At 42.7% G+C, this 72,089-nt stretch overlaps 1 long non-coding RNA gene across 1 annotated transcript; it reads right to left on the bottom strand.

Annotated features, from left to right (window-relative positions):
• Window positions 1-14,638: 14,638 nt before the first annotated feature.
• LOC140480993 (uncharacterized) lies at window positions 14,639-65,187 on the bottom strand. The gene is made up of 3 exons (XR_011961445.1): window positions 65,088-65,187; window positions 43,275-43,376; window positions 14,639-16,772 (listed from the first exon to the last, which is right to left on the bottom strand). It is a non-coding gene; the product is annotated as an uncharacterized lncRNA (long non-coding RNA).
• Window positions 65,188-72,089: the final 6,902 nt, after the last annotated feature.

Genomic DNA, 72,089 nt, shown 5'->3' with positions numbered 1-72,089 from the left:
CTAGTTCTCCCTGTATTCCGTGAGATCTAACCTTGCTAATCAGTCTCCCATGGGGAACCTTGTCGAACGCCTTACTGAAGTCCATTTGATCATGTCTACTGCTCTGCCCTCATCAATCTTCTTTGTTACTTCTTCAAAAAAATCATTCAAGTTTGTGAGACATGATTTCCTACGCACAAAGCCATGTTGACTATCCCGATCAGTCCTTGCCTTTCCAAATACGTGTACATCCAGTCCCTCAGGATTTCCTCCAACAACTTGTCCACCACCGAGGTCAGGCTCACCGGTATATAGTTCCCTGGTTTGTCTTTACCACCTTTCTTAAACAGTGGCACCACGTTTGCCAACCTCCAGTCTTCCGGCACCTCACCTGTGACTATCGATGATACAAATATCTCAGCAAGAAGCTTAGCAATCATTTCCCTAGCTTCCCACGGTGTTCTCCGGTACACCTGATCAGGTCCCGGGGATTTATCCACCTTTACTAATTTCAAGACATCCAGCACTTCCTCCTCTGTAATCTGGATATTTTGCAAGATGCCACCACCCTACAGTCTATATCTTCCATATCCTTTTCCACAGTAAATACTGATGCAAAATGCTCATTTAGTATCTCCCCCATTTTCTGCGGCTCCACACAAAGCCCGCCTTACTTTTTTCTTTGAGGAGCCCTATTCTCTCCCTTGTGTCATGTGATAGCGAGGCGAAGAACAGGGAGAGATATCAGCTGAAAACATGGCTGCAGGGATTGTGCAGGAGGGAGGGTTTCACGTTTATGGATATTTGCGGCTCATTCTGAGAAAGGTGGGACCTCTACAAACAGGCCTGTCTTCACTTGAACCAGAGGGATACTAATATCCTGGGTGGGAAATTTGCTCGAGCTTTCGGGTGGGTTTACACTAGCTCAGCAGGGGGATGGGAACCTGTGGTGTAGTTCCAGTACCCAGGAGGATGAGGGTAGGGAGGACATGGACAAGATTTCATGGTCAGAGGAGTGTGCTGAAGGACAGCAAGGTGGTTTGAAGTGTGTCTACTTCAATGCCAGGATTATCCGGAATAAGGTAGGTGAGCTTGCAGCATGGACTTCGATGTTGTGGCCATTTCAGAGACATGATAGAGCAGGATCAGGAATGGATGTTGCAGGTTCCAGGGTTTAGACCTTTGATTAAGAACAGGCAAGGCGGTAAAAGAGGGGGAGGTGTGGCTTTGTTAGTCAAGGGCAGTATAACAGTAGCTGAAAGAACTTTTGATGAGGACTCGTCTACTGAGGTGGTATGGGCTGAGGTTAGAAACAGGAGAGGAGAAGTCACACTGCTGGGGGTTTTTTAGAAGCCTCCGCAAAGTTCTCGGGATGTGGAGGAGTGAATTGGCAAAATGCTTCTGGGCAGGAGTGAAAGGAACAGGGTGGTCATTCTGGGGACTTTAATTTCCCCAACATTGATTGGAAATGCTATAACTCTAGTGCGTCGGTTGGATCAATTTTTGTCCAATGTGTGCAGGAGGGTTTCCTGACACAGTATGTCAAAGGGCCGACAAGAGGGGAGGCCGCACTGGATCTGGTACTTGGTAATGAACCAGGCCAGGTGTTTGATTTAGTGGTCGGTGAGCGCTTTCGAGAGAGTGACCATAATTTGGTTATGTTGAGTTTAGTGATGGAAAGGGAAAGAGGTGCATGCCACAGGGCAAGAGTTATAGATGGGGAAAGGGCAATTATAATGTGATTAGACAAGACTTAAGAGGCATAGAATGGGGTAGCAAAATGCAGAGGATGGGGACAATCAAGAACTGGTGCTGGTTTAAGGAACAAATATTGCATGTCTTTGATAGGTATGTCCCTGTCAGGCAGGGAGGAAGTGATGAGACAAGGGAACTGTGGTTTACTAAAGAAATTGCATCTCTTGTTAAACTGAAGAGGGAGGTTTATGTGACCTTGAGACGAGATGGTTCAGATGAGGCAATGGAGATTAGCTAGGAAGGATTTAAAGAGAGAGTTAAGAAGAGCAAGTAGGGAACATGAACAGTCTTAGCAGGTGGACTAAAAGAGAACCCTAATGTTTTCTATAGGTATGTGAGGAATAAAACGATGACCAGGGTAGGAATAGGGCCAGAAGTGGGAAGTTGTGTGTGGACCCTGTGAGATTGGAGAGGTGCAAATGAATATTTCTCATCTGTTTTCATTCAAGAAAAGGAGAATATTAGAGAGGAGAAGAATGAGATACGGGCTATCAGACTTGAAAGGATTGAGGTTATTTAGGAGGAGGTGTTACCATTCTAGAATGTGTGAAAGTAGATAAGCCCCCTGGGCCAGATGGAATTTATCTGAGGATTCTCTGGGAAGCTAGGAAGGAGATGGTGGAGTCTTTGGCCTTGATCTTTGAGTCATCATTGTCTACAAGTTTCGTACCAGAGGACTGGAGGATCATAAATGTTATGCCCTTATTCAAGAAGAGCAGTAGAGATGACCTAGGTAATTATAGACCAGTGAGCCTTACGTCTATTATAGGAAAAGTTTTGGAAAGGATTATAAGAGAGAGGATTTATAATAATCTAGCAAGCAACAATTTGATTGCAGATAGTCAACAGGATTTCATCAAGGGCAGGTTGTGTCGAAGAAACATCATTGAGTTTTTTGAAAAGGTGACTAAACATATGGATGAGGGTAGGGCAGTTGATGTGGTGTACATGGACTTCAGTAAAGCCTTTGATCAGGTTCCACATGGTAGGCTTTTGGAGAAAATGCAGAGACATGGGATTGAGGGTGATTTAGGAATTTGGATCAGAAACTGGCTTTCTGTAAGAAGGCAGCGAGTGGTGTTTGATGGAAAATATTCAGCCTGGAGTTCGGGTACTCGTGGTGTGCCACAAGGATCTGTTTTGGGACCACTACTGTTTGTTATTTTTATAAATGACTTAGACACAGGCATAGGTGGATGGGTTTGTAAGTTTGCAGATGACAATAAACTTCGTGGAGTAGTGGACAGTGTGGAAGAATGTTGCAGGTTGTGGGGGGACTTGGTTAAACTACAGAATTGGGCTGAGAGGTGGCAAATAGAGTTCAATGCAGATAAATGTGAGGTAATGCACTTTGGGAAGAATAACAGAAAGGCAGAATACTGGGTCAATGAAAGGATTCTTGGTAGTGTGGATGTGCAGAGGGATCTTGGAGTGCATGTATGGATCTCTCAAAGTGGCCACCCAGGTGGATAGTGCTGTTAAGAAGGCATATGGTGTGTTAGGTATTATTGGTAGAGGGTTTGAGTTCTGGAGCCGTAATGTCATGCTGCAACTGTATAAAACGTTAGTGCGGCCTCACTTGGAATATTGTGTACAGTTCTGGTTGCCCCATTACAGGAAGGATGTGGAAGCATTGGAAAATGTGCAAAGGAGATTTACCAGGATGTTGCCTGATTTGGAGGTAAGGTCTTATGAGGAAAGGCTGAGGGACTTGGGTCTGTTCTCATTGGAGAGAAGAAGGCTAAGAGGCGATTTAGTAGAGACATACAAGATGGTCAGAGGATTAGATAGGATGGACAGTGACAGTTTTTTCCCAGGATGATGACGTCAGTTTGTATGAGGCTGCAAATTGTGGGGTAATAGATTTAAGACCGATTTCAGAGGCAGATTCTTTATTCAGAGAGTGGTAAGGACGTGGAATGCCCTGCCTGCCAATTTAGTTAACTCAGCCACATTATGGGCATTTAAACAGTCCTTGGATAAGCATATGGATGATGATGGGATAGTCTAGGGGATAGGTTTAGATTAGTTCACAGGTCGGCACAACATCGAGGGCCAAAGGGCCTGTTCTGCGCTGTATTGTTCGGTGTTCCATGACTTCTTCAAAATCGAATTTTTAACAAGCATGCAAATTAGAAAATAACCAAGCAGAAATATCAATTTAGAATATTTTAAGATATTAGATAATGATAATTCAGATCTGAGAGCATATAACGTGGGTGGCACAGTGGCACAGTGGTTAGCACTGCTGCCTCACAGCGCCAGAGACCTGGGTTCAATTCCTGCCTCAGGCGACTGACTGTGAGGAGTTTGCACATTCTCCCTGTGTCTGCGTGGGTTTGCTCCGGTTTCCTCCCACAGTCCAAAAATTTGTAGGTTAGGTGAATTGGCCATGCCAAATTGCCCATAGTGTTAGGTGAAGGGATAAACGTAGGGGAATGTGTCTGGGTGGAATGCGAGTTTGGCGGGTCGGTGTGGACTTGTTGGGCCGAAGGGCCTGTTTCCACACTGTAAATAATCTAATCTAAACGTCAGATAGTGAACTAAGCTTAGCAACTGTAATGAGATATAACTTGACATCCATTTTTAGTATCCAATAGTATGACTACTTTAAACATACTAATGAGGAAAATTTCAGCCAGATTTTGTATTTATCTGTAGACTAAAGATATTCTAACAGGTTTACTAAAATGAGTGTGGAACCAAACTTTCCACCAGCCACGAGGCCTCTATACCTGAAGCTGTAGATCCCTTAATTGTGAAGACAGAAAAATCTATATAGTTGAGGAAGGCCTGACTCTTGTAATGGTAAATATGTGAAAGTCACTTCATTGAGGTGGAACTAATGCTTTTTTAAGGGCGAAAGGCTAAAAATGTTGAAATGCTCTGTAGTTCCAAAGGTATTCTTAGTGGAAGGAATTTATGCCTAATTGGTCTCCTCTGGAATCAATTACTTGGTAAGATTTTGGGCCTTTCAGTTGGCATTATTCAAATTTACAGCTGGCAAGAGTTCTGTTGAGAGATGGCAAGAACCTAATTCCTGGGATACCTCGGGATCCCCCCAACCCCCCACATCCCTCCCCGCCCCCTCAAATTTACCTCCTTGATGTAGGTAGCAAGCCTTGACCTCATGTATAACAGCAGAATGCCAGCAAAATCAAGCTCCACCTAAAGTTCAATCAATAATGGGCCGAACCAAAACTTCAAGCTGTTAATATTCCACAGATTTACTGCCAGTCAGACACAAAAATTCCAGTTTACATTGCTAATTTGAAGACATCTTGAAAACTATGGAAAAAGAGGAGGAACATAATTATACACATATGTTACACATGGTAAGAAAAACAGCAAAAGGTACAGACCTGTCCATTTAACCTCAGTGGTGGGAAGGGTTTTTAAAATGAGAATCCAGGATAAATAATAAGCTTGGCAGCAATGTTGAAACCCATATAATAAAAGGAAATGTCATGGTCGAAAAGGGACAGGAATGGTAGAAAACATGCTTTTTTTCCAGACTGAAGGAAAATACATCATGGGGTTCACAGGAACCAGTGTGAGGACTGCTACTTTTCTAGACTCACACAAATGAATTAGATGCCTGTGCACAGGGCACAATTACAAAATTTGCAGGTGGCGCAAAGACTGGAAGTATAGCAAAATGTAAGGATTGTAGCTGTGAAGTTAAACATCCTACAGCGAGTGAATGAAGGAGGTGGTGAGAAGCCAATCTTTGCTGAATTTTAGATTAATTCACAAAGTAAGATTTTACAGATGCATGATAGATGATTCTACAACCAGCAGATTTTCAGGCAAATTGAAACTGGTGAAATGCTGCACTTGAGATAATCAAGTCTTGCTATATAGACAAGGGCTTCAGTGGTGGCAGGAGTAAGAGATATTGTTTACAATGCAGCTATTGAAATGAGGAAATTTGCTGCTGGAGACATGAATAATGCTTTTGAAGTATGGTTGAGGTTCAAAACAGCCACCGATATACTGCGTCTTCAGACCTACTCTGATGGAGCAAATAGAGAAAAGGATATTTTCAGATGATAAGGGGTATCGATTATTATCGTAACAGCAATACATTGGGAAGGGGGAGGGGGGTGAAATGAGACCTGGGTGTCCATTTGCACCAGTTACTGAAAGTGCAGGTGCAACAGTCAGTGAAGAAGGCAAATGATATATTGTCCTTCATAGTGAGAGGATTCACAAAGAGGAGCAGGGATGTCTTGCTACAATTATACAGGGAGAAAGTGAGGACTACACATGCTGGAGATCAGAGTCAAGAGTGTGGTGCTGGAAAAGCTCAGCAGGTCAGGAAGCATCCAAGAAGCAGGAGAATCAACATTTCTGGCATGAGGAATGATGAAGGGCTTTTGCCCGAAATGTCAATTCTCCTGTTCCTCGGATGCTGCCTGACCTGTTGTGCTTTTCCAGCACCACACTTTCGACTACAATTCAACAGGGTCCACACCTGAAGGATTGTGAGCAGTTCTCAACTCCTTAGCTGAGGAAGGATGTTCTAGTGAAGGAGGGAGTGCAATGAGATTTACCAAGCTGATTCCTTGGATGGCAGGACTGGTATCTGAAGAGAGATTGGATTGGTTAGGACTATATTCATTGGAGTTTAGAAGATTGAGGGAGTATCTCATAGAAACCAATACAATTCTAACAGGAATAGACAGGGTAAAGGAGAAAGGATATTCCTGATATCAGGGTTCACAGTCTAAGAGTATAGGGTTGGCCATTTAGGACTGAGATGAGGAGAAATCATAGACAGTGGTGAGCCTGTGGAATTCTCTGGCAAAGGAAGTGGTTGAGGCTAAACCATTGAATATTTTCAAGGCATTAAATATTGTTCCGAGGGCTAAAGGAATCAAAAGGAAGAAAGAGGCTCTAAAAATATCTTTATCCTTAATGACAGAGCGAGCCCAGCAGATCAGTACAAAGAAGGTCAAAGCAATTTCAACAGTCATCTCCCAGAAGTATCAAGTTGATGATTCATCCTGGCCTCCTCCAGAGATCTCCTGCATGAGCTGAATTGTTAATTTTGAATCTGAGATAGAGAGTTTTTTGTCAAACAAAGGTATGAAGGGATATCGGCCAAAACAAGTATATGGAGTTAGGCCAATGGGTGGCCATGATCTTATTGAATGGGGAAACAGGCTTGAAGGGCTGAATGGCCGACAATGTTCCTCTGTTCCTATATCACAGACACCAGTCTTTAGCCAAATCAATTCACTCCACATGACATCAAGAAATGGTTTGAGGCACTGGAGACCGCAAAGGCTATGGGTATTGGCAATATTCCAGCAATAGTGATGAAGATTTGTGCTCCAGAACTTTCTGCGGACCTACCTAAGCCCTTTCAGTAAAGTTACGACACTGGCATCTACCTAACAATGTCAAAAATTGCCAGGTATGTCCTGTACACAAAACAGGGCAAATCTAAACTGACTCAATGCCGGTCCATCAGTCTACTCTCAATCATCAGTACAGTGATAGAAAGTGCCATCAACAGTGCTGTCAAGCAGCACCTGCTCAGCAATCACCTGCTCAGTGATGCCCGGTTTGGGTTCAACCTGGGCCTCATTAGTTTAAACATGGACAAAAGAGTTGAATGCCAGAGATGAGGTGAGAGTGACAGCCCTTGACATCAAGGCTGCAGTTGGCTGAGTGTGGCATCAAGGAGTCCAAGCAAAACTGAAATCAAAGGGTATCATGTAAACAACTTTCTGCTGACTGGAGTCACTCCTGGCATATAGGAAGGTGATTGTGGTTGTTGGAGATTAGTAATCACAGCTCCAGGACATCTCTGCAGGAATTCCTCAGGTCAGTGTCCTTGGCTCAACCACTTTCAGCTGCTTCATCAATGATCTTTCATCCGTCATAAGGTCAGAGGTGGGGATGTTCAGCAATGATTGCACAATGTTCAGCACCATTTGTGATGCCTCAGATACTGAAACAGTCCATGTTCAAATGCAGCACCCTCAGCCAAAATTCAGGCTTGGGCTGACAAGTGACAAATAATATTTATGCTGTACAAATACCACATAATGATCATCTCTGACAAAAGAGAATCTAATTATTATCCATTAACATTCGTCTGGCAGCTCATTCCATACATGTAGCACCCTCTGCTGGTGGACTGGAGAAGGACATTCATTGTCTGCTGCTGGTCCTTCCTCATGGCTGAGACTGCATTGACCTGGGCGGCAGCCTTGTTGTGACATCATAGCACAGCAGGCTTTTAAAGTTGAAAAGGGCTACATGGATGCCAATCATTTGGTGAGTATCTGGTGCATGGAGAGGCGTTCTGGGATCAGCATGTGGTAACATGGAGAGAATCAGATATGAGGGATGCCATATGAGCAGGGTGCATAGTTAATGAATATTTATTAAGATCTGCCAAGAAATCTCACTGGCCTTTATGGCAAGATTCCTCAAACAAACTTAGTGAAATTCACAATTACCCAGTAAAATATATCCAGACCTTTGTAATTGATTTACCTTCTCACACCTCGACATTATTTTGCTCTTGATCTTTCAGCTGAAGTAGTGTAGATTTTGGACCCCAACGTCAGGATCAAATAGGATGGGTGAGAGCCCTACATTGAACCAACAAATGATCACCGTTTTCTTTGGGCAGTGTCTTGAAGTGAAAGGTCAAAAGTCATCCCTTTGTTGAAAGGGAACACCAGCTCACTCCAATGTATGCTGCTGTTGCTGATGAAGATTGCAGCAAATGGAAGGACTGCATGATCTAGTATGAGAGAGGAAAACAGCTTCTTGGTCCAACTAGAAGAGCCACTTGTTGTCAAATGGATGTCGTTTATTGCGTGTTAGAGGTTACACTGAGATGATAGATATTGTTACAGAGACTTTAATGAGTACCAGATATTGAGTCTCGCTCCTTCGCGATCCAAAGCTGTTATGCCCATAAATCCATATGACATCATCATAGCAGGTGGTGCTTATGGTCCTCCTTAGTATTAACCCTTTCAGGTCCATGTAAATATCACCCAGCAGTAAAGAAGCAATAGGCTAAACGAGAATGTGGGAATGTGTGAAGATAGAGATGCCCTCTCTCCAATGATTTTAGCATCAGTAAACAGGTGCATTTCACAGCTGGCCCACCATCATGATGATGCCACCCGTGGCTGGGAAAAGCCAAAGGCCAACTGGAGAATTCTAGTCAGCATCTGACAGTTGACCTGAATTTTTTTTTACTTTAAAGAGTTTTAATATGTTATCTGTCATTTGTGATTTGGTAACCTTGCTGCCATTGCCCTTCCTGCCCAGTAACCTATTTTTATCTCCACAGACACTCGAATTTCTGTTTATATTTAGATGGGTCCTTGACGCTGAGCACTTTACTCTGAGGTGCACCTCAAATCTATGTTGTAGCTGATGGGTACTTCAGGATACATTGGCATCCATAAGACATCAAAATAGAAAATATTCTAAGCTCATACATATTATAATTTCTCTGTGGAAAGTTCTTATATTGTAGCATCATTTTAAAAAGGAACACAATTATTATTTTAAGCAATGTGGTTTAATAGTTACTACTTCTAAAAAGCAAGTCACATGTCTCTGGTAATCCAAAAGTGTACAGTGTGTAAATCCCCCCCACCCCCAGTTCCCATTAAGAAATACTAACATTCATGCACTACAATTTGCAGTTACAAATTAGTCAGAAAAGAAAATAATAAATCATGAACAAAATTGTTAAATCCAGTCAGTCCCACTTTCATCAGTCTCTGCACATGCATTTCATCCATAATCTCTAACGCATTCAGATTTATTAATTGCTATATATGAAATGGTGACAGTTCCTCTGGGATCTGACAATTCATGGTTCATGTACCTTCTCTATCTGTCATTCCATAAGACCCTAGGAAACAAGAACAGGAGTAGACCATTCAGCCCCTCAAGCCTGTTTTGTCATTCGATAGGATCAAGGCTGATCTGACATTCCTCACATCAACTTTCCTGCATTTTCCCCTTAACCTTTGATTCCACTGCTGATCAAGAATCTATCTATATCATCCTTAAATATATACAAGGATTCTGCCACACAGCTCTCTGTGGCAAGGAGTTCCAAAGACTCTCAATCCTTGCAAGAAGAAATTCCTCAGTCTTGAAGAGGTGTCGCTTTATTCTGATACTATGCTGCCTTGTCTGAGATACAACCGTGAGGGATACATCCTCTCAACATTTACCTTGTCAAGTCCCTTAAGAATCCTGTATGTTTCATTGAGATCACCTCTCATTTTTCAAAATTCCAATGAGTAGAGTCCTAACTGTTTCGCCTTTGCTCATAAGACAATCCCTCCCGAACAGGGATTATCCTTCTCTGAACTGCCTGCAGTGAAATGATATCTTTCTTTATATAAGGGAACCGAAATTGCTCACAGTATTCCAGATGTGGTCACATCAGCACCTTGTACTCTTATACCCAAACCCCCACAGTGGGAGCTTAATCAGAGCAACACACTTATCTTTCACATTCAATGTCTCTCCTGGGTTGATGACATCAGAAATGAACAGAGTTGTTGTTGCTGGTTCTTTGATTTGAGAGAAAACTGCTTCATGATCTTGGCTCCAATACCACTGTATTGTGTCTTATAATGTTATAGTCCACAACCACCTGAAGAAGGAGCAGCGCTCTGAAAGTTAGTGCTTCCAAATAAGCCTGTTAGACTATAAGCTGTTGTTGTGTGATTTTTAACTTTGTATTTCCCAGTACAACACCGGCACCTCCATATCATTATTGTACATCTTCAACATTGTTTATGTTTAATCAGGTTCAATCTGATGACACATAAGGGAATAGGTTTGATGGAGGGTTCACAAATCCAATAAATTGTTGCTCTGTTTTCATACGTTGGTCACTACATCTCTGCAACATCTTTCATCTTGTCAGGATCTGGGTAAAACCCTTTCACTGTCACTACAAGGCTTATACAATTCCTCAGGTGTCTTCAATTGTGGCCATTTTTCTTGTTCTGTTCTTATCACACGTTTTCTTCTGCTGTTTTCTGATGACGGCCTCTTCTACTTTCTTTCTCTTTGTTTATTTTTCTTTAGTTGTCAACTAAAAAGGGGAAATCGAATGATCAAAGAATCACTTAACCCATTCCAAACTGTCCAAAATTGCTGAGAAATACAGACAATCATCCCACTGAAGAAAAGGAACATGTGCTTTTTATATATTTTTTTCAGCCCACTGTGGCTGTTGTAATATTATTTGATTTTGTACACATCCAATCAGGGGCATAATGTAACTGCCTGATTAGTTGATGAACAATTTTAGACAATCTCACAATAGTTACAGGACTCCTTTATCAACTATCCTTGAGTCTTCACAATGCATCTTCCTCATCCACATTCCAGACAATACACCCCTGCTAGGAGAAAGTGAGGACTGCAGATGCTGGAGATCAGAGCTGAAAAATGTGTTGCTGGAAAAGCGCAGCAGATCAGGCAGCATCCAAGGAGCAGGAGAATCGATGTTTTGGGCATGAGCCCTTCTTCAGGAATGAGGAGGGTGTGCCAAGTAGGCTAAGATAAAAGGTAGGGAGGAGGGACTTGGGGGAGGGGCGTTGGGAATGCGATAGGTGGAAGGAGGTTAAGGTGAGGGTGATAGGCTGGAGAGGGGGTGGGGGCGGAGAGGTCAGGAAGAAGATTGCAGGTCAAGAAGGCAGTGCTGAGTCCGAGGGTTGGGACTGAGATAAGGTGGGGGAAGGGAAAATGAGGAAGCTTGAGAAATCTGCATTCATCCCTTGTGGTTGGAGGGTTTCTAGGTGGAAGATGAGGCGCTCTTCCTGCAGGCATCGTGTTGCCATGGTCTGGCGATGGAGGAGGCCAAGGACCTGGATGTCCTTGGGGGAGTTAAAGTGTTCCGCCACGGGGCGGTTGGGTTGGTTGGTGCAGGTGTCCCAGAGGTGTTCTCTGAAATGTTCTGCAAGTAGGCGGCCTGTCTCCCCAATGTATAGGAGGCCACATCGGGTGCAGCAGATGCAGTAAAAGTTGTGTGTGGAGGTGCAGGTGAATTTGTGATGGATATGGAAGGATCCCTTAGCCTTGGAGGGAAGTGAGGGAGGAGGTGTGGGCGCAAGTTTTGCATTTCTTTCGGTTGCAGGGGAAGGTGCCGGGAATGGAGGTGGGGGGTGTGGACCTGACGAGGGAGTCGCGGAGGGAGAGGTCTTTCTGGAACACTGATAGGGGAGGGGAGGGAAATATGTCCCTGGTGGTGGGGTCTGTTTGGAGATGGCGGAAATGATGAAAGATGATATGATGTATCTGGAGGTTGGTGGGGTGGTAGGTGAGGACCAGTGGGGTTCTGTCCTGGTGGCGATTGGAGGGGCGGGGTTCAAGGGCGGAGGAGCGGGAAGTGGAGGAGATGCGGTGGAGAGCATCATCGACCACGTCTGGGGGGAAATTGCAGTCTTTGAAGAAGGAGGCCATCTGGGTTGTTCAGTATTGGAATTGGTCCTCCTGGGAGCAGATGCGGTGGAGGCGAAGGAATTGGGAATATGGGATGGTGTTTTTACAGGGGGCAGGGTGGGAGGAGGTGTAATCTAGGTAGCTGTGGGAGTCGGTTGGTTTGTAGTAAATGTCCGTGTTGAGTTGGCCAGCCGAGATAGAAATGGAGAGGACTAGGAAGGGGAGGGAGGAGTCTGAGACAGTCCAGGTAAATTTGAGGTCAGGATGGAAGTCATTAGTGAAGTGGATGAACTGTTCAACCTCCTCGTGGGAGCACGAGGTAGTGCCGATATAGTCATCAATGTAGTGGAGGAAAAGGTGGGGGGTAGTGCCAGTATAGCTGCGGAAGATGGACTGTTCCACATATCCGACGAAGAGGCAGGCATAGCTGGGGCCCATGCGGGTGCCCATGGCTACTCCTTTGGTGTGGAGGAAGTGGGAGGATTGGAAAGAGAAGTTTTTCAGAGTGAGGACCAGTTCAGTCAGTCGAAGGAGGGTGTCAGTGGAATATACCCCTGCTGATAAGAGGTGACCTCTTTTGGCCTTAAGGCACTTAATTGCACATGACATGTAGCTATACTTTGTTACATTACTTCACTATAGAATGCAGTATGTGATCATACTTTGGTATATCACACAATACCATGGTTGCCCCACATCTTTATTTTCATTTTTTAGAACTCTGTCTTGTCTTTCAGGCCACACTTGAGGATAGCTGGAATTCTTCACAATAGAATTTTAGATTAGATTAGAATAGATTAGATTACTTATAGTGTGGAAACAGTCCCTTCGGCCCAACAAGTCCATATCGACCCGCCGAAGCGCAACCCACCCTGACCCATTCCCCTACATTTACCTCTTCACCTAACACTACGGGCAATTTAGCATGGCCAATTCACCTGATCTGCACATTTTTGGACTGTGGGAGGAAACCGGAGCACTCGTAGGAAACCCATGCAGACTTGGGGAGAATGTGCAAACTTCACACAGACAGTTGCCTAAGGCGAGAATCGAATCCGGGTCTCTGGTACTGTGAGGCAGCAGTGCTAACCACTGTGCCACTGTGCTGCCTATTACTTGGATGCAAAGTGATTCAGCTTTGTGCAGGTCTGAGTTCTCCATGCTGGACATATTTTCTTTTCCTTATCATGATTTCCCTTGCAATATTTACATTCTCTACACTCTGACCTTGATATTTTTCCTGATATTTCTGCAGACTTTTTTTAGTAGAGAATTTAAACTGCACCTTCAATGTGCTCAAATTTGTTCTGGTCTGACTTTTCTATTCCTCAGCAAGACATAAGGTGCAACACAGCTTGTAAACTCTTTCCTCAGACTGATAATAAAATGCTACTCTTTATTATCCACTACAACTGGAACAAATTCCAGTTCTACTTCATATTGCCTTTCATTTTCACAGCACTAGGGACTGGAAAAATTCACAGCCATCCTTAGTCAAATTCAAATTGTAGACTGCTGCTTTAACTTTCCTCTGCTTTTCTTACAGTCGCTGGTCCTATGTAGCTCTGAAAATCCACACAATTTCAGCTGGCCAATTCTGGCATGAAGTTTCACGTAATATGTTTTAATGACTGCTATTTATAAAATGAAAGCAAGTTATAGCAGGTGTCACATTGTGTACTTTTAGTTTATCATGACAATGTACAACTGCATTTCTCTTTGAAATTATTTTTGACACCAATGTTATTTATTGTACAATAGAACTGATGGGCTTATTATACCAATGAACAGTTTCATTAAGAAATTTGTTGATTATTCAAGTAATTCTATGGCATTTTTTTTGGTTTTTTTTCTTCAACTTGTCAAACCAAATGGTGAGTCCACAGGTTTCAAATCCAAAAAAAAAAAGAATAAACACAAAATGTTAGCACCGTTACTGTTTCTCTTTATACCTGCTGTATATTCTTAGCATTTTCTGCTTTAATTCTGATTTCCCACTTTAACAGCTTGCCTTTTCTATTTTAGTAATGAATATTATGCTCCCAAATTTCACCAGGTCAACTTTTTCCCCGACCTTCAGTAGTGGAGCCAGGGTTTCTGGCTACTGCTCTATTCCAGCACTGACCTTCGACTCATCTTTTAAGAATCTCAATTGTTGATAATAATGCATTCTTTTACTTAGTATAAAAATACTGCACCAGGGCAGAGGTGCTTTAAATTTAAAGTGAATCAGGGTGACTGTGAACTTGTCCGTCTTATCATATATACTGGATTCCCACCCGTGTTGTGAATTGGGGAGGCTGACCTGAATTAGTTCTTTATGGCTGTTCATGGGTACTAAAATAAATTTGTAAAATTCTTATTTTTACAATATGAGGAGCTTAAAATCTACTACATCTAAACTTCAATGATCAAGGTGAAAGAGAGCATTTGCACTGGTGAGGTCTCACTGACTGTCTGTAAGGCTGTGCTGTGGGCAATGCTGATAACCACCAAAACATTATTATAATTTGACGAAAATAAACCAATGTTTCTCTTTCCTTCTGAATATGATGTAAATGGGCAAAATCTGTACTTGTCTCTGTTTGAACCTGGTTGTTCTGTGCGATTGCCTTGTGTAAACTGTTGTTTATATGCAATAAAGTGTTTGTCAGTACCTGACAATTTCAGAAATGGATCAGGGAATAGCAGGGAAACATAAAATACTTTGTAAGATTATATTTACTGTCAGGTAACTGCATTAGAGGATTAGTGAGATTTTAAAGAATTTTGATAAATATATTCCAATGAAGGAACAGGCAGAGAGACCAATGAGGATGTTAGAAAGGTTTGGAAAAGAAGAGCACAATATCTTCAATAGGTTTGCACTTCTGATATTCTTGTAAATAGAGAGAGATTGCAGCATCACTATAGAAGAAGTGTTCCACGTGCCACATGGAGGGAGGTCATTGTTGATTGATGGTTAATTCCATTCTCTGCCTCATCAAATGCTGCAGGAATTTCCATAACCAGGTCTGTTTGGATGCAGAAGTTGTGTAGACTATACCAAGTCATATCTATTACTGATTCTCACGGCCTTTGGTTCTTTCAGTCTCCTTTAAGGAAAGTCAAGAGCTTAACAAGCACTAGCTGCCTTAGCAGCATAATGGTCTAGTGGTTAGGAGTCGGTATATTCACTGTCGTGGTCTGCGCTTGATTCCCAGTCGGGCAATGGGAGTTTTGGGGCTGCACAGTGGCTCAGGGACTGAGGCTAAATTTCAGCCTCTGGTCACTGTCTGTGTGGAGGGAGTTTGCATGTTCTCCCTTGTCTGCAAGGGTTTCCTCTGGGTGCTCTGGTTTCTTCTCACAATCCAAAGATGTGCAGGATATGTGGACTGGCCTTGCTAAATTGGGCATAGTGTTCAAGGATGTGTAGACTAGGTGGATTAGCCATAGGACATGCAGGGATATAGGGATTATGGTGGGATGATCTTTAGAGGGTCGGTGCAGACTCAATGGGCTGAATGGCCTCTTTCTGGACTGTAGGGATACACTGCAACTTATGAAGAAAGTATTATGAATTATCGGAAGGACTGCCTACACACAATCGACCACTTGATCATCTTCCTCACAAAATAAAGGCAGGACAAAATTTGTGAGCATAAAGACATCTTGGCATCTTGCAGCAAATCCAGTATTCATGGCGAGTATTCTTTGATCCAGGGCACATCCAACCTGCTTGTTTAGTGAACAATTGTCTTTTACATGAAGAAACTTGTGGTTGTCCAGTGCGGGGCCTTCATTGCTTTTGGAGAATGCATTTCCAGAAACTCAACAATCCTCCGGCTGTACCACAACATTGCCTTACTGCCAAGCATTGATTCCCCAATCCTCCTGGGAAGTTTGGCAGTTCTAAATTTCTGCCCAATCTATACCCTGGATAATACTATCCAGGTCTCCTGCAACAGAAATGAGGTAGTGACATGCATATTAAGTGTGTTACTAACATTCACAAGCATTGGCAGAAATGCCAAGGCACAGATGTTTTTGGCTGTAAGTTTTCATGCTATAATTGACACAAACCTCTTACAATCCCTTTGGACTGTTATTGAGAACTTCATCAGATTTATATCCTGGAGGGAGCAGGGCTAATACCTCATACAGCACATCTTCCTCAAAAAAACTTCCACATTATCCATTCCTCCTTCCTGCAATGCTCCTCAACAAACAAATCAAGGGATAAGGATTTGTCTGTTTAGATTGAGACAAGATCAATGTTGTTATGTTGCAAGAAATGCTGCTCAGTTTCCCTTTTTGCCAAGTAAGCACTCTTTGAAACTTTCCATTCTGCAGATGCTATAAGTAAAAGCATTTCCCTCCACGTCAGCTGATTCTGGCAAACCTTCAAGCAATGAGGAGGCCCAGCTATAGGTTTTAGTCATTTCTAAGCCAGTCATTGTCAGAGGTATAATCATAGCAGGGTAAAAGGCACTGCCAATCCAGCAGAAAGAGGATCCATCGAAATTGTCATGCTTCAGAGATAAAGTAAACATTTCTGTGTCATTGATGTAGTTAAACTGGCCCAACACTTTAGGACTTTCAGCCTGCAAACAAATGATACAGACATTGTTAACACTGTTCATGTCCATGGGGTGCAGATACATAGCATCAAGTGTAAATATATACAAACCAAAGATGGCATCTCAGTAAAAACCTCTTCAAAGTGTTCCAAAGCCAAAATACTTTTTCTTCAGTAACAATTGTTATTGTAGCGATCACATATATTTACAGAACCCTTACAGTGTGGAAGCAGGCCATTTGTCCCATTGAGTTTACACCAACCCTCCAAGAGCCCAATCCCCATAATCCTGCATTTCCCATAGCTAATCCACCTAGTTTACGAATCTCTGAACACTATGGGCAAGTTAGCATGGCCAAGCCACCTAACTTGCACATCTTTGGATTGTGGGAGGAAACTGGAGCACCCAGAGGAAACCCACGCAGACATGAGGAGAACGTGCAAACTCTACACAGACACCAAAGGGAGGAATTGAACTTGGGACCCTGGCACTGTGCTGCTAAATTGCTTCCTTTATGGATTATGAGAACTGGACAATATACATTTGAATATTACTGGGTTGCAAAATATTTATCATGTGATTGCTTGGGACTGCGGAGTTAGGGAGTTGAAGGAGATTATGGTCTATTTGCTATTTACTCAAATAAACAAGCAATTTTGGAAAACAGTGCTCCAGCAAAGTTTTAGAGTGAGATAAGATGAATTTTTATTGCTTTCATTTTGCGCAAACAGACATGAAAAATCCGCAAGGATCTATGTTGCTATCATCTAACAGCTGTCTCTAGACTGATGTAATGGGTGTTTTCTTCAGTCAAGACCTAAAAGTTGTGGGCAGTTGTTGGAGAAATTTGCAAACATGCAGTCCTGTCTTACTCGCTCTGTAAGGGTCAAAGCCTGACTCTGGAGCTGAAAGTAACTCTGTCTATAACTTTCTCAGTGACATAGTTTGAACAAAGTGCAATAAGTTTCAAATATCCGGGCTGCTAACTGTTTCTCATTTGAAACAGAAAACTGGTATAAGATTTCCAATCATTCTGTGACTGACACCAATGTGAACTTGTTAACAAGAAATGTGAGAACATTGAGGAAGTCATTTTTTTTGCCGTTTTAGTTTGGAATCTTGCTCCACAAGGTTTTCCATAAGTTTTCACTCATCATTGCTGTGTAGAGTTGTATATGTCTTTGCTGTTTCTGGGTGTGAATGTATGAATGCTTAGATTTCAATGGGATGTAAATAAAATCAGGTCTGGCAGCATCTGTGGAGAGAAAGCAGATTTGTATTTTGAGTCAAGCGATCCTTCTTCAGGACAGTTCTACCTCTCTGAAGAGGAGACACTGGACCTGAAATGTTCACTCTGCTTTGTGTCCGCAGATGCTGCCAGATGTGCTGAATTTTTCCAGCAATTTATAATTTGGTTTCTGATTTCCAGCATCCTCAGTTTTTTTTTGTTCAATGGGATATAGTCTAATTCACATACTAACGCAGGTGATAATTAGTTTGTCATTTGTTGGAAGAATACATTTGCTTGAATTAAATTTGTCTCTTTTCTGAGTTAATTGAGAAGCCTGGTGAAAATCTCTTTTGTCCTAGTTAATAAAAATAAAGAAAAATGGCTTGACTATTTTTAAAGATAAAATCTAGATTAGAGTGGTGCAGGAAATCATTCCTGATGAAGGGCTTTTGCCCGAAACGTCGATTTTCCTGTTCCTCGGATGCTGCCTGACCCCGGTTGTGTTTTTCCAGCACCACTCTAATCTAGACTCTGATCTCCAGCATCTGCAGTCCTCACTTTTGCCTATTTTTAAAGATAAGGCATTTACACTTTTGATAATGGCTCACGGACAATCCATGCTCAATTTCCAGAGTATTCCTCCCGGAACTCCAGAAACCTTTCAGTTTTCAGGTGTCAGTTAAACGAAATTTAATGTAACCACATCATCTCTATTAGTTCTTTTCCAGGAATTGTGGAACCAAAGCAGAGCCTTTAAGCTCTTGTGATTTTTAGTCACAGATTCCAATTTGTCCACCCAAGGTCACCAACTGAACACAAACCTCGTAGACACTTCATAGACCTATATGCTACATATACAATCTCAGCTACATCTATAATGGAAACAAAAGAAGCTTGGATTGACAGGGGTGATCAGTACAGATATAGCAACATTTTCAAAATTAGAACGAATACAAAATAGTGGCATTTTCATTTCAATTCTGTACTGGCTGTTCGAAAAAAACATAATCATAAATCTAAATAGAGTAGATAGTTTGAACCCCACATGAACATTTGAATACTTTTCAAAGCAAGGAATTCAAGTCTCAATGTTTGAGTTTGTTTTTGCCTTTTGTAATTTTGGCTCAGCTGATTCAGAATTTTGGAGCATCTTCACTCATTTTATTTTCTATATGATGAGCAAGTAGATATTATTTGAAAATGTTCTCCCCATTGCCAGCAGGCTTCAGGGAATCTATTGAAGTGGCTCCTATTTCAGTGTAAATATTTATTTCACCTTAAGGAGCTCCAAGTCAACAAACCCGAAGCTACATCGAGTCACCTAGTCGTGGTTTGGCAAGCCACTGGGAAGTTAATGCTGAGGATGACTTTGATGGTGGCCCATTTGTCTAATGCTTTAACTAAAACAAGATAGGGGATTGGATTTCAAAGTGTCTGCTGTCATGGTTCAGAAAGAACTTTCTCACATAATCTTTCGCTTTTCACAAATTCTTGGATTTGAATTGAATTGAATTTATTTTCATGTGTACTGAAGCACAGTGAAAAGCTTTGTCTTGCAAGCAATACAGGCAGATCACAGAGTTAAGTAGCAGAGAGAGTAAACAAGGTAAACAGTGACAAAAACAAAAACACAGGTACAGGCGAATGTTAAGAGTTTGTGAGTCCATTCAGTATTCTAACAACAGGAGGGTAGAAACTGTTACGAAACTGGCTGGTGCATGTGTTCAGGCTTCTGTACCTTCTCCCTGATGGTAGAGGTTGTAGAAAAACATTACCAGGCTGGGATGGATCTTTGAGAATGCTGGCGACCTTTCCTTGACAGCGGGCCTGGTAGATGGATTCTGTAGATGGGAGGGTGGCCTTTGTGATTGCCCGGGCCGAGTTCACCACTCTCTGTAACTGTCTTCAATCTTGAATGATACAGTTGCCATACCAGGTAGTGATATATCCAGACAAAATGCTCTCGATAGCACACCTATAAAAGTTGGCAAGGGTATTCACTGTCATGCCAAATTTCCTCAACTGCCCAAGGAAGAAGAGATGTTGTTGGGCTTTTGTAACCAGTGCATCCACATGAAGAGTCCAAGAAAGCTTGTTGTGGATGACCACTCCCAGGAGCTTGACACTCTCCACTTGTTCCACCTCTGTGCTGTTAATGTTTAGGGGGGCATGAGTTCCTTACTGGCCAGAGAAGCATAGGTGCCACCACTTCTAGGACCTTCGAGCTTACACATATCTGGTGCCATAGTCAAAGTCCAGTTGCACATTATTTCAGACACTACAAACCAGGACCTGCCGTACCAAACTGTAGTGTTTGCCCTGAAGTTTGAAGATGTTGTAGATGAAGGCAAGCTAGCTCCTTGTTTCCTTTACAATGATTTGCTGGTGGTGAGTGTGGTTGGCAGTACTTCTTCCTGTTGACCACTAAGGAGGCCACACTAACAGGCCCAGACTGCCTTGACACAAATAGCAGCATGGGTCAGTGCTGTGTCCTGCTTCCATCAAACTCAGTTCCTCCCTTTGTCTCATTATAGGGATGACTGGCCCACAACCAGGCTGAGACATTCAAGATTAGTGAGGTGGAGGGACATTGGTGACAAGCAACAGGATCACTATGAGGAGAAGATACTGGTAGGAGAAAAATAGGATCAATCCTTCGGGAATGAGAGACATTAGTGAGAAATACATCCGGTAAGCTTCATTATGTTGTGCTCTGCTGATGCCCTATTTCCACTTATTCTCTATCTACATATGCATTTATTCATCTTCTACAACAATCCCCTCTTTTCTCTTAAGCAAGTAGTAGCAGTAGCCAGGAAATTTCTGCTAAGAAAAGTTCTGTGCCAGAGATCCTCAGGTCCATCTCCAGCTCTGAGGAGATGCCACTGATTTCCTCAGATGATACACTGACAAGGGGCCACCAGCATCTTCCACCAGCTCAGACACTTACACCTTAGTGAATTCTCTGAACAGACCAGACTCGGGAGCACAGTTGGGTGAGCAAATCACTGGTGCATCTTTGTAACCGGTCCTGAAGGAAGAGTTCCAGGTTTCAGATATAGGTTTCCCCGGCTTTTCAAACGTTTGCTTCATGCCAATTAGCTTTTACAAAAGACCTACGTTAGAACCTGTTTTCGCTAACAAAAAGAGGATTTCCATTTTTACGAAAAGTGCGCGCAGCGAGAGTGGCGCTGCCAAGCGCCTTCCCCAGAAGTGTTAATAGATAACCCTCTTCCTCTCTCACCTACACCCTAGTCTCCCGTACCTCCCACCACCCAACCTCAGATGACTCAACCCAACACACCATCACCACCATCTCTCAGCCTTCCGTTGTACTCACTGTCTTCCCGATTCTGGTGAGTGACACTACACTGTACATACATTACTTCTACTTTATATAGGCTATGCATTTGTCATATAATTCCTGCTTTTACTACATGTTCATGTTATTTTAGGTTGTGTGCGATATTTGGTTTGATTTGGTACGTTATTTTTTGGGGCCTGGGAATACTCAAAAATTTTTCCCATATAAAATAGTAATTGCTTCTTCGCTTTATGCCATTTCAGCTAACGAAAGTTTTCATAGGAATGTCCTACTTTTGGATAGCAGGGGACACCTGTACTCAGGGAGCTGACAGAGACTAGCTCAGTCCCACATGGAAGATAAGGCCCTGTTCTCTGCCATTTATGACTTTGCAGAGACCTGCAGAGACAGGCTCAGGAACTTCAGGCAGGTTTGCCAGACACGGACAGCAAACTGGAACAAAAGGTGGAGAGGTTCACCTACACTCTCGGTACTGGGCTGACTCGAGTATTCATGCACCTTTCTTCCTCCATGAACAGGTCGGTAACTGGCTGCGGTGACCCAAATCCAATAGAATTGTCAGCAGCTGCTGGATATAAACATACATTCCATCACCTCAGTTGTAGGTACTCAGCATCAACAGGCTGAGGAGGGCGAGGGATTTTTAAATCATTCCAGGTTCCCCCTCCTCTCAGAGGCAGATGGTGCTAGCAGGCACCGACTCGGACAACGAGCAACCCACAGGAATCCCGGATGCTTTCTCCAAGGATACTTTAGAGGTGCCTGCTCCTCTACTTCTCTCTCCTTGCCTGTGATCCCAAACACAGCGGCAGTACAATGTGTACCTGGGCAGCAGATTCACAGCAAACCTGGGCCCTTTATGTTCAAAGGCATCAGAGAAAAGCATGTAAATGAAATCTGATTAGTAATATAGCTTTGATTGAGAAATAAATATATCTAATTAGACAGGACACGTGTAACTATTAAAATCATTTAAAGATAATGATTCATTTAGAATAAAGAGTTAATAATTGAAGACTCGATTGCAGCGAGCAGGAAAAGTCAATAAAGTCCACTTTGAACTTAGGATTTACCTAAACGGGGACATGTAGAAAATACAACTATGCTATTAATTAAGTTAATAGAATAGTATGCAATACAGAAAGGTACAAACCACAATCTAAATCACTGAAAAGAAAGCCTGGGAGGAGAAATGGCATGAAAATAAGATTTTAATTACAGGAGAGATACTGAAACAAAAAAAAACAGACTGTTATGAGACAGTAAAGAACCATTTTCACATAGATACAATTAGTTACTAGCATCAAACAACACTCATCAAGACAGAGAATTTAAACATGTTTTTGATAGATAAGCTTTTACAGGATTCTTTTAAGATTGAAAGCAAAAGGGAGAGATTACAAAAATCTCCAGAGAAGTGTTAAAAACAGCAAACAACTTAACTTGATAGATCTCACAACTTTATCAAGGAATCTTTAAGGAATAATTCAAGAATCATGTTAAATGATACAGCACCTTATGAAAGTGGGGAGAGCCTATACAGAGGATTAACACATACATTTGCAAAGCAGGAAGGATTAAAAAAATACAAAATAAGACTCCTTGACTGAAATTTCAGAAGTATCAGGAATCCCAAAGATAACACCTCTCAAAAAAATGAGACATCAATGAAAAGATGATATCATACATGTTCAGGGCTTTAAGAGTATAACCTTGCTTTAAGTGTTGGTAGATATTCTATTCTTGGTAATTCTTGAATAGTTAGAAGTAACATTAAACTGGATTTCCTTAGATTTGGGATTTCATCTTTTGGTAGTTTTTGGCATAGCTATGATACAAAGTGGATCCTTGAAAAACACTGAAATTGTGACTAATTTCTACAGAAATGAAAGAGAAACATGTCTTGCAGACATCCCCTGAAATATCTGTGACTTCACCTTGACAAGTGTACAGAGTTATACAGTCATAGAATTTTAAACAGCACAGATAAAGACCCGTCAGCCCTTCATATCGGCACTGAGCATCAAATATTCATCGATTCTAATCCCATTTTCCAGCACCCAACTGCAGTTTTGTATGCTATAGCATTTCAAATGTTCATCTAAACAGTTCTTCAATGTCTTGATTTTTTCTGCCTCTACCACTCTTGTAGGACAAAGAGTTCCTTATGCCTACAGTCCTCTGGATGAAAAGAAAGATCCTCAATTCCCCTTTAAATGTCTTGCTTTTTCAATTAAAACTGTGGCCCCAAGTGATTGACCCCTCTACAAAAGGGGAAACATTTCTCCCTATCTACTGTCCATGTCCCTCAGAACTTTGTATACCTCAATCAGGTCTTGCCTTGCCTTCTCTGATCCAAGGAAAATAACCCCAGCCTTTCTAGTTTCTCTTCATAACTGAATCACTCCAGCCTAGGCAAGCATCCTGGAGAATCTCCTCTGCACCCTTACAAATGCAATCACATTCTTCCCATATCATGGGAACCACAGTGCACATAGTGCTCCAGGTATGGCCCAACTAATGTTATTATGTTATATTCCACCCTATCATAACATTCTTGCTGTTGTGTACAATGCCTTGACTAATAAAGGCAAGTATCCTGTAACCTTAACCACCTAATGTACAGGATTAGGTCACTGTTCTGAAAAGACTGCTTGATCTAATTACTTTTTTTATTACCCTTCAGAAGAGTAACCAACTGTATATACCACTATTTTAAAATAATTGTTGTATAACAGGCATAGATTTTGATTATAGCAGGCATAGATCTACGACAGAATTCCACCCAGAGATGGAAATTTTGTATTCGATTGAGAGTCTAAGAGTGCAATCTTCCTTTGTCCTTCACCCTCGTTGTTTGTACATTCCATTCTCACGCTTGGAGCTCTAAACAAATACTAAAGAAAAAGTATTCATTTTCACCAAAGCTTTGATGGGATTATTAGACATCATCATGCTCTCCGACTTTCTTCCAGCGTCCCTCAGTCCACATCTCAGTGTTATCCATCCACCTAATTTTTCTTCTTTGTCTTTTGTTTCACCCCTAATTTCTCCTTCAGTTGTTCCCAGGACGTAGTTTTTAGATTAGATTAGATTCTCTACAGTGTGGAAACAGATCCTTCGGCCCAACACGTCCACACCCACCCTCCGAAGAGTAACCCATCCAGACCCATTTCCCTCTGACTAATGCACCTAACACTATGGACAATTTTGTATGGCCAATTCATCTGACCCGCACATCTTTGGACTGTGGGAGGAAACCGGCACACCCAGAGGAAACCCACGCAGAGGAGAATGTGCAAACTCCACACAGGCAGTCGCCCAAGGCTGGAATCGAACCTGGGACCCTGGTGCTGTGGGACAGCAGCGCTAACCACTGAGCCACCATGTTGATGGGTCTTTGTTTCCAATGTCAGCACCTGGCTATTTATCAACATCTTTGATTCCTTAACTTCCACTCTTCATCGAACATATTCATTTGTTTTGTTGTTCATCTGATTCTGAACATCTTCCACCATATCCATGTTTTGAAAGCGGTTACCGTTTTCTCATCCTTTTTCTTCAGAGTCCAACTCCCACAACTCCATGGAATCCAACTCTCCACACAAGTGGATGCATTAGGTATGGTTTTGGGTTCACGCTGATGCTTCCAGGCACTACTTTAATCACTGGTCATGTCTAGAGTTATTGCTAATCTCAACTGGTTTCATGCTTGGATGAAACTTTGGAGTTTATCATGGAGCCAGGGTACATGGATTTGCCTGCTGTTTCTATCTCGGTCCATCTAATTTTGACTTTTATATTGTGGCTGCAAATAACAATGTTGGTTTTTGCCTCACTTCTATTTAGACTGAAAGACTCAACATGTGTTTAGACTGGGCCTGCTGTACACACTAACAGTTCCTTTTTCTGGCTATGGAGGGTGGTATTTTCTGCCACAAAAAACATAATTTGACATGTCTATGTAAAAGTAAAAACAATGACTGCAGATGCTGGAAACCAGATTCTGGATTAGTGGTTCTGGAAGAGCACAGCAGTTCAGGCAGCATCCGAGGAGCAGTAAAATCGACGTTTTGGGCAAAAGCCCTTCATTATTCCTGATGAAGGGTTTTTGCCCGAAACGTCGATTTTACTGCTCCTCGGATGCTGCCTGAACTGTTGTGCTCTTCCAGCACCACTATTCCAGATGTCTATTTAAATGCCAGTTCTCAATGTACTATCTCCAAAACAAAGGGTGGAAATTTATTCCGTCATAATCTCTGAGTGATCTGAGCTATAGCAAGTCGAGTGGTAGAATCAAGTGAGGTGTTTGGAAGCTCCATCTTGGTTTTGAGATCATCTAACTGTATCTCAAACAGCATGGTGATACAATCAGTAGGCAGCATTGAGTTCCCACTTGAATATCACTGTTGCTTGTTAAATGCCTTGTTAATAGTCCAACTGGCTACAGATCGTGCTCTCAAAGTTACCACAAAAAACTGTCAGGAAAACTCAACAACAAAACCAGAGAAGGCTTTTGGCATATTCAACTCGCTGCTTGCTCCTAAAGAACTCCAATTTGAACACAGGGCACCAACATTGCAGGCATGCTCCATGGGCATCGGCCACACACACCTCACATTCATGGACATTGGCAGGGTCTTTGAACCATCATAGCACATTTCCGATGCACTTACAGGCTGCTTAAGCACTTCAATGGTAAACCTTGGGCTACACCAGCAGCTAACACTGGAATGCTGCAGACAGGACACTGTGTTCAGGGATATGCACCCAAAGCATGGACTGGACCAGGCTGCACTTCTGGCCTCTTTACTTGTTGTCACAACGCACAGTCACTTGCAGCCACTCAGCTGCATATAGCATTCCTTTCGTGCATTTCATTGACTTGCCTTTTTGTGTTTTGCCCCTTCAGCCAGAGATACTAGGCACATTTTACAACTGTCTGGCCATTTAATACAGACACAAAACCAGGACGTTTGCCGCAGTTGTTAGTAGACCTCAGACCAATCAATGGGGATAGCCTTCGCTCAGGAGTTCCCAGCGTAATAAGCAAAGACAGCTTCCATTATCAAGGAGGTAAAAACAATGACTGCAGATGCTGGAAGCCAGATTCTGGATTAGTGGTGCTGGAAGAGCACAGCAGTTCAGGCAGTATCCAAGGAGCTTCGAAATCAACGTTTCGGGCAAAAGCCCTTCATCAGGAATAAAGGCAGTGACCCTGAAGCGTGGAGAGATAAGCTAGAGGAGGGTGGAGGTGGGGAGAAAGTAGCATAGAATACGATGGGTGAGTGGGGGAGGGGATGAAGGTGATAGGTCAGGGAGAAGAGGGTGGAGCGGATAGGTGGAAAAGGAGATAGGTAGGTAGGACAAGTCCGGACAAGTCATGGGGACAGTGCTGAGCTGGAAGTTTGGAACTAGGGTGAGGTGGGGGTGGGGGGAGGGGAAATGAGGAAACTGTTGAAGTCCACATTGATGCCCTGGGGTTGAAGTGTTCCGAGGCGGAAGATGAGGCATTCTTCCTCCAGGCGTCTGGTGGTGAGGGAGCGGCGGTGAAGGAGGCCCAGGACCTCCATGTCCTCGGCAGAGTGGGAGGGGGAGTTGAAATGTTGGGCCACGGGGCGGTGTGGTTGATTGGTGCAGGTGTCCCGGAGATGTTCCCTAAAGCGGTCTGCTAGGAGGCGTCCAGTCTCCCCAATGTAGAGGAGACCGCATCGGGAGCAACGGATACAATAAATGATATTAGTGTATGTGCAAGTAAAACTTTGATGGATCTGGAAGGTTCCTTCTCTGACACCTCCCTCCCCTTCCTGGACCTCTCCATCTCCATTAATGACGACTGACTTGACACTGACATTTTTTTACAAACCCACCGACTCCCACAGCTACTTGGATTACACCTCTGCCCACTCTACCTCTTGCAAAAATGCCATCCCGTATCCCCAATTCCTCCACCTCCGCAGTATCTGCTCCCAAGAGGACCAGTTCCACTACAGAACACACCAGATGGCGTCCTTCTTTAGAGACCGCAATTTCCCTTCCCACGTGGTTAAAGATGCCCTCCAACGCATCTCGCCCACATCCCGCAACTCCACCCTCAGACCCCACCCTTCCAACCGTAACAAGGACAGAACGCCCCTGGTGCTCACCTTCCACCCTACCAACCTTTGCAGAAACCAAATCATCCACCGACATTTCCGCCACCTCCACCCACCACCAGGAATATATTTCCCTCCCCACCCCTTTCCGCCTTCCGGAAAGACCATTCCCTCCGTGACTACCTGGTCAGGTCCATGCCCCCCTACGACCCACCCTCCCATCCTGGCACTTTCCCCTGCTACCCCAGGAACTGTAAAACCTGTGCCCACACCTCCTCCCTCACCTCTATCCAAGGCCCTAAAGGAGCCTTCCACATCCATCAAAGTTTTACTTGTACATCCACTAATATCATTTATTGTATCCATTGCTCCCGATGCGGTCTCCTCTACATTGGGGAGACTGGGCGCCTCCTAGCAGAGCGCTTTAGGGAACATCTCCGGGACACCCGCACCAATCAACCACACCGCCCCGTGGCCCAACATTTCAACTCCCCCTCCCACTCTGCCGAGGACATGGAGGTCCTGGGCCTCCTTCACCACCGCTCCCTCACCACCAGACACCTGGAGGAAGAACGCCTCATCTTCCGCCTCAGAACACTTCAACCCCAGGGCATCAACGTGGACTTCAACAGCTTCCTCATTTCCCCTTCCCCCACCCCACCCTAGTTCCAAACTTTCAGCTCAGCACTGTCCCCATGACTTGTCCGGACTTCTCCTACCTGCTTATCTCCTTTTCCACCTATTCACTCCACCCTCTCCTTCCTGACCTATCACCTTCAACCCCTCCCCCACTCACCCATTGTACTATATGCTACCTTCTCCCCAACTCCACCCTCCTCTAGCTTATCTCTCCATGCTTCAGGCTCACTGCCTTTCTTTCTGATTTCGAAGCTGCTTGGATGCTGCCTGAACTGCTGTGCTCTTCTAGCACCACTAATCCAGAAGCTTCCATTATCAGCCCAGTCCTGCCAAAGATGGTCAGAGTTCGGTATCTCTGCTGATAAGGGGTGAGGGGCCGACTGATGGATAGCACATTATGCACCTTGACCCTTTCTGCCCCACGACGATTGTTTTGCTCCTGAAATGAGAGGGATGACAGGTCTTATGGAAGACAGAAGATGGAAGCACTTACACGTTGGTGGAATTGAGAAGGACATTGCCCTTCTTCCTATGATATTAGGCATTCCTTTGCGATAGTAGGCTGGCATGGTCTGGTGTCGTAGTCTTCACTGCTGGCCCTGGGGGAGGAGGAACTTCTGCTGTGAATCACCACGTCCAGTAGAAGCTGCAGGACCGCGTCCAGTAGGAGCTGCGGGTCTGTGACCAGTAGGAGCTGCGGGACTGTGCCCAGTAGGAGCTGCAGGACTGCATCCAGTAGGAGCTGCAGGACTGTTGCCAATAGGAGCTGCAGGATTGTGACCAGTAGGAGCTGTGGGAGCATGGCCAGTAGGAGCTGCGGGATCGTGTCCAGTAGGAGCTGTGGGACTGTGACCAGTAGGAGCTGTGGGACTGTGACCAGTAGGAGCTGCGGGACTGTGACCAGTAGGAGCTGCAGGACTGTGTCCAGTAGGAGCTGCAGGATTGTGACCAGTAGGAGCTGTGGGACCATGTCCAGTAGGAGCTGCGGGATCGTGTCCAGTAGGAGCTGCGGGATCGTGTCCAGAAGGAGCTGCAGGACAATTGTGTTGATTTTGTTTGATCTGCAAAATTTAAGATGAACATCAGGAACCGATCAGGGCAGCTTCAGACTAACAGTGTGCGTCTGGGCATGCAGTAGCATTTTAAAATATGGCACCTGCACCCTGGATGTTGGTCAATTCTGTGATCTCCAGCTGCTCTGGGAAGCACGGGTATTAAAGTGGGTCTGATGATAGATGTGGTATTCACCCTAAGGGCTGAAATGCCAACGAATGCGATGAGCTTGCTAAGATACAGTGAGAGAACTTGGTCAGCCTTGAGGTCAGAATCACTCCACCAAATGTGACTCGCATTTAGCCAAAAAAACATTATTTTTTTGTTCATCGATGCGAGAGTTGTTGCCAGGGCCAGCTTTAAATATTAATCTCTTATTGTTTTTGAGAAGGTAGATGTGAGGTGCCTTGAATCAAGTCCATGTCATCTTTGATCACCCGTAGTGCTATTAGAAGACAGAGTTACAGAATTTTGATCTGGTGGCAGTGAGAGAATGATGATGTAGTTGCAAGGCTGGGTGGTATGTGACTTAGAAGGAACTTGCTGATGTCTTGATGCTTGTTAATGCTGGCACAATGTGTTTGTGAGACCAGTTCTACACTACTGTTTCAATTGTTCGTCTTCTTATTTGAAAAGTGATATAGTTTCATGAGAAGCGATTGTATATTTTCTATTGTTGAGATGAAAGGCTTATCTGATGAAGAAAAGTTGAACAGTTTGGGCTTTACCCTTTAGAAGAATAAGTGGTGATCTTATACAGGTGTAAAGGTCCTGACAGGAATTAATAGAATGGATTCAGAAATAAATTGAGTATCAAAATGCAGTTTTATGCCTGGTTTTATACTTGTCAAATCTTTGAAACAGGTTGAGGAAAATAACAATTAAATATCAGGGAAAATGCATTTCCTTTTCTCCACTTGAACAACATAGACTAATTTTTTTCTCTGCTTTGCTATGGATTTTCAGGTGTGTTAATGCAGCCAATGGAACCATTGTGGTTGAGGCTTACTTGGAATGGTTCAGTATATACGAACGTTGACCATTGTTTCTCTGAGCTTATGTCCTGCATCACTGTGCTGCAAACAGTGTGTCAACACATTGCTGAGCATTTGGAGGCTTCTATCCTGCTTGATTGGGCTTCTATGTGGATGGCAGCTTTGATGAGCTGAAAGTCATTTCAGGCCTGAGCTGAGCATTATTTGACACAGACATTGAATATACTTAGGAGTAGTCGATTAGAAGCATGAGTATTGCTGAAATTTTAAAAAATGCTATTGAAACTTTTCATCACGACAGATAGATTGTAGAAGACTTGTTCACCAGAATTTGACAGACCCCTAGTCAAGTTGTTCCAACACAGCCATTAACACCAGCATCTACCCAGCAGTGCCTTATACACAAAAAGCAGGACAAATCCAATCCGGCCAGTTACCGCTCCATCAATTTACTTTTGAACACCAATAAAGTGATGGATGGCGTCATCAAGACGCAAAGTCAGGAGTGTCAGATTTTACTTGTCTAGTTGAGTGGAACTGCAACAATAATTAAGAAGCCTGGCACCATTCAGGGCAAAGCAGCTCACTTGTTTGGCACCACATCCACAAATAGTTTCTCCATCCATCACCAACATTCAATAGCAGCAATGTCTACTATCTATAAGGTGATGATTTGGAGATGCTGGTGTTGGACTGGGGTGTACAAAGTTAAAAATCACCCAATGTCAGGTAATAGTCCAACAGGTTTAATTGGAAGCACTAGCTTTCTGAGCGCTGGTCCTTCACAACCACCTGATGAAGGAGCGGCGCTCTGAAAGCTAATGCTTCCAATTAAACCTGTTGGACTGTAACCTGGCGTTGTGTGATTTTTAGATCTATAACGTGCACTGCAGAAATTCACCAAAATTCCTCAGACAGCTCCTTCCAAACCCACAACCACTTTCACCGACAAGGACAAAGCAGTAGTTACTTGAAAACGCCACCCACAAGGTCTCCTCCGAGCAACTCACCATTCTGACTTGGAAATATATCGTTGTTCTGTCAGTGTCACTGGGTCAAAAACCTGGAACTCAATCTCTAATAGCATTGTGCACATGCTGCACCAAACTGGCTGCAGCAATTTCAGAAGGCAGCTTTTTACCAGTTTTTCAAGGGCAACTAGGTTTGTGTCATAAATGCTGGCCCAGCCAATGAAGACCACATCCTGTGACAATTTATTTGCAACCTTTTACTATGCTGACACATGCATTGCTTTTATGCATAACCTTTGCACATTTTGTGTGCATTAATTATTTTGGAAACCACCAGCTTTTGTGAATGAATGGAACTAGCCCTGACTCTGACACCAAGTAATTGTCAACACAATGAAGCTGCTTCCCCAAAAACTAAAGCTGCAGGATATTGCATTGTAACTGAATGATGTTTTAAGAATGTTTAGGATTTTTTACTGCAGTTTTCTATATTTCTCTGTTGTTCTCTGTTCATAACATTTTAGGCATAAATTCAAATACTCTTATAGTTACTTAGATGCCAATGAACAACTTTGTATGCCTTGAATGCTATACAAACTGCAAAGTAATTAAGACAATAGCCACCTCAGGATCAATAGAATGGCATCTATTTAAGAAACACTGTGCAAAGTTTGTTCATTCTGTTGGTGTTCATTCATCTCAGTGTTTCCTGAATAACGTAACCCGAAAAGACTCAGAAAGACAAAGAGGTAGTCAGTCAGGCATTGTGAAAGAACAGTGTATTCGAATGTTCAACAATTGAAGTTTGTTTGTTAGAAAATGGGAACCTTTTGGGGATGTATGCTTCCTAAGCCGTTGCTCAGCAAGAACACTTACTGGTTTGGCGCTTGGGACATTTTTTCTTAAAACTTGCAGCTGTATAAACAACAATATAATTTCTGCAATGTGTAAAGCCCTGGGTGTTGTCTCTCTCACACAAGAGAAGTTTCTAAAGAGGGTCAGAAAAGTCAAGACTGCAGACATATCTATGGACACAAGTAACACCATTGTTTGTTGACCTACTCTAAAGCACACTTGATCGATCGATTAAAGGGCATTCCCCAGGAAATGTCATCCCATCCTGATGGCCAGCTGGGGTTTGAAGACTAGTTGCTATGAGAACTCAAACTGGTTTTATATTTTATTTTCACCATGGCTAAAGTCACTTCTTAGGGTGTTAGTTCATTAACAACTTGAAATGGCATTCTTGGAGGAACTCCCAGGAAAGTTTGGGAATTTCCCCTGGATATAGGAGGTAAGCAGTAAATTTGCCTATGACGTCTAACATAGGGCAGGAGAATGTAGGAAAGCTAGTTGGGGTTGGAGGGATGGTGGAAGTGAGGCAGGTATAGGCACATTTATGCAGCTTGGGTAGTGATCTGGGGCAGTTTGAAGTCTGCAGTGTTCATGGGATGAACACTGAGTGGGGAAAGGGAGCTTTTGTGAATCTGAAAAGCAGTAGCAGAGAACCGCTCACTGTTTTTAGATTAGATTAGATTACTTACAGTGTAGAAACAGGCCCTTCGGCCCAACAAGTCCACACCGCCCCGCCAAAGCGTAACCCACCCATACCCCTACATCTACATTTACATTTACCCCTTACCTAACACTATGGGCAATTTAGCATGGCCAATTCACCTGGCCTGCACATCTTTGGACTGTGGGAGGAAACCGGAGCACCCGGAGGAAACCCACGCAGACACGGGGAGAACGTGCAAACTCCACACAGTCAGTCGCCTGAGGCGGGAATTGAACCCGGGTCTCAGGCGCTGTGAGGCAGCAGTGCTAACCACTGTGCCACCGTGCCATCATGAAGCACGCAACATAATGTCCTGGAGGGTGGCTGTGAACACACTCACAATGGGATGGAAAAGTGATCTGAGCTGGGAGGGAGGGATCTGCATCTAAAACCAGTTACTGGGCATTTACAGGGGAAGAATATTGATGTCCTACACATGAGAGATTGTTAACACAGGCATGCAGGCTATGTGTTCTCTGGTCATTTCACAGCATCAACCCTCTGTTTGTGTTTTATTTCCCTGGTACTGTCACTGCTGGGGAACTGCCTGAGATATACACTCTCATGCACACAGCCAGCAATCAGTGGGCAATGTTGACAGGCAGGTGACCTAAGGATTCAGAGTGAACCAATGTAATATACATTGTTGCTTACCCATGTCATTGGTGCACAGTGTATACCCCCACAACCATGCAGTACATCCACAGTGCAGGCCGCAACAAATATTTAGGCCTTAGACAGGGACATAGCCAACCACATGGATGGTGGAAAACAAACCTTTATCACAAACTTGAGCTACATTCATAAGTGTCAGCTATGGACCCGATGAGCCCTCACAAATGCTTTCTTTTCCTCTCCCTCCTCCTGTCCACAATATTCCCCCCCCCCTTCCATAGATGGGGTAGAGGAAGCCTGCTCTCTGACCCTGCAGTTTTGATAGAGCAACTTCAGGTGTGTTTTTAAGTCTGGATAGGTCAGACATGCTGAGGGTCTTTTTGCCTGCAGCAAGGTGTCCCTTCCTATCTTGAACTTCCAAGGATTGGAGAGGGGCAGGCAGGGTGGAGAAGCAGGGCCCAGTCAACTCTACATTCTCCTAAGTCTATTGCCATGGGACCTTCCTGTGATTCGTCTTTTGCTGGATGCCACCTGGCACTGGACTCTCTCCCTGTGAGGTCAGGGCTGTGTCTAAGACTGTCTGTTTCACTCAGGAGAAAGTGAGGATTGAAGATGCTGGAGATCAGAGCTGAAAAAGTGTTGCTGGAAAAGCGCAGCAGGTCAGGCAGCATCCAAGGAGGAGGAGAATTGACGTTTCGGGCATGAGCCCTTCTTCAGGAAACTATCTTCAAGACTGTCTGTCCCCCTCACTCTGGCTTCAGTCCTGAGCTCCAAAACCTGGGGTGATGGAATGCAGATGTGTGTGGCTCTGCAGTGACCCCTGATCCCATGGTCTTCCCATGACGGACCCTAACCTGTCGATGGAGCAACCAAAAGGGGTTACTGGACTGGCTGCCTCCCCTCAGCTTCTCAGCGAGGAGATTGATAACTTCGTGCCTGCTTATTGGTTGGGACCATGGGGCTGACCATGTGCTTGGGTTACTGTCACTCCTCCAAGAGACAGTGGCCTGGGGCATTGCTCTCTCACCCGTATGAGCAACTGAACATTTGAGGCCTTCAACAGCCTCCCTTTGCCCAGTGAGTCCACCTACACTTCAGTGTAACTCCCAGTTGGGGTCCAGTAGTTGGCCTTGCTGATGGTTTCGCCACACTCTGGTCATGCCCTTCCTCCGAGGTGGTGGAGATGACTGCCTCTCGGCTGATGTACTAGCACACTGCAACTGTTAGAGGCAAAAGGCAGATGGCATCATAGCTGATGGTTCGGGGCAGTGTCCAATGTAGCTCACTGACCAGCCGGTAAGTGTCAGCATCACAGTGATGTTCCCAGTGATACTTACGCATCGCAGGGACACATTGGCTCTGCATCCCCACTGGACCTCTCCTTGTGCTTTCCAGCTAGGGTGAGTATCTGATTCTCATGTGGAGTGCAGTAAGCTCCCCCCTCCCCATCCCAACTGAGCATCTTTGCTCTGCTCTGTAGTGGGATGGTTTAATTCCAGAATGGGGATGAATGGGTTAGACGCATCATGGATGGCACAGCTGTTAGGGTGGTGCATGTGGTGTGTTGAGGAGGTAGCGTGGAAGGAATGCAGGGTTGGTGTTGGAGGAGGCTGTGGTTGAGGGAGCAAGTGAGGGGAAATGTTGCATGCAATAGATCAGGGGTCATGAGACAAAAATAGATGCTGGGATCCAAAAGTAGACAAGCAGGAAGCTGGAAGTACACAGCAAGCTTGGCAGCATCAGGAGGTGGAGAAGTCAATGTTTCGGGCATAACCCTTCTTCAAGATTAAAGCTACCTGTCTTGCTGTGTTCCTCAGGCTTCTTGCTTGTCTAGATCAAGTGCCATAGCAGATGTCTTGGTAGGAGGTGATTGGAGCAACAAAGATCGAGTGAGATAGCAGAGAGCAGAATGTGGCACTCTGGCAGCACAGAAAAGGCCATTTACCTTTTTTTCGGGATTGCTGCTCAGTCCTCTGAAGCCTGGAGACTGCACTGACCTGGGTGGCGATCTCTGATGAGGTAGACAGCCTGTGGTGGTGCAGCCAGGAAGAGGATGGCCTTGCTGTGCACCATCCTGTCAACCAGAACCTCCTGCTCCTTGCTGGAGAACTTTAGTGCCAATTGTCCTTGACAGTCGTTGTCGTCCAGTCACAGGCAGGGCAGATGCCACAGCTCCTTGAGATGCACTGTGGGCACAGCCATCTTCAAAACAGTCAGTTGGTAGATATGCTGTGAACGGCAAATTTTTCTGGGAACCACACGTTGTCAGATGAGACAGAGCTTTGATTTGATTCCCCTCACTGAGTCTGCAAAGAGCATGGTGAGTCACGGCCAGAAAACTCACACGGCCTCACAGTGGGTTGACTCCTCCAATCTTGAAACAACTCGCACTTATCCAAAAATGTGTAAGGTTCCAGCTACTGTGTTGTAATGGTCTGGACAGCTGGGTTATTTTCATTTGATTGTGAGTAATTTTTGACAGATAATTCCATGTGATTTTGCATGCATGTTGGTGACCTTCAGTTCTGAATCATTTTAAAACTGAGTTGACTTTTTTTTTACAGTCATTCCTAGAAATGCCGGTGCAGATGCTAAAGGGCATCCTTGTGAATTGGGTGAAATAGATGTGGGATGAGGACACCCTTGGAGCAGAACAGCTCATGGAGCGGAACTACAGATTTCTAACAAATAATACGCTCCACGATTAAACTATACTGCAAATAGTACACTCGTAACAGAACACTGCAGGGCTAAAATAATTGTCACTAATTTGGTTATTGTCTATTTAACTATCCATCCATCTGTTACTGCCATGTCTTCATTACATGTTTTATTCATCTAACTTTATCCACCATCTTTTCTCCTTTCTCCATTTATTTATCTTTATCACAATAACAGCTTAATGTTTTTTGGTTCCTTTAACGTAACAAGATAACACAGGGCACTTCTCAAGAATATTACCAAATAGAATTTGACACTGAGCCACTTAATGATATTGTGGGGAAAAGTGACCAAAATTTTGGGTAAGGAGATAGATTATAAAGTACATCTTAAAGGAGAAAAGCAAGGTGGAAAGGTGGAGAGGTGTTCAGAGGAATTTCTAGAGCTTGACACCTTGTTACCTAGGACATTGCATAAGGATTATTTCAGAATATATTCATTCTTGACTTTCATTAGCCGACTCCAGGTACAGGTTAGTTTTCACCACTTCCTTACACAATTAAGTGACACAATTAACAGTCTCATGCTAATGGTTTTAAAGTCAGCTAAGTGCATGAAGAAGAAAATGAATTGAAGAATATGTCAAAAGTTTTAACTGAGATAGAGTGGGAACATATTCATGTATGGCATAAACACTGGCATAGACTTGTAAGGCCAAATGACCTAAACCTGTGCTGGAAGTTCTATGTAATTCTATGTACGTTTGATAGTCATGCAATGATCAGGTATATCTAAAAATGTGAAGTTGCTATTGATGATGGCAATCAAGGATCGGAATTGTCCACAGGAGTTATGAAAGAGAAAGAAGTGGAATTTTGAGTTTGAATACTCCATTGCAAAGATCATAACAAAGGTTATGGACCCCTGTTCTTTACAAAATAGTGATAATAAATACTACCTAGTTAATCTTGTATTAAATCTAGATATGTACTATAGGTATATTTGCAAAAGGTACCATAAAATGTACTAGAGATCAGATGTCTAGTTCCCTCTCACTCACTACGTTTTTCTCTCTATCTCCCTCTCTCTCACTCCATTTCTCTGTCTATTGCTCTCTACCTCTCTCACATTATCTCACCCTATCTCTTGGTCTCACTCCCTTTCTTCCTTTCTCTCTGTCTGGCTCTGTCTCTCACACTCCCTTTCTCGCTGAAGAGTGCAGATGGACTTTAGATAAATGTAAGGTGCTGCATTTTGGAAAGGGAAATCAGGGCAGTACTTATACACTTTATGGTAAGGCCTTAAGGAGTGTTGTTGAACAAAGAGTCCTTGGAGTGCAGGTTCATAGTTCATTAAAAGTGGATTTGCAGGTAGATAGGAGATTGAAGAAGGTATTTGGTATGCTTTCCTGTATTGATCAATGCATTGAGTATAGGAGTTGGGAGGTCATGTTGCAGCTTTTGGAATACTGCGCAATTTTGGTATCTCTGCTATAGGAAGAATGTTGTGAAACATGAAAGGGTTCAGCAAAGATTTACAAGGACGTTGTCAAGATTGGAAGGTTTGAGCTATAGAAAGAGGCTGAATTGACTGGGGTTATTTTCCCTGGAGCATCAGAGGTGAGGGATGACCTTGTAGAGGTTTATAAAATCATGAGGGACATGGATAGGGTAAATAGACAAGGACCTTTACCCAGGGTAGGAGAGTCCAAAACTAGAGGGCATAGATTCAAGGAGAATTTGGAAAGATTTAAAGGGACCTAAGGGGCAATGTTTTCACACGGACGGTGATGTGTGCATGGAATGAGCTGCCAGAGGAAGTGTGGAGACTGGTATAATTAGAGTATTTAACAGGCACCTGGATGGGTATATGAACAGGAAGGGTTTGGAGGGCTATGGGTCAGGTGCTGACAAATGGGACTAGATCAATTTAGGATATCTGATCGGCATGGATGAGTTGGACCGAAGGCTCTGTTTCCGTGCTGTATATCTCTACAGCTCTAAATCGCCCATTGCATAGCTGGCCTTTCAGTGGACCAACCTGGGATGCCTGATCATGCGCAATTGCATGCGTGTTCTTTGTAGGTGGCAGATTTGGAAAAGGCTATCAAAGGAGCCTTGTTATGTTGTGCACATCACCTAATATATGCCCACATGGCCCTGTGCAGTGCCCTTTTGTCTTCAAGCCCTTTCCCGGCACCCAAACATCCTGTGCCAGTTCAGCCGTGCCTCCTTATACCCCCAAGCCTTTCATACTTCCCAAGCCTCTAAGATCTACCATGGTCTTCTCATATAACTCATGCCCCCTGCATTGTCTCCTGCTGCACCATGTCCCCTCCCTACTCCCTCAGAATCATCTTTGCCCTCTATTATCATCCATCCCTATATCTCTGCATAATGCCAATCCCCTCCATGTTCTGTGTTCTGTCCTCAGCTCCTCCCATGCAAGGCACTCTCAGTCCCCACAATGGACAGGCTTCAGAACACAGGAAATCACAAAGATGCCTTTGAAATGCACTTGAAAATAGTTAAATCTCTAACAATAAAATTGTCAGTCAAACTCATGCTGCGTGAAAAGAACCTCTAGTTCCAATGGAAAGCAAAAGTTAGATGGTCATTAATTGTGAAAACAAGCAAATGTCAATTTAGAAAGTCCAAAGACAGATATTTCTATTATAACCTCTTAAAACTGCCAAATAAGACTTTTAATCTCCAGAAATACTGGATAGAAGTACCACTACTGAGCTAACTGCTCTCAAAATGCAGTAAAACATTCATAACAGGCTTAGATATCACAACAAAACATTTACAGCTTGGACAATGGAGTCAATTGAAATAGTCCAACCTATGTTCTATTTTCTGTTTGAAAGGAGATGGTGCAGGTGGATTTTTTTTTGCTATCTTTAAGCATGCAGATTTTTATAAAGTAAAGTTCAGTGGATATTTAATGTTGTGATGTTGATAGGAGGTTTCGAAATCTCTTTAGTTTTGAATACACCAAATGTCCTTTATCCAATGGGAACGTACTCTAATGCATCTTGACATTTCAAGTAGGTTTTTTTTAATACGTTCATGGGATGGGGGCATCGCTGACTAGACAGCATTATTGCTTTTGCCCGAAACGTCGATTTCGAAGCTCCTTGGATGCTGCCTGAACTGCTGTGCTCTTCCAGCACCACTAATCCAGAGGTTGTTAAGAGTCAACCAGATTGCAATGGGAGTCACATGTGGGTCAGACCAAGTAAGGATGGCAGTTTCCTTCCCTAAAGAACATTCGTGAACTAGATGGGATTTTCCAACAATGGATTCATGGTCATCATTAGACTCTAAATTCCAGATATTTCATCGACTGTGGTGGGATTCGAACTCAGGTCCCCAGAACACTACACTACCCGGGTCTCTGAATTAACAGTCGAGCGATAGTACCACGAGGCCATCGCCTCCATACCATGTTACGGCCAGCTTACCATTTAGGACATAGCACTAATATTTATCACGATTAAAAACATACCTAAATTATCAGACAAACAATTCCCAAATTCTTACACCTAGTAGATTTTGCAAAGGCTTCCAAAAGCTGCTTGATTGGATGAAAATACTGTGGGATATGAAATACAATTTCATCGAAATCTGTAAATGATGATCTTGATCTCACAGGCCTGTAGTGTCGGTTTACAGCCCAAACCAGAATCTAATACTGGAAGCTTGAGTGGGGCTCCTTTTGAGGAGGAAGATGAAACCTCTGATCCCATTGGTTTGAATGTTGATGATTCTAACACTCGTTTTCAATTTTTCGGGACACGAACATCCACTCCAATGGCTTCAGTTTTAAAATATCTAAATGAAAATTATTTAATATGGATTGGATTCGCATTTAGTCATTCTTATCTTGGCACCATTCAGGAAGCTTGACCATGTTGTTATTTCTTTTTATGCACAGGCCTTCCTGTTTGTCCAATTCAGACATTATTTACATATTCTGTTCAAGCAATTTTGTTTTTCTTCAGTTCCCAGAATCAAATAGCCCGCTTGGCTTAGTATGATCGACAAACTTAATGAGTTTTCATTTGACATCTGAATTTACACTGCTGGAGACAATGACTCCAGTACTAACCTTGGGGCATTCTATTCAGTCCTTTTAAATCCTATTCAAGAGTAACTCCCTTAATAAGTTCTCATTGCCTTCAGCCAATTTCATAACCATTCTGCAAATTTATGTAGATTTATCAAACAACCTTTTGTCAAGTGTCTGTGGCATTGGCAATACTCTGGAAGGTGGATTATAATGTATTTGTGGGAAGGGCGAGCACTGAATGGTTGTCTTGCATTTTTCATCTTGTTAGCTGTAGACATGCATGATTTATAATCCTAATGTAATTAGAATTTTTCAGCACAGCTATCTGTAACTGACTGTGCATTTTTCCAAGCTTTTGATCTTTAATATTTCAGTCATTACTGATTGTTGGCTTGATTTTATAATATAAAAAACCTGGTCTTTTTGGGTTTTATCTGAGCTGAGCTTAATTCACTGTTTTAATTTTAATTAATAAAGTTGGACATTGCAATCTCTGCTGTTTGCCATTGTGCGTGGAAATTATGTGCCCAGGTCCTATAAATGATAGTGACATCTTTAGGAGACACTTTCTCAAAAAAAACCACTTCAGCTCTTGAAATTGATAGCCTAAATCTTCTGACCAGTACCAGAGTTCCTGAGATTGAAAATTGTATACCTACTTGGACTTTTTTTAATGGGATTAGTTTTCCAAAGCAGCAGCCAGAGCAACAAGTCCATGTTCAAATGCAGCAAGACCTGAACAAAATGTAGGTACAAATTACTGCAGATGCTGGAATCCGCACTGAAAACAACAAATGCTGGTGATCACAGTGGGTCAGGTAGCATTCATGGAGAGAGAGCAAACTAATGTTTTGAGTCTAGATGATTCTTCATCAGACCTGAAGTGAAGTGTGGAGGGACAGCATTTATGCAATAGTTGGGGGGAGGAGGAGTGGAATGTGGGAGAGTGATGGTGGTGGGGGCAGTGGAGAGAATGCTGTTGGAGAAAAGATTTTAGTAGCTTACAACATCACATTTGGGCTGATAAGTGGCATGTGACATTCACTCCATGCAATGGCCACCTTCTTCAAGAGAGAACCCAACCATTGATCTATAACATTCAACAGCATAACGATTACTGAATTTCAGATCCCCCCACCCCCCACCACCCACCACCAACATCCTGAGGGTTACTGCTGACCAGAAACTGAACAAGAATGGCCATATAGATACAATGACTAGGAGAGTAGGTCAGAGGCTAGGAAACCTCTTGACTCCCTAAGGCCCTGTCCAGCATCTACAAGGCTCGAGTGAGGAATATGAGAGAATACTCACAAGTTGCCTGATGTGTGCAACTTCTACAACACTCAAGAAATGTTTACAGAAAAACAGCCCACTTAATTGGCATCGCATTCATAAATATTTACTTACTCCACCACTGATGCTAATGAGCAGCAGTGTTTCCAGCTACTAAATGCTCTGCAGAAAATCACCAAGGCTCTTCAGATAGCACTTTTCAAACCCAAGGACAGCAAATGGGAAACCCACAGTCTGCGAGTTACCCTTCAAGTTACTCACCATGCTAGCCCAGTAAGATAACTCTGTTCTTTCAGTATTGTTGAGTTAGGATCTTGAAGCTCTCTCCCTATGGGCCTACCTACACCATATGGATAGTAGTGGCTCAAGAGACAACTTTCCACCACCTTCTCAAAGATGGCCAATAAATGCTGCCAGTCAGTGATGCCCACATCACAAGAACAAAGTTAAAAAAAAGTCAAACTTTTTGACAATTCCCATTGAAGTCAGGACATCTGAATATCCACAGAATCCCAATATGCATCCTGGTTTGTATGTGAGTCTCTGAGCAGAAGATCTGTGCCAATGCATTACAATCAAAGTTTAGAAGAACTTTCAACATTCTACTTGATATAATTAAAAAGTCATTGCAGATATCAGGTAAGATTTTTAAATGAGTATGTCATCAATGTTTAGCTTTTTGTACCCTGTTCAGAATCATTCTTCTTGTTGTGTTCAAATAAAAGAAAGTATTTGTTTTCTGTATAAATTAGCATGCAGAACATATGACATTTAACTTATTTCTACAAAAAAAAGATTGAATTTTCAGCATGTTGTGCTTTTTATCCTGGGATCTTTGTCAGGAGCCAAGCATTAATACGAATTTTAAGTTGTTCTAAGGCACTACTGTAGCAATTTCTAATTCCTTGCAGGCAAAATTGCATTAGTTAGCACTCTGTTGGTCCAGTTCCCTAGCATTGTCAAGAACATTTAGCACAATTCAAATTTTTAACTCACTCTTTGCCATAGTTTCACTTCCTTTGTAACGTTTCAAAGTGATATATATATATATATATATATATATATCTTGTACACATGACTAGATAAGAGTGACCAACCTTAATGAATGAAAATCTTGCAGAACTTTTATCATAAGGTGGCATGTGGCTCAGTGGTTAGCACCGCTGCCTCACAGTGCCAGGGACTCGGGTTTGATTCCCACATCGGGTAACTGTCTGTGTGGAGTTTGCACTTTCTGTCTGTGTCTGCATGGGTTTCTTCCTACAGTCCAAAGATATGCAGGTTAGGGTGAATTAACCTTGGTAAATTGCCCATAGTGTTCAGGGATGTGTAGCTTAGGTGCCCATTGGTCAGGGGTAAAGGTAGGGGAATAGGTCTGAATGGGTTACCCTTTGAAAATTGATGGACAAGATGTCCCTTGTTAATACTTCTAGTGTAACATATCTAAAACCAACATAAAATTAAGCATGTATTAATAGGCTGATGGAATTTAGATAGAGTTGATTAATTTAATTTTACATAGTTAAGTCAACAAAGATAGAAATCATGAGAACACAAACATTTCCCCCTCATTGTATATGGAATTCAACTCAAATACCAGGGACCAGCTCTCTGTACTTCCCAAGTGGAGATTCAGTTCCTTAATTGCAACAGTCGTCTTATCATTCCCGATTTCCAACAGAGTCCAAAAAAACTCGCCCTTCCAGACCTTCACTGTGTGATTACCAGAGTCAGTTTGTTTGCTTTTCTTTCTCCTCCTGCCCATGGCTTCCTTCTTGTCTCCCACGCTGAGCTTCACCATTCAGTTACCATTGTTTTCTTCTGAAACTGAACTTCTACAGAGACTTGACTGTTTTGCTTTTCTTTCTTCTGAACAGAAATTGAGAAAAATTGGTCCTAATGCTAGCAGTTTTCTTCAACAGGAATTTCTGTGTGTGGGCCATGGTCTATAAGCTGTAATAGGAAATCAGTTAACTCCATCCTTCATGTTTTTGGTCAATTAATAACACTCACCTCCTTGTATTACTTGATGGCTTTCCTTCTTGCTTGCACATTTCTCCTTTTAGCCAGAGTTTACCTTCTCAGACAAGGGCAAAACAATTCAGAGCTGGAAATCTGAAATAAAACAATATGCTAGAGAGCAGATCTGACAGCATTTTTAGAGAAAGGAATTGAGTTAATGTTTTGAGTCCAATATGACTCTTCTTCAGAAGAAAATTTTCTATTTTTATTTAACACCTCAGAAGTTATCGTCTGCCTAGAAATTTCAATTAAATCATTTAATAAAAGATATAATTGCAGTAGAAGACAGTATTGCCTATCAAGCTTGCCCCATCATTCGTCACTCTGGGCATACACTCCACTGTGTCCAAGTCTCCATATTTCTTGATTTACTGAGAGATCACAAATTGGTCTACCGCAACCTTATGTGACTGTAATGGTGACATCTTTACAATATCTGCAGGGGGTAGGGGGCGGGGTTCCAAAGATTTATCATACTTTGGATGACAAACTTTGGAGTCCTCATCTCAATCCTGAATGATTGGTCCCTTATCCTGAAACTGTGCCCCATTGTTTTAGATTCTCAACCAGGGAAACAAAGTCTGTGCATCTATCCTGTCAAGCTCCTTCATAATTTTGAATGATTAATGAGATTACTTATTATTCTTAGAAATTGCAGAGAATGTAGGCCCATTTTACTTAGTCCCACATCATAAGACCACTCCCAGGGATCAATCCAGTGAACCTTTGCTGTACTGTCTCCGAGGAGAAAGTGAGGACTGCAGATGCTGGAGATCAGAGCTGAAAATGTGTTGCTGGAAAAGCGCAGCAGGTCAGGCAGCATTCAAGGAGCAGGAGAATCAACGTTTCGGGCATGAGCCCTTTCCTGAAGAAGGGCTCATTCCCCTCCTCCCACCTGTCATTCAATATTATGGCTGATCATCCAACTCAGTACCCTGTTCCTGGTTTCTCTCCATATGCTTTGATCCCTTAGCCCTAAGAACTATACCTTACCCCTTCTTGAAGACATTCAATGATTTGAGTTCACTATAGCAGAGTTTTCATAGGCTCACCACTCTCTGGCTGAACAAATATCCCATCATCTCAATCATAAATGGCTTACTCTAGACCGCTACCATCTAGAAGGACAAGGGTAGCAGATACATAGGACCACCCACTGGGAACAAGTTCCCCTTCGAGCGTCTCACCACCCTGACTTGGAAATATATTGCCGTTCCTTCACTGCCACTGGGTCAAAATCCTGGAGCTCCCTCTCAAACATCATTGTGAGTACACCTAGAGCACATGGACTGCAATGGTTCAAAAAGGAAGCTCACCACTACAGCCACATCCCCTGAATGAAAAGAAAATGTCATGTTATATTTGCTAACTTCTACTCTGCTGGGACCTTTCCAAAATATTGGGTGTTTTAGAAATCATAGCCAGTGTATTCATTATTCTTGCAGCTATGTCTTTTACACTCCAAGGTTGTAGGTCATCAGTTCTGCAGGATTTGGGTTAGATTATTGTTCCTTGAGTTTCTCTAATATTTTTCCTTTACTGATTTCAATAATCTTAATTCTTCACATATTCACATCTGGAATGTAACATGAAGACAGACAGAAAATATTTGATCAATGTCTCCCTTTCCTAATTCCTCATTGCCGATGATCATTTCTGCTGTCTCTGTTTCCAAGAGAACAACATTTACTGTAGCTATTTTTCCTTTTTATATACATGTAAATGCATTCAATGGGCCGAAACTTATGTTTTTTGGCTAAGTATGAATTGCGTCAGGTTTGTTGTAGGGTTTTTCACCGCAATGTTGAGCAAGTTCTCTCACCGTATCTTACCAGATTCACCTCATTAACTACATTCCCTAATCCTGTGGTGTTGGTCATGTTTCATTCAATCCCCATCTTACTGTATGCCTTTCCTGGAACAATTTGCCACTTGGTGGTTATCTGCTGAGATTCCAGCACCACTTGTGCCAACCCCAAGATTGCTATACACCCAGTCAAGCATTGTCAATATGGTTTTGCCCATCACTGATGATGTACAATAGCCACAAAGTTGTGCTGATCACAGGATATAGCACATGGCTTGACACTCCCTCACATGTACATCCCCATTCTTTTCCTCTAATCACTGTTTAACCAGCACACCACACAGTTAACATGTTCTCCGCTACATCCCATCCAATCACTCTCTCTAGGTCACCACCTCTGTATCCTCCAATGACCACAGGACACCCGCATTTTTCCTGTAGAGGAACATTACATGCAGGTAAGCAATTGGACAATCCCAAATATGAGCTTTTATTGACAACCAACAGAAGTGAACAGAAACAAAACAAACAGAACCCTTTGTATCCTCGCACAATGCAAATCAAAAGTGAGCATTATGATCACTGACTATTTTTACTTTCCATGATGCTCTGCTGTACCCAGCTGTCATCAACTGGAACCGGTGTCAATCAGGTCCTAGCTGTCTTGCAGCACTCGATGCAGCTGAGCTCTATCATGCACAAAGAGAGATTGCTTTTCACAGTGTTCTCATTCTCCTCCTCCTGCCATGTTCTGCCTCCAGTTCACTGCACCAAAGGTTGAGCCTAGTGACTCAATTAATTCTTCAAACTACTTTAGTTGGCGACACAATCAGAAGTCCACGCTTCCCAAAAAAGGTCAACAGCTTGCTGCTAAATTGACATGGAATGTGTTTGTTTATGAGTCTGCTTCAAGTTTCTGTCTTAATTAGTCACAAAGTTAGCTTCCAGACTTACCAGTAAAGAAAGAATGAATGAAGCATGCTACACACTAACTGTTGAAGTCATGTCCCCTGAACTATCAGCCTTAAAATACACTTCTTAAAGCTTTAGAGCTCAAATCAATCTTCAGAAAATAATTGTTTGTTTACTGAAAGTTTTGATACTTTCTTGGCTCTGAGTTTTGTAACATGTCAGTGTCAAACAGCAAAGGTTAGTCGAAACTTTGTAAACAAATTGTGCATGTAGCTTTAACCCCTGTCAGAAACGGAGAACACATCCTTTTACCACTTTGAAGTTTTTTGGGGATAATTAGTACACATTGAAAATGAGAACTTTTGAGTCAAATAGGAAACTATATATATAAATGAAATAATTTCTGCCCTGAAAAATTTAAGTTACAATCTTGTCACATCTCTCAGAGCTCACCCTTCCAAAGTCTTCTTGCCTCATGCAATTGCAATATTCAGACGCTGCCTGTTGTGAGGACTGTGGTGATGAGGTGGGGGATGGGGGGGGGGGGGCGTGCAAATATTTTGTCATGCTCCTTGCGCAAGCCTTTAATGTCATCATGAGCTGGTCCTTTCTCTCAATGATCTATCATGTTACAGTTGTCCACTCCAAACGCCCCACACACAGCGAGACCCATTTGTACTTGAAAGCCTCAGTTCAGTTATCCAAGCTCTGGTAAGGGCTACCTTGCAATTTTCTGAAGTGTCCTGCCAGTCTGTCCCCTGATGTATTGCAATTTAGTGAAACCATCATGGAAAACCTGATGTGAATTTTGCAAGATTTGATGATCCGGGATATGACTTTTCTTTTGCTAAAATGAAGCAATCTGAAGGAACAGCCCAACAGCCAACTTAAATGTTAGTTGAAAGCTTGCCCAGAACTGTCCGTTGTCTGACATGTGGCTGGGTTTTAACATCCACACATAAGTGTAGTATTCAGTGCATCATATCAAAGCAGGAGGAGAAGGAAGGTAATTAAAGCTATGGGACAGAACAGGGTAGTTTTCCCTGCCTGAATCTTGCCTCTGGCTGACTTATACAGTGATTATATTTTATTTGAGTCTGCATTTTACATGCCCACCAATTGGGCACAAGGCCAAAGGTCTGAGTAGTTGTTTTGTTGCACTGCATTAGGGTATACAGGAGACATCTCCAAGCATCACCACAAGGACCCCAGCTTTTCTTGATCTATGTTAATTGCGTACAGTTGGGCTTACAGGGCACAATTTCAAAATTGGTGCAGATGACACAAAATGTATAAATGTTACTTTCTGTGAGGAGGATAATAACAAATTCAAGAGATCACAGAGCTGGTGAAATTGGATGACAATGTGGTAGGTTATGGAATGTCTCTTATAAATGAAATAACAGTATTTTTGGGACAATAAGAGCAACATTGGCCAACTGAACAGCATGCTGGGAATTGGACAGGGGCCAGACAGATATACAAGCCTTTTACTTTGATTGATTATATTGGATAGGTGTTAATGAAGCTAGGGACCTTGCAGGATTCACTGTCAAATTGGATCAAGTCAGACAGATATGCAAGCCATTGAATGACAATTGAATAGGTGTTGATGAGACTGTGCTGCAAGGTTTCTGGTAGAACAATACATTTGAGGTTTAGTGAAACAGCTTTTGAGAAAGCTCCTAGGGTCAGCTCAATCAATAGAGAAATTATAATACCCAAGACTGTCTTTTGTAACATCTTTCCAGGGAAAGAAACTCAATCTACACAGAGTAACTGAATTATGTTAATTATATTGTTATATCAAACTTTGCTTTTACTAAATGATAGTGAGTCATAGTAACAAAAGCAGAAATTGCTGGAAAAGCTCAGCAGGTCTGGCAGCATCTGTGCAGAGAAATCACAATTAAAGTTTTGGGTCGAGTGACCCTTCCTCATGTTCTGAATGTGAAATTGGGGATGAGGAGCTCCACTTGCAGAGACGGACTGGAGCAGAAGAAGCTGAGGTATTTTCTTAGAGAAGTAAATTCAGAGATTTAGTAAAGGTGACTAAAATCACGAGAAGCCGAGAAAATGTTGTGAAACCATTTTTATTCATGGTAAAATGCAGAACCAGAGGATATATATATGAGGTGATTGGTAAGAAACAAGCTAAAGAAGCAGGAGGAAAATCTAGTTTACACAGAGAGTGGTTAGGATCTGAAGCCTGGGAGTGTGGTAGAGGCAGATCCAAACATGACTTTCAAAAGAGAATTGGATGATTATCTGAAATGAAAACATTTGCAGGTTTGCAAGGAAAAGGTCAACAATGATTATATATAGGGCAATTATATATAGTTTATTATCTAACATACAGAAGCAATGTGAAGTAAATCTGGTTAATAGGCCAAATTAGGTCAAGCACACACAGAACACATCAAAGAACAAATTTGGACAAGACAGGTCCTATGGATTTCTCAGAATGTGATGCTGGAAAAGCACAGCAGGTCAGGCAGCATCCGAGGAGCAGGAGAATCGATGTTTCGGGCATAAGCCCTTGAAAGGCGTTGATTCTCCTGCTCCTCAGATGCTGCCTGATCTGCTGTGCTTTTCCAGCACTACACTCTTGACTCTGAGCTCCAGCATCTGCAGTCCTCACTTTCTCCTATGGATTTCTGAGCAAACCCTCTAACTCCCAGATATTAGTGACTTTGTGGATCATCAAATTTCATCAAAACTTTACAAGAGATTCCAATTCTTCTTTCTCAAGGTGCTCGCTGCGAAGATTCCTCAAAGTCACACTGTGGTACACTGCATCAATGTCTGATCACATCCAGTAATTCTATCAACTTTTCCAGGACTGCATTCCCTTGGATTCTGGAAAGTGCATTCTAACATTTACCCATGGACATGATTCCAGCAGACAGTTATCTTTGCCAAATTGGTACTGCCTGAGTTTGCCCGAATTCTAATCTTGCTCAGCCAAACCTAGGAAATAGTACTACTGGGGTTCCTTCACCACCACCCTCACTCGTTCTGAACTATTAATGGCTCATCTGAGAATCTCTTGCTGATCCCAATCAATTGCAGCAGTGAGGGGACAGGGTGTGGCTGGAGCTTTCGTTGGGTGTGTCCCTCACAGCCAAAGTCATGCCAGCTGCATTTAAGTACAAAGTCAGCACTAGACACTGTGTAATGTTACATCCTGTTCTCTCTTCATCCTTCACAGACATGCATGACAACCCTGTGCTATCACCTTTCCAGGCATGGAGATCTATATCAGAATTTGATCATGCATTGAAAGTGGATTATGACCATTTTCCATCCCTCCAGTCTCCTGTAGCCAACTTTGTGGCATAGTGTAAGATGGCAAGAGGAAGCAAGGTGGAAAAGAACAAATACCTTTCAAAGCTCAGTAAAAGTGTGTTAATTGTTCAGAGTCATTTAATCAGTTTACACTATCATAGAAATGTACAATCACAGAATGGTTAATGCACAGTAGGAAGCCATTCAACTCAATATGTTCATGCTGGGTTGCTGCAGGAGCATAGCAACACAGAATCTTAGAATCATAAAGTGCAGAAGAGGCCCTTCAGCCCATCGAGTCTACTTAGGCATATGAGAAATACCTGACCTTTAACCTAACCCCATTTACCAGCAGTTGGCCTTGAATGTTATGACATACCAAGTGCTCATCCTTTCTAAAGGATGTGAGGCAACCTGCCTCAACCACCCTACCAGGCAATGCATTCCAGACTGTCACCAATCTCTGAATAAAAAAAGTTTATTCTTACATTCCCCTTAAACCTTCTGCCCCTCACCTTGAACTCATGTCCCCTTGTGACTGACCCTTCAACTAAGGGGAACAGCTGCTCCTTATCCATTCTGTCTGCACCCCTCACAATTTTGTACACATCACTCAGATTCTCCTCAGTCTCCTCTGCTCCAATGAAACCAACTCAAGCCTCTGCAACCTTTTCTCAAAACATAGATTTTCCATCCCAGACAGCAGCCTCTGCATCCCTTCTAGTGTAATACATCCTTCTTGTAATGCGACAACCAGAATTGCACACAGTACTGTTGTGGTCTCACCAAAGTTCTCTATAATTCCAGCATGATTTCTCTGCTTTTGCAATCTATGCCTCAACTAATATAGGCAATTATCTCATATGCCTTTTTCACCACTCTACTTCCATCTTCAGAGATCTATGAACAAACTCACCAAGGTCCCTTTGTTCCCCAGAACCCCCTAGCAGCACAGCTACCATTGGAGTGTATTGCCTGTGTACAAAGGAAATGATTTGCTAAGTCCTGGTAAATCTGAGAGTACTTTTTGATTTATGCTGTGTGTGTGTAATTGGAACGTCTCACCAGCAAGTCACCTCAAAATTGGTCCATTGTAGCATGAGGCTGGGGATTATTATGAAGAGAAGGGAAATCTGTTGCTAGTATAAACCAGCTTACTTGGGAAAGACAGAAATTGCATTTTCTAATGTCTTTCACATCATCACAACATTCCCAAATGTGAGTAACTTTGAGGGGCTCTTTCTCTCTCCAACAGCTCATAGAGTAGGAAAATGCATGGCAGATGCACTATAATGTGAATAAGTGTGAGGCTATGCATTTTGGCAGCAAAAACAGGAAAGCAGATTATTATTTGAATGGCTGTAAATTAAGACAGGGGGATGTTTAGCGAGACTGAAGTGTCCTTGTGCACCAGTCACAGACAGTAAGCATGAGGGTGCAGCAGGCAACAAAGAAGGCAACATCTATGTTGGCATCACTGCTAGAGGATTTGAGTACAGGGACAAGGATGTCTTCCTCCAATTAAGCAGGGTATTGCTGAGGCTACATCTGGAATATTGTGTACAGTTTTGGTCTCCTTATCTGAGGTAAAATAGAGGGAATGCAGCAAAGTTTTACTAAATTGACTCCTGAGATGGCAGGAGAAAGTGAGGGCTGCAGATGCTGGAGACCAGAGTTGAAAAATGTGGTGCTGGAAAAACACAGCAGGCCAGGCAGCATCCGAGGAGCAGGAGAATCGATGTTTCGGGCTTTCTTCAGGAATGAGGCTGGTGTGCCAAGCGGGCTGAGATAAAAGGTTGGGGGGAGGGAATTTTGGGGAGGGTCACTGGGAATATGATAGGTGGAAGGAGGTGAGGGTGAGGGTGATAGGCCGGAGAGGGGGTGGGGGCGGAGAGGTCGGAAAGAAGATTGCAGGTCAAGAGGGCGGTGCTGAATCCGGGGGCTGGGACTGAGATAAGTTGGGAGGAGGGGAAATGAGGAAGCTGGAGAAATCTGCATTCATCCCGTGTGGTTGGAGAGTTTCTAGGCGGAAGATGAGGCACTCTTCCTTCAGGCACCGTGTGGTCAGGGTCTGGTAATGGAGGAGGCCAAGGACCTGCATGTCCTTGGTGGAGTGGGAGAGTTAACACTTTAACTCCCCCTCCCACTCTGCCAAGGACATGCAGGTCCTTGGCCTCCTCCATCGCCAGACCCTGACCACACGATGCCTGGTGGAAGAGTGCCTCATCTTCCGCCTAGAAACTCTCCAACCACACGGGATGAATGTAGATTTCTCCAGCTTCCTCATTTCCCCTCCTCCCACCTTATCTCAGTCCCAACCCCCAGATTCAGCACCGCCCTCTTGACCTGCAATCTTCTTCCTGACCTCTCCGCCCCCACCCCCTCTCCGGCCTATCACCCTCACCCTCACCTCCTTCCACCTATCGTATTCCCAGTGCCCCTTCCCTAAATTCCCTCCCCCCTATCTTTTATCTCAGCCCGCTTGGCACACCAGCCTCATTCCTGAAGAAGGGCTTATGCCCGAAACGTCGATTCTCCTGCTCCTTGGATGCTGCCTGGCCTCCTGAGATGGTAGGATTGCCAGAGGAAGAGACATTGAGTTGGTTAAGTTTATTTGAACTGGATGATAGAAAAATGAAGGGAGATCTCATAGAAACCTTTGAACTGAACTAGACAGCTTAGATGCAGCAAGGATGTTCCTGACAGTGGAGGAGGCCAGAACTAGGGGTCGTAGTTTAAGGATAAGGGGTAAACCTTTTAGGACTGACAAGGGAAGAAATTTCTTCACCCAGAGAGTGGTGAACCTGTGGAATTCTCTGCTACAGAAAGTGGCCGAGGACAGAAAATTATATATTTTCAGGAAGAAAGTAGATATAGCTGTCGCATTTAAGGGGATGAAGGGATATGGAGGTAGGATAGGATTGGAGTATTGAACTCAACAATCAGCCGTGATCATATTGAATGGTAGAGCAGGGTCAAATGGCCCACTCCTACTCCTACCTACTGTGTTTCTACGTTTGTTAAATAGGCAAATGTGGTAGACAATTTTCACGTAGCAAGGTCCCTGAGATTGGAATGAACTGATTGACCATGTCATTGGGATACAAATTGATTAGGATACAAAAAATACTGATTCTTCTGAAAGTGACATGGGATCACTTACATTCATATGAGAAGTCAGATAACATCTCAGCATGATAGCACCTCCAATAGTACAGCACTTAAACATCAGCCTAGACTGCTTCACCATCTGGATTGAGGCCTGAATGGTGAACACACAATCTGACTCAGAGGTAAGTGTGCTACTCCTGGGCCAAGCATGACATCATACCAAAAGGGTGTGCTGATTTATGTCAAAATGCAGACAGGCCAACAGGGCCTCTGACACACATTATTGGGCTGAAATCCTGATGAGCAGACTGTGTGATGCCAAGTTTCCAATCAGCTCTGTGTGATGCCTTCATTTTATTCCAATCTTTCAGTCAATCAGAACACAGCGAAGGACTGGTTCCTGGGAATCGAGAAGTACAGGAGGCTGTCTGGGAGAAGTCAGCTGCCAGAGAGATTAAGCAGCTACTAATCTGGGCTCTTCTCCAGAAGAATCCTTGTCTTCCCACTCTAGAGACAAGGCTTGGATTTTAGCTGCTCCAGCTGAGGCATAAACCTATTTTAACTATTTTAACATGAGGTCCCGCTCTCCTCTTTCTGTCCAGCATAGCAACCACTGTCTTACGGAGAAAGGGCTCCAAGAGATGCTGTTTTCCCCCTGATTCCCATGAACCCTGGTGTTGCTAGAGCCCCTTGACATCACATTCGGTCAAATGCCACTTTCATGTCAAGGGCTGTCACTCTCATCTTACTTGTCTGCCTTCCAGTCTGCTTATCTGTTTGATTCAAGATTAGAAAATCAAAAGGGAGCAAGTAGCCAGTCGAAGTCACCAGGTACCACCTGGGTGACTTTCATGGTGACAATTCAGTTGTTTGGTGCTTTTGGTAAGATAGAAAGCTGAATATTAATGAGTTGATTTGTTCCATTAATAAAGTGTTTAACAAACTATAATCCCATTAAATTGGAAACTCGCTGCTACACCACATGACCTGTGTAAAATATTTGAAGCAGGCAATTCTGACATGATCAATGTAGGTCAATGTGGACAAACATGGATGATGTATAAACTTGCAAGTCTTTCCAATATACATCAAAGATAGGCAGGAATAGGAGGAGAAAATCTTGGTCAGCCATGGGTTGAAAAAATTGGTGCGCCTATCATCATGATCAATATCCCTAGGATATAATGTGTAAAAGCGCACGTTGCCATAGCAAATCAGACTCCTTGGTGAGCTAGCTGCCTTTTGGCAAGAACAGCCCATCATGGATCAGTTTGACTTTCCATGTTCTAATGAGGGTGGATTTTGGACCTGCCTCACTGTCCTTTCCATGGAGATTACAGTGTTGAATTGAGTATCGGAGCAAAGAGGTGCTTCTGTAGCAGTATAGGGCCCTGGGGAGACCACCCCTGGAATATTGTGTGCAGTTTTGCTCTCCAAATTTGAGGAAGGACAGTCTGGCTATTGAGGGAGGCTGCTGTAAGTCAGAAAGAATGGGGCTTCTGCCTTTCAGTAGGAAAACGTCACGTCCTGAGCCTGAACAATCCGAGCAGCACCAAAACTAAATAGTGAGCACAGCTGGCACTGCACCTAGGTCTCAAAATGAAGACAGCAAAGGCCTCCATATCTAGTTAAGTCCCAGATTTAAGGGGGTGAAGTTGGGTAAAGCCTGAAGATCTGGGGAGAGGAATGATGTTTGTGTGCCAATGCAGGAAGTGAAAAGGGGAGGGGTTGGGTGGTAACATCTTGTGGGGTGTCGCTCCATTGCTCGCAGAGCACCCATGAACAATGTAGCCCTCTTCCTTCCAGCCTTTTGAGAAGTCTGTTTAAAGAAACAGCCTGTAGCTTCTGCACACGCAAACCACTTTATGGGCTAAGTAGCATAAGATTCAGGTTAATTTGTTTGTTAACAAGCTCAATTGGCCATTGATTACCTTTTAAAAAGGTGGGTGCGTAGGCAGGGTCCCACTTTATTACCCATCTGCTTATCATTTCTGTGTACTGGGTTGGAGGAGAATGGAAACACAATGAATTGTCTGGTGGCAGTGGGGGTGGGGGTGGGGGGGTGGAGGGGATCGAAAATAAAGCCTTTGATGATCAAATTGAGATGTACTTGGGGGTGGCATGGTGGTTCGGTGGCTCAGTGGTTAGCACTGCTGCCTCACAGCATAATGGTCCCAGGTTCGATTCCAGTCTTGGGCAACTGTCTGTGTGGAGCTTGCACATTCTCCCCATGTCTGCGTGGATGTGTTCCAGTTTCCTCCCACAGTCCAAAATGTGCAGGTCAGGTGAATTGGTCATGCCAAATATCCCATAGTGTTAGGTACATTAGTCAGAGGGAGATGGGTCTGGCTGGGTTGCTCTTTGGAGGGTTGGTGTGGACTGGTTGGGCCAAAGGGCCTGTTTCCACACTATAGGGAATCTAATTTATGACTTAGTTGTCAGCAAACACATGCTTTCAGGGCCATAGCTGGTTGAAGGTGGGGTGCAACAGGTGAGGTAGTGGTATTCCTGGTGAAGCTCAAGTGTGTAGTACTGTGTAAGGGCTTCAGGACCCTGAAGCAACTTGCAGTGATATCGTGGAGCTACAAATCACTGGACATAAATAGAAATGTGTGGGCACAGTTAACCACACTACAGCCTGGAATGAGAATGGGAAGTTGTTTTAAAAACCACTTCAGGCTCTGATGGAGATACCCATCAGAATGTGCATGTGATCAGTCACTGATCATAGAGCCAAATATCAGCGTTCACACTGCGAATCCATGGAAATGTGGGAACTGTGGGAAGGATTTTAAATATCAGTCTCAGCTGGGAATTCATTGGCACAGTCACAGTGAAGACAGGCTTCTGGTGTGCTCCAAGTGTGGGAAGAGATTGACTCACTACCTTCTGAAACATCAATGAGTTCACACTGAGGAAAAGACCTTTTAAATGTGCAGACCGTGAGAAGTGCTTTATAAGCTACCATGGACTGATGATCCATCAACGTTCACATGGACAGACAAAGATTATGGATTAGTCTTTACCAATTGTAACTATCCATAATTACCATGCATTGCAGTATTTACTATACAGTAAATAATGTTATTTTGAAGTCTAAGCCTGAACACAGTTCTTCACTTTCCTTTTCCTTTTCAATCTATTTTGAATCCAAACTTAAAGATTGGCATCAAGCCACATGGGAAAATAAGAAGAAGCTACATTTCTTGAATGGGGAAAGTTTGTTGAACCAAGGGAGAGGGGGGTCAAGCTGTTGCAATAAGCTCAGCTGAAAGCTGTCCAATGGGATTGGTGCATAGCTGATCAATGAGAGGTCAGAAATCAGATTCTTGCAAATCTATAGAAGGGTCATGGCAGGGTAAGTAGCGAAAACAGGACAGAGGAGAGTTGGGAAGGTTGAAATTGATTCAGCAGGGAGATGGGAACATAAATTGTAGTTCCAGTGTCCAGGAGGTTGAGAGTAGTGAGGTCAGAGACAAGGTTTTGAGGTCACAAGAGTGCACTGGCAAGCAGGAAGGTGGTTTTAAGTGTGTCGATGTTGTGGCTATTTCGGAGACATGAAATAGTTTTTTAAGGTTCTGGGATGTTTCAGTAAGAACAGAGAGATAGTAAAAGAGGGGGAGGTATGGCATTGTTTGTCAAGCGCAGCATTATGGTGTGTTATGGCCTAGGAATCTATTCACATGACACACTCTAAGATTTCTTCCTGTCTGGAGTCCTTATCAAGTAGTTCACCTCACTCAATTTCCTTTTGAATTGATTAGTTCCACTAAACCTTGCTTTTAAAGGTTCACTTATTACTGGAAGTAACACTAATATTTCTGCTTGATAGCAAAATTGTGCATTTTTGATTTCTTATCCACTTCTTGTTTCATTGCATGCTGCGATACTTTTAAATGCTGTTTAGCCAACTCCCCAATGCTTTTTAATCGTTCTCTAAAATTTGACACATAGTCCAAATGTCTGGTCTCTGAATTCTGACTTACTAATTTCTCCTTAGTGAATTTTAATGGTCCTCTCACTTCATGCCCAAAAACTAATTTAAATAGTTCAATTTTGGTCGATTCATTTGGTGCGTCTTTGATCACAAAAAGCACAAATGGAATTCCCTTATCTCAGTCATCTGGATAAGCCTGACCATAAGCCGTCAACATGGTCTTCAGTGTTTGATGCCACTTTTCTTGCACTCCCTGTGATTCTAGATGGTATGTAGTAGATTTGAATTGTTTTATGCCTAAGCTGTCCATAATTTCCTTGAATAGTTTGGATGTGAAGTTTGATCCTTGACCTGACTGTATCTTTATTGGTAATCTGCATTGAGTTAAAAAATTGAGTAATTTCTCGACAATCCTTTTAGCTGTGATATTGCGTAATGGAACAGCTTTTGGACATCTCGTTGATATATCCATCATTATTAACAAATACGGATTCCCACTTTTTGTTTGGAGTAGGGGACCACACAATCAATTAAGGCTCGTGTAAAAAGTTCCTCAAATGCAGGAGTAAGTATTAAAGGGGCAGGTTTTATTACCGTCTGTGATTTTTCAATTACCTGACATGTATGACACATCTGGCAAAATTCAAATATGTCCTTGAACAGTCCAGGCCTGTAGAAATTTTTTTGTATTTTAGCCTGTGTTTTCCTCACTCCTAAATGACCTCCAAGTAGTAGCTCATGCATCACTCACAACATCGCCTTTCTATACCCCACTGGCAATACAATTTGATGAATCTCTGCCCATTTCTCATCTGATTGAATATGTGAAGGTCTCAATTTTCTCATTAAGACATCATTTTTCAGGTAATAACACCCAGGGATACATTCAGACACTTGCTCTGTATATGCCTTTTGATACAACTGTTTTAAATTTTCATCTTTCTGCTGTGACTCAAAGTGGTTTGCAGTGGTAACAATATTTGCATGATTATCTTTTTGTTCCTGTTTTATCTCAACTAACTGATCAAATAGAGTCTCTGCTAATGCTACTTCAGCTTCCTTATCTGCACCCTTTGATTGCTCCTCCTTCAACTGGTGACTCTGTGACCTCATTACTAGACAATTAGGGAAGATTCCCAAATAAGACTCCTGCAGTGCTTCAGTTGCTTGAGCCTCCACTGGCTTTTCAAATACAGCAGGCAGCATGCCAACTGGTGAATCAGCTATACCACTCACAAGGGCAAATTGTATTCCTGGAGCTGAGAGCTTGTCCAGTACTCCTACCACAAATTCTCCACTCATCTCTAGACTTTGTAGCCTCACTTTACATAATTGAGTGATTTTGTCTCACCATGAATTCCTGTTACCAGTACCTTTTCTGAAAACAGTCCCTCGGGAGTACATGTTTCCTCATCCTTCAGCATCACAGACTGAGAGGGTCCTGTGTCCCTTAATATTGTAACCTCTTTAACAGCTACTCCTGGCCTATGTGAATAAACGTTACCTTTGCAGGTATATTTTCTAAGCAGATCTGGCACTTCCTCGTTGACCAACCTCCAATCAGTTTGTACACTCTGATGCAGCTTTCTAGCTTCCACTGTGCTTTCTGATACCACTCCAACAAAACCTCCAGGTTTATCCTGCCTTCCCATGTCTGGCTTTCCTGTGCTTTTCCTAGCCCACCAACACTGTGATTTCATGAGGCCTACTTTATAGCAATGAAAACACCGGAGCTTTTTAACTTCTTTGTCCCCTTCAAGTGTTTCCTTTTTACTCTGTGGTAAGTTCTCCTTATGATCTTCACTGAGATCTACCTTTCCCTTTTTGAATGAGGATTTCTCTTTTTCCCAGCTTCTATCCCTCATGGACTGAAATTGATTTGGGAAACCAAACCGTCTTTTATGGACCAACTCATAGTCATGGAGATATATAGCAGGGAATAGACCCTTCGGTCCAACTCGTCCATGTCCCCCAGATATCCTAACCTAATCTAGTCCCATTTGCCAGCATTTGGCCCATATCCCTCTAAACCTCAATTCATATACCCATCCAGATGCCTTTTAAATGCTGTTAAGTGTACCAACCTCCATCACTTCCTCTGGCAGCTCATTCCATTATTTCATCTGCACAACTGCTAACCTTGCTGTTTTAATCCTCTGCTCTTCCACGTGAGTTTGCACAATGTCAGGCAGTGAATTTTTGAACTCCTCCAAAATAATTGTCTCTCTAAGGGCAATGTAAGTTTGCTGTATTTTTAAAGCTCTTATCCATCTATCAAAATTACTTTTTTTGATGCTTGTAAACTCAATATAGATTTGATCAGGGTCCCTCCTTAGATTCCTGTGAACACTTAGGTACCAATTCATATGCACTTAAGATGGCTTTCTTCACATCCTCATACTCCCCAGATACCCCTTCTCTGATAGTGATGCAAATACCTCACTAGCTCTATTTACAAGTTCGGTTTAGATCAACAAAACCCACATGCTCACTGGCCACTGCATTTGTTTAGCCACTTTTTCAAATGAGATGAAAAAGCTTCCACATCGTTCTCATCAAATCTAGCCAATGCTTGAACCTACTTAAACAGTTTCTCACTAGGCTTCTGACAACTGGGGGCTTGCTCATCCTCACTCTCTTCCTCACTAAACCTACCCTCAGCCTTCATCTCCAGGCTTTTATGCTGACTTCCCTTTTTAAGCATCAATTTCTGAAGTTCAAATGAACTCTCTTTTTCTTTCTCTTCTGGTAAAGCTCTTTGTTCTTTTTCTCTCTCTTCTGATTTTAATCGTAACCTGAACTGTTGCATTTCTGCTGTCCTTTCCTTCCCATGCCTCTAACTCAAACTGTTTCATTTGCAATTGAATTTTTGCCATCTCTACAGATCCTGATGGTATTTTCAGCAAATTTAAATGCTGAGCTACTGCTGCAATCATCTCATCTTTCCTCATATTTGGAGGTAATTTCAAATCCAGCTTGTCTACTAATTCCCACATCTTATTTGCCTTTTGTAAAGTGCAAGGTCACTTCTTCCACCTCCAGATCCTCCTTGGTGACTGAAAGAGCTATTGCTATCCGAACGCTGTTTAAATCAACCAAATCAACAGTAAAATAAAATACACTGGCACCTACTACTTGCTGTTTAATCCTGCAAAGAGCCCCCAATCTGTTATGGTTAGGCCAGACCCCTTAAAACATTTTTAAGCAGGTAGCCCAAACTGTAATTTTGCTATTTGTTTTTCGCTAGGTGGAGAGTGGATCTTCCTGGAGTAAATTAGCTGGAACGACTGCCAAGTTTTAAAAAACAAAATTTATTTACAAAATTATGGAATAAAACACAAGGAACAGGAAACAGAAACCCGGATAACTTATCCTATCCAAACCTGACTTAATGATGCTGTTCTGAAAATACTTGCACCAGTGCCAATACACACATCCCTTCGCACAAACAGTAAAAAATGACGCAGGCAATTTACAGGACAAAAGCAGAAGGACAGAAGGACAGAGTTTCCCATGTGATTCTTACTCAACTAACACCCAAACTGAATTGAATTGCACAGATGGAGAGCTGGCCATGCCCCATTAACAACACTGGGTTTTCAAAAGATCTTTCAAGCTTCTGGCCTGAAGTACTCTGAATTTGGGTAAAAAACAAGGCCCCAGTGAATCATTTAAACTTCAGACACAATGGAGCCTGGCTAATTACACCCTCTCTGAAAAATAACTCAAGGGCAAAGTAACCTTGTACCAGACCAGCATTGTGACAGATGGCAGAAAGGATGTTTGAGGAGAGGTCACCCTGTTGGGAGTTTTCAATAGGCCTCTGAATAGTTCCAGAGATGTAGAGAAAAGAATAGCAAAGATGATTCTGGATAGGAGTGAGAGTAACAGGGTAGTTGTTATGGGGGCCTTTAACTTTCCAAATACTGACTGGAAATACCATAGTTCAAGTACTTTAGATGGGTCAGTTTTTGTCCAATGTGTGCATGAGGGTTTCCTGATGTAGTATGTAGGCAAGCCAACAAGGAGTGAAGCCACATTGGAGTTGGTACCAGGGAATGAACCTGGTCAGGTGTTGGATTTGGTGATAGTGACCACAATTCAGTTATGTTTACTTTAGCGATGGGAAGGGATAGGTATATACCGCAGGGTAAGAATTATAGCTGGGGGAAAGGCAAGTACGCTGCAATTAGGTAAAATTTGAGCTACATAGGATGGGGAAGGAAACTGCAGGGGATGGGCACAATTGAAATGTGGAGCTTATTCAAGGAACAGCCACTGCATTTCCTTGATATGTATGTACCTGTCAGGCAGGGTTGAGCGAGTGATTTACGAAAAATGTTGAATCTCTTGTCAAGAGGAAGAAGGAGGCTTATGTTAGGATGAGATGTGAAGGCTCAGTTAAGGCACTTGAGAGTTACAAGTTAGCCAGGAAAGACCTAAAGAGAGAGCTATGAAGAGCCAGTAAGTGAGCCTTACTTTGGTTGTGGGTAAAGTGTTGGAAAAGGTTTTAAGAGATAGGGTTTATAATCATCTAGCAAGGATTAAGTTGATCCGTGAAAATTGGCACCAAGGTTGATAGGGTGGTTAAGAAGGCATACGATGTGTTAGCTTTTATTGGTAGAGGGATTGAGTTTTGGAGCCACAAGGTCATGTTGCAGTTGTACAAAACTCTAGTGCAGTCGCACTTGGAGTATTGTGTACAGTACTGGTCACCACATTATCAGAAGGATGTAGAAGCATTGGAAAGTGTTCAGAGAAGATTTATTAGGATGTTGCCTGGTATGGAGGGAAGGTCTTATGAGGAAAGGCTGAGGAAATTCAGGCTGCTTTCGTTAAAGAGAAGGTTGAGAGGTGACTTTATTGAGACATATATGATAATCAGAGTGTTAGATAGGGTGTATAGTGAAAGCCTTTTTCCTCAGATAGTGATGGCTAGCATGAGGGGACATAGCTTTAAATTGAGTGGTGATAGATATAGGACAGATGTCAGAGGTAGTTTCTTTACTCAGAGAGTAGTAGGGGCATGGAACGCCCTGCCTGCAACAGTAATAGACTCACCAACTTTAAGGGCATTTAAATGGTCATTGGATAGGCATATGGATGAAAATTGAATAGTGTAGGTTAGATGGGCTTCAGATTGGTTCCACAGGTCAGCATAACATCGAGGGCCGAAGGGCCTGTTCTGCACTGAAAGGTTCTAAGTTCTAAGGCTAAATTTGGACAGTTAAAAAGTGACATAGGGACCCCTGTAGCTGAGGATCGGAGGGTTAAATGTGACACAGACAGTTCTATGATGACAGACAGTCAATTAAGCATATTGATGGGTAGCTCAATGGTTTTAGAAGTTCAGGGTGAGGGTGGTAGGGGGACTTTTAAGGGTGGTGGGAGGTGGGTAAGAAGTTACAAAGCAAGGGTACAGTTTGTTAAGATTACATCTTTTGTGGCAGTGAGTGGGTATGTTTCTGGTTTCGAATTAAACATTAAGTCTTGACCTTTGACCATTGCAAGGTAATGGCAGGGGCGTTAGCGTCACAATTAGCTGAGCCCCTTGGCTGCACATAGCTAACTGACAGGTCACTATGTAATTGTATGTGGCCACCCACACACTTCTGAGCAGAACTCCCACTCACCTCTGATTCCATTGTTAGGATACTCTCCTCAGCAACAGGATCCCATCCAATATTCCGCTTGCGGTAGAGACAGGGTTTTTCACAGAATCTCTTTGTTTAATTTATGAATTTCCTTGTATTCATTTTTGTGTCTGTTTAATATATGAATTTCTTTGTGTTTATCAAAATGTCTGTTTAATTAATGAATTCAATTGTGTTGTTTTCTAACTTCCTTGGAAAACCACATTTTTCTAAAAGTGCACCCGTATAAATAACATGCAGTTGCACGGTGAGTAGTCAGCTTCATGTCTTTTGCGTTACAGACATTAGGAAGAAGCCAGTGAGTTATTGACTGTTTTTCCAGATGCATACATCTGTTAGCTATCACTGGGCTATTCAATCACAATGTAATTCGATCAAGACAGCTTTAGCATGGTCAGCACCTATCAGAGACCACAGGGGAGATTTTGAATTCATGCCTGACATTGAATGCCAATAAAACAGGCACTGGGCATAAATTTTGTGTCACAATCTCTAATGCCTCAAATATGCCAAAGGTGTCCCCAGTATGATTCTGATCGCAGGTAGGTGAGCCCCATTTATTCAAGTATGCCTGGAATCAAAATTGTCATTGTCTTATTCATAAATTAAAGTACCTTGAAAGATATATTGATTATAGTGCCTGAGTTTCATAATAATAAGACTTAACATACTTACTTCAATAACAAGATAAATATTAGGACACACTTTTGACTGTGTGGCCAGTGTTAACTTGGTACAGTTCATGTTACCAGTCTGGAAACAATAACTATATGTGTCAATTTCCTTAAAGTTGTTCATCCCAATAAAAGTACGGTTCTTTAAATCCTCACTGCTTGAAGTCTTTGCTACAGGAGATGAGCCAGAGACTAGGCATCCTAGACCATTGTGAGTCAACCCCTTCCACATCAATGGAGCATAGGAGGTTGAGGGGTGACCTTATAGGGGGAAATAAAATCATGAGAGGGATGGGTAAGGTGAATAGCCAAGGTCTTTCCTAAGGGAGGGGAATCCAGAACTGGAAGGCAGAGGTTTAAAGCAAGAGGGGGAAGATTTAAAAGGGACCTTTATATATGGTATGAACTGCCAGAGGAATTGGTGGAGGTGGGTACAGTTACAACATATAAAAGACATTTGGACAGGTACATAAATAGGAAAGGTTTAGAGGGGTATGGGCCAAATGTTGGTAAATGGGAGAAGTTTAATTTGGGAAACCTGATTGGCACGGACGAGTTAGACCGAAAGGTCTGTTTCTGAATGTATGATTCTGTGACTATGACTCTATAAGTGAATCCAAATGATTGCATTTAGTCTTTCTGCCTTGTTTTTTTAAGAACCAGCGACCAATTCAAGGATTGTGGTGATCTTCTCACATAGTGATGCAGGCTACTCTTCTGTCCAAGAGTTGATATTTTTCTGACGGAAAGTTTGCAACAACTTTTTATATCCAGTAATCTGTAACCATATTCTCTGTCCCTTTAATCATTCATCATGTTACATCTGTCTATCCTTTTCATCTTGCTTTTTATTGCAGCGGACTGAAGTATGCATACATCCCCTGTGTATGACATTGGAACTGTGTTTGCGAACACTTTGTGGCAATTAATAGCCTAGTAAATACAACAGCAGAATGCACATGCTTGTGTTACTGTAGTAGTTTGTACTGGTAGCTGAGGCACGGGACCATTGTCTTGGTAAAGGATGGTTTATTTATATTTGGGTTCTGTGTTTCTTGCAGGGCATCATTTCTAGTTTTGATTGCCTGAAACGTTTCATTTCCTGTTTTCTAACCAAATTCAATAATAATGCAAGATAAAACAATCAGAAAGCAGTGCGTGTAGACTATATTCCCATTAAGACCAAAACCACCTTATATGTAGCCCTGCTGCACCCCTCTTTTCCACAAACCCAAACCTTCTGTTAAGCTCCCCTCTATCTTAACCCTGAACTCAGTTTTCTCAAGATACTTTGCTATTTGCCCTTTGTCTTTTCTGAGCTCATCTTTGTGAGAGCTACTTCCTGCTCTCGAAATTATTTGCTCTAAATAGCTGGTTGTCCAAATTTCCCTCCATGTCAGCTGATTTTATTCATAGTTTTCCTCTTTGAGTGTTTTCTCTGTCCTTTAGAAAGTTGACACTTCCTGAATTTGTGTTCATCTTTCCCAGAATGCCATTTTTGCTTCAGTCTTTCAACTGACTGCAGCGAAATTATAAGGTGGCATTCCCAGCATCCCTTGGAAATGGAACAATGGCAATCACACTCACATCCATGGGGTCACTTGCAATGGCTTGCCTTCCTGCTCCTGCACACCGGCCACTATTTTTTCATTTCTTTATTCTTCCCTGCCATTGGCAAGGCTTAACATTTGGTTCCCTTTCCAAATTTTACTTGGGGTGAAGATTTTAACAGGGTAATGTTGAGTCAACCACACTACCGTGGATCTATTGAGTAGATGTTGACCAGACCAGGTAGGGACAGCAGATGACCTTCTGAATGGACATCAGTGAACCTGATCTTTTTTTCAAAATAAAAGTCATAGTTGTCACCATCACCAATATTGACTAGCTTCAATTCTGCCAGCTTCCAGGGAAGGATTTGAACTCAATTTCTCAGAGCATAAGCCAGGCACTCTGGCTTACTATTCCAGTAACATGGCCATTATATCACTGTCTCTCTTGCTTCTTTCTATTTCCTATCCATGTGCTACTCCTAGACAAGATCATCCAAATTCAGCACTAGTTTTCACAAATGCAGTAATAACTCCTGACTCCACCTCTCTCAACTCTCCTACTGTTGTTAAATTATCAGACTGCATATTCAAATATCCCATACAGGTTGAGCAGACATTTGTTTCTGAAACTGTAAATTTCAATCTAATCTAAACTCCATCCACTCCCTTGTTAAGAGCATCATTCCTTTTTCCCCTCACTAATCTGAGATTTATCCCGTGTGCTCCTATCTTTGGTGTCATAAGATGAGCTTCTGACCTTATATTTATGACATTGCTGAAACTACTAATTTCCACTTCTGTAACATCATTTCGCTCTACCTGACCAGAGTTCATCTGCTGCTAAAATATATATCCATTCCTTTCTTACCTCCAGATTTATGCTGGTCTCCCACATTCTCTGGAAACTTGAGGACATTCAAAATGCTGCCACTTGTGTTCAAACTTGAATCAAGCCCCTTTTGTCCCTGTGCACACTGAAGACTTTGGGTGAAATTTAACATTCTTATCCATGTTTTCAAATGGCTCCTCCCTTCCATCTGTTTGTAATCTCTTCTAGCTCCACAACACAGATATCTGCACTCATCTAGTTCTCTTCTGTTCTGTCAAGCATTTTCAATTATAAATCGTTCCGTCATTTGTTGCCTAAGCTCTGGAATTCTTTACCTTCAGTTGTTCACCTCTCTCCCTGACTTTCTTCCTTCAAAGACACTCCATAGAATGTCTTTCCCCATGATTTTTGGTCATCTGATTTACAATCTCTTTTGATGATTTGGGGTCATATTTTATTTCATAATGCTCCTGAGAAGCATCTCGGGACATTTTTTGATGTAAAACGTACTATATAAACATATGTTGCTGTTACACTGTACATTATGGCACTAAGTGCAGAGGTGCAACACTATTTAAAGCATCACATGGTACTTGCACGTGAAATGATGATCTAAGTTGCTGGCTGGAGTTGATTCATCATTTTACATCTGTCTATCCACTGAAGCTGAAAAGACCCAGCAGGTCAGGCAATATTTGCAGAGACAAAATGAGGTAATATTTCAGGTTGCTAACCTTTCATTGGCCTGACTGATCAAATTGTTTTCTCTCCACACATGCTGCATGACCTGCTGAGTTTCTCCAGCTACTTTTGTTCTGATTCAGCTTTCCAGCATCTATAATATTATGCTTTTGTACTGCTGGAAGTGCTTGAAAAGTCTCTTTCTCTGAAGGCTCGCCACCGTCATCTCCACAACTTGTAATGTTCAGGCAATTAATAGACCAGTCTTCTCCCAGAATCATAGAATCGCTACAGTGCAGAATGAGGCCATTTGGCCCATTTAATCTGCATCGACATCTGAAGAGCATCCGACCCCAGACCCACTCCATTATCCTGCATGGGGTTTACACTATGGCCAATCCAGCTAACCTGCAAATCTTTGGACTGTGAGAGGAAACTGGAGCACTAGGTGGAAACCCATGCAGACATGGGGAGAATGTGCAAACCCCCTGAGGCTGGAATTGAACCTGGGTCCCTGGTGCTGTGAGGCAGCAGTGCTAACCACTGACCACTGTGGCACCGTGCCACTAAATCAAGGAGCCTGGAGGCAGATGTCCTGATTGGCCAGAACTGTTGGCCAATCAGAAGACAGCAGCTTCTGTACTCAGCAGTGCCACTAGGAAGTAGTCGCTACTGCTGGCATTACCCCCCCCCATCAAAATCTCAGGTTAAGGAGGACCCAGGCCAAGGCAGGAAGGAGATTGCAGAGCGGGGATTGGGGGAACGGGGAAAAGAGAGCTTGTCAGAAAGGGCATAGATGGGTATTAGGGCCCTTCCTAATGGTTGTTGTTCAATTAACCACTGAATACTTTCGAACCAGGGAACCAGGATTTGCCAATGGGTGCCTCTTGTGGCAAGCTTCACCCAGTTCCATACCTTACCAACAAACATCCCCCATGGGAAGGCATGAGATGACACCCATAAACTTAAGAAACCATCTCATAGACTTCCAATGGGTTTGCATGGTTTTACTGCTAAAACTATACGAATAGCACCTTCTGGTGCCTGTTATTTTTAAAATAAACATTGTGCATACGACAACAACTTGTATTTCTACAACACCGTTAACATGGTAAATCATTCCTGGAGCTTCAAAGGAGCATTCCTAAATTTAAACAAAAACGTTAATGGGACAGATAACAAAACAATTGTCTACAAGGTATGTTTTAAGCAGAAGGACAGAAAGGTCTTTGGGAGGATGTTCTTGAGTTAAGTGTCTAAGCATTGAAATGTGTTGAGTACACAAATGGGGAGGTTTGGGCAGATGATGATGCCAGTCACAACCAACAGCAAACATTTGGCCCTTTGAACTGATGGAATCAACCAAATAACCTACTCTGGAAACACGGATAGGTAATTATAATATTTAATGAGACTCTGTGCCCCAAATTGTAGGAGGATTTGCACTTCCCAGCTGCCTGGTGTGTTCCTCAGGTCTTGTGGAAATCTGGCAGCTAAAGGGAGGCACAGGCTGCTAGATCCAGCAGTTAAGTACTTTTCCACACTGCTTGTGGACCAAGAGAAGGTGGAGTGTACCAAACTCCTTGAAGCAAGCCTGCTGCTTTCAGCACTTTGCACTACACTTTCTGAAAAATGCAACAGTTCAGGCAGCATCCAAGGAGCAGGAGAATCGACGTTTCGGGCATAAGCCCTTCTTCAGGAATGAGGAAGGTGTGCCAAGCGGGCTGAGATAAAAGGTAGGGAGGAGGGACTTGGGGGAGAGGTGTTGGGAATGCGATAGGTGGAAGGAAGTTAAGGTGAGGTTGATAGGCCAGAGAGGGGGTGGGGGCGGAGAGGTCGGGAAGAAGACTGAAGGTCAAGAAGGCACGGTGGCACAGTGGTTAGCACTGCTGCCTCACAGCAACTGAGACCCGGGTTCAATTCCCGCCTCGACTGTGTGGAGTTTGCACGTTCTCCCCGTGTCTGCGTGGGTTTCCTCCGGGTGCTCCGGTTTCCTCCCACAGTCCAAAGATGTGCAGGCCAGGTGAATTGGCCATGCTAAATTGCCCATAGTGTTAGGTAAGGGGTAAATGTAGATGTAGGGGTATGGGTGGGTTACGCGGGGCGGTGTGGACTTGTTGGGCCGAAGGGCCTGTTTCCACACTGTAAGTAATCTAATCTAATCTAATCTAATCTAATCTAAAGGCGGTGCTGAGTCCGAGGGTTGGGACTGAGATAAGGTGGGGGGAGGGGAAATGAGGAAGCTGGAGAAATCTGCATTCATCCCGTGTGGTTGGAGGGTTCCTAGGCGGAAGATGAGGCGCTCTTCCTCCAGGCATCGTGTTGCCATGGTCTGGTAATTGAGGAAGCCAAGGACCTGCATGTCCTTGGCGGAGTGGGAGGGGGAGTTAAACTGTTCAGCCACGGGGCGGTTGGGTTGGTTGGTGCGGGTGTCCCAGAGGTGTTCCCTGATTTCCTTGTAATAACTGGGACTACGAAGAGACAGGGATGGGTGCTAAATTATGGCCTACTCAGTGATGCCGACATCCCTTGATGGATTAGAAGGAAGTACAGTGGGAATGGAGTCAGCCTCCTGGGGGGAAGAAAACAACAAGGCTTTCATTAGAATGTAATTGAGAAAAGGCGCCTGGATGGTTTAGCTTTCTGACCAATCAAAAATACCTTCTATTTGATATTTCAATTCAATATGGGAATCATGGAAATATGCTGCTTTAGCCCACTCATTAATTAAAAAAACTCCACCAACTTTGTTTTAAATTTTTTGCTGCGATCCTATGATTTCAACAAAGTTACTGGCCAGAAAATAAACTCCACTCCGCCTGATAATCTTAGTTAGAATTCTGCGGCCACACATTAATGTAAACTCAGCTTTCCTTCATCTGCTTTCTATCACTTGGCACATCCGTGCCTCTCAGGAGCTTGTTCAGCTTAATTTTGAAAGATTGAAATGCATCCTTACTGACCACGTGTTCAGGTAATCTATAGCAGAAATCAATAACTCCCTTGGAAAATGAATATTTCCAGGCATTAAGCCTAACTCTTTGCTTTTGTATATATTGTCATATTCCTTAGTATCCTCATCTAGATCTAACTATTTATATTGAAAGAATACCTACAAGCATTTAAATTAGAGTTACTCAGTCCCTTTAGCTTGCTCTGTCACTCTATATGATCACAGCTAATTTAAGCACTCTACTCTCCTGCCTCTCCCTTTGATTCCCTGATATTTACTTGCAGTTCTGCCCTTTGCTTCCTCTCCCAATTAAAATTAAATCATTTTATTATTATGTAAATCTGTTTAAAGTCTGTTTAAGTGATCTGTTTAAAATCTGCACTTCAATTATAAGTATTGCAAATTGTAGGGCCAACTCTGAAAGATAAGAAGCAATCGCATTGTCTCCAGGACCTTAAAGGCTGTGACACATGAGGAGGGCAGATGTAAATACAGACATAGTGCTTTAAATGGAGATACAGCAATATGGTGCAATTGAACCTATTAATTGTGCAATTGCTCAGGACATGGTCACTGTGTTGTTGCTTGGATGGCAAGTCTCAAACAGATAAATATTTAATGGAATCTTCAGCAGCAGGTAGCGTCAGTGAAGGGCAATAAGTAAGGGTTAAAAATCACACAACACCAGGTTATACTCCAACAGGTTTATTTGGAAACACTAGTGTTCGGAGTGGTGTTCCTCCATGACTGAAGCAGTAGTGCTCCGAAAACTAGGGCTTCCAAATAAACTTGTTGGACTATAACCTAGTGTTGTGTGATTTTTAACTTTGTCCACCCAATCCAACACCAGTTCCTCCACATAATAAGTAAGGGAACTGAGAAGTTCACTGGGACTCCTGAAAGAGGATAGCGACGGTGAGATGTAATACTTCAGTGGATATTCAAAGGAAGAAAATGTGTCTTAAGTGGAAGGAGGGCAGATGGGAAGGGGGAGCAGATAGACAAATGATTCCTCAGGCTAATGTAATCCACATGTTTCATTCCATGGACATATTGTAAATAGTACCTTGCTTACCCTTTATTTCCTTTCATGTTTATAATGACCTGACTCTTGTGGAATAATTCTTGCTTCATGATCTTTGGGCTTTCGACATGTTCAAATCTCATGTCACATTTATCTAATAGAACTCTGCCAAATGTTACTACTGCATTGCTTTAAAGTTTTGGCTTACATTTAAGATCCTTCCTCACACATTTATTGTCCTATCACTAGGTTCAGCTTTTCCACTCTCAATCATGTTTTCCTTCCATTTAGCATTAGCCTTGAAATTGAAATAACTGGCCTCCAATAACCACAACACCTTCCTTTGGATAAAGTATAACACCAGCCACTGGAGAGTTATCTCTTTGTTTAGAACCGATCCATAACTGATATGTGTAAGTTATTGTTTAAGATTATAGGTTCAAGTCCCACTCTCATTTTTTGGTCCAGTTTTAGTTCAAGTACAGTTTTGGTCTTGTTCTTTAAGGAAAGATAAAAATACATTGGAGGTGGCCAGAGGAGGTTTATTAAATTGATGCCTTGAATAAGTGAGTTGTCTTATGAGGGTACATTAGACAAACTGAGCTTGTTTCACTGGAGTTACAAAAAGTGAATGGTGACTTCATTGAAGTGTATAAGATCCTGAATGATCTTGGCAAGGTGAACATGAAAAGGATATTTCCTCTTGTGAGGCACTGCTTTAAAACTAGGTGTTGTCCTCTTAGGACAGAGTTGAGGAATTTTGTTTCATTTAGAGGGTGGGATTTCCAAACTCTGAAATAAAAACTGTGCTGAAGAAACTTCAAAAGTTTGGAAGTCATCATATTGGAGTCAAAATGGAACGCTGTTCCTCCCTCTTCAGTTCCTGCCTGAAGTGTTGCAGCACTTTCAGTTTTCAGCTTGTATTTCAGCTCTCCAGCATCTGCTGGAGTCATAGCGATGTACAGCATGGAAACAGACCCTTTGGGCCAACACTGTCCCTGCCGAACAGATATCCAAAATAAATCTAGTCCCATTTGCCAGCACTTGGCCCATACCCCTCTAAACTCTTCCTATTCGTGTACTTATCCAGATTTCTTTGAAATGTTGTAATTGTACCAGCCTCCACCACTTCCTCTGGCAGCTCATTCCATACACATACCATCCTCTGTGTGAAAAAGTTGCCCCTTAGGTCCGTTTTAAATCTTTTCCCTCTCACCTTAAACCTATACCCTCTAGATCTGGACTACCCCAACCAGGGAAAAAGACTTTGTGTATTTACCCTAGCTGTGCCCCTCATGATTTTATAAACCTCTATAACGTCACCCCTCAGCGTCTGATGCTCCCGGGAAATATATCCCCAGTCTCTTCTGCCTCTCCTTTTCACTCAAACCTTCCAATCTTTGCAACGTCCTTTTAAATCTTTTCTGAACCCTGTCAAGTTTCAAGTTTCACAACATCCTTCCTATAGGAGGGAGTGCTTTCTTCACTATCTTGTCTTCCTCTGACTCCAGTTTCAAAGAACAATGGACCTGCACCCCAAGGTCTCTTTGTTCAGCAACACTCAACAGGACCTTACCATTAGGCATATAGGTCCTGCCCTGATTTGCCTTTCGAAAATGTAGTACCTTACATTTATTAAAATTAAACTCCATCTGCCACTCCTTGGCCCACTGACCCATCTGATCAAGCCTATTTGTTAAAGATATCTCATATCCCCTTTTTTGCCCTCTTGATTTTCCTGTTATATACTCTTTATACTCTGCTAGGGATTCACTTGATTTCTGCGATCTATAACTGACATATGTTTCCTTCTGTTTTTTTGATCAGAACCTCAATTTCTCTCGTCATCCAGCGATCTCTTCACCTATCAGCCTTGCCCTTCACTCTAACTGTGAACGGAATATACTGTCTCTGGACACATGTCATCTTATGGTTGAAGGCTTCCCACTTTCCAACCGTCCATTTACCTGCGAATATTCGCTCCCCAATCAACATTTGAAAGTCCTTGCCTAATCCCGTCAAAATTGGCCTTCCTCCAATTTACAACTTTAACTTTTAGATCAGTTCTATTCTTTTCCATCACCAATTAGAAACTAATAGAATTATGATCACTAGTCTCAAAGTGCACCCCACTAACACTTCAGTCAACTGCCCTGCCTTATTTCCCCAGAGTAGGTCAAATTTAGCTCCTTTTCTCGTATATACATCCACATACTGAATCAGAAGATTTTCTTGTACACACTTAACAAATTCCTCTTTATCCAAACCCTTAACATTATGGCACTACCAGTCTATATTTGGAAAGTTAGAATTGCCTACCATTACCATTGTTGTAGTAAAATTAATAAAACTCAAATTTAGAAGCAAGTCAATCAAAGTTATT

Source organism: Chiloscyllium punctatum, chromosome 9, assembly GCF_047496795.1.
Source record: "Chiloscyllium punctatum isolate Juve2018m chromosome 9, sChiPun1.3, whole genome shotgun sequence".
Taxonomy (NCBI): domain Eukaryota; kingdom Metazoa; phylum Chordata; class Chondrichthyes; order Orectolobiformes; family Hemiscylliidae; genus Chiloscyllium; species Chiloscyllium punctatum.
This window is presented reverse-complemented; position numbering and strand designations above follow the sequence as displayed.